General features: G+C 40.4%; 1 protein-coding gene, 1 long non-coding RNA gene and 1 pseudogene across 4 annotated transcripts in view; 1 reads left to right on the top strand and 2 right to left on the bottom strand.

Annotated features, from left to right (window-relative positions):
* LOC109826222 overlaps positions 1–7952 on the bottom strand; it is a 15374-nt gene extending 7422 nt beyond the window's left edge. The window contains exons 1-2 of one of the 3 annotated variants that reach the window (XR_002243236.1): positions 7702–7950; positions 5540–5698 (exon numbers count right to left, since the gene is read on the bottom strand). This is a non-coding gene — a long non-coding RNA (uncharacterized LOC109826222). Of the gene's footprint in view, positions 1–5539; positions 5699–7701 lie in introns of all 3 variants that reach the window. The other 2 variants (XR_002243237.1, XR_002243238.1) reach the window with 2 other exon arrangements.
* LOC109826004 (expansin-B17-like) lies at positions 48405–57679 on the top strand. The gene is given in 5 exon segments (XM_020392944.1): positions 48405–48866; positions 49403–49493; positions 49495–49674; positions 51276–51405; positions 57246–57679. Coding segments are annotated over 5 exon segments (747 nt in total). The 5' UTR covers positions 48405–48715; the 3' UTR covers positions 57441–57679.
* On the bottom strand, positions 59453–61686 carry LOC109826579 (annotated as a pseudogene).

Here is a 72089-nt window from a genome sequence, read left to right as displayed (position 1 = left end):
ACTTCTTGATTTTATGGGATTTGTTTGATTTCTTGGCTTTTCCTTGGACTTTGGGTTATAAGTTGAGAAACTATATATAGTCCTCTGGTTTTCATTTCATGACAACTAAGAAATTCAAGAAAACAAAGAGAAAACATTTAAGTTTTGTTTTTGAGACCTTTTAAGATTTAACTTTCTCTCATTCTCAAGTTCTCAATTTTTGATTTTCACTTTCACATCCCACGAACCTCTGAGCTTCAATTGTTCATCTCTTCATCCTTGCTATAGGATATTTTTAAGAGAGTTTTATTTTTCTCATCTTGTATTGTGTGGAGAGTGTGATCTCGAGAAGATCATTGTGTGGAGAGTTCGATCTCGGAGAGATCATTGTGACAAAGTTCCTGCTTTTAAATCGGGTTGTGTAGTGGATTACCATCGGGAAATGTGGTCAAGGACGTAGGTCGAGAGGACCGAACCTCATGAACATATTGTCGTCTCATTTGGCTAACTATCTCTAACTCTCTTTTAATTTATTGTCTTATTACTATATTTGTGTCTTAAATTGTATTGAATTTTATTAGTTGCACATCATTGTTTGATTACCCTATTCACCCCTCCTAGGGTAATTTCATAATCAAGCCTTAGGATCAGTTTGATAGGAGATTTGAGGGGAGAGGATGAATAAAATAAAAATTTACGTTTAATAGGGGGTTCTTGAAGAAGGCAGTAGAGTGAGAGAGGGAGGGAAAGAAAAAAAAGAATGAAATGATTATTGTTCACTGTCCCATCAAATCAACGGGACAATGAACAATGACAGAGGATGGAGATGTTGTCTTAGGATGACTTCTATATCCGCAAAATGTTTTCATAATTCCCAAAATTACCCTCTCCAAATCAAAAGCCTTATCCATTTTTTTCTTTTCAATTCTTCCCAATAACTCATTGTAGATCAAAGAAATTATCACGAGTTTTTGCTCACACTATCAATCTCTTACTTCCAACCATAGATTTCAAGACGTTACCTGCAGATTGAGGGCTGATTTGTGCTTCCGCTATCACCATTCACTAGTTCTGACATATATCCCCTTCTATGACATTCCTTATTTCTTCATATTTTGTTGTCATTGGCATCCTTGCTTTATGGTTATGTTGTAGTAGTGATAAAAATTATTTATTTTCTTTAAACCATGTGAAGAGACAATTTAACTAGGTGTTTAGACAACTTAAGATTGAAGTATCTTTGATTTTATTTTGGAATTGAGTGAAGTTGTGATTGCATATTAAATGTTTGCTAGAATGCTTATGCCAAAAATTGTCTTATAGGTTAAGTAACAAGTGAACTAAAATGAAAGCCTTGAATGACCATAATAATTTATTAAACATACTTGAAATACGTATGACAAATGTACATTAACTTGATCACGCCTTGACTCACCACTCAAGCTCCTACTCAAGCAAATATATGCTTTGTCAGTTTCCTTCATGAACATGGTGGAGATGAAGGATTTAGCCTCTTTAAGGAGGACGATTGAATTTTTGTTTTCCTACGAAAATTAACTTATTGTTGCATATTTTTATCTCTTATTCATTATAAACTGCATTTTCTTTTATTTTATAATTGTGCATATTTATTTACTTATTTTTTATGTTACATTCTTCGTATATGGATAATGATCTTGATATAGATGATATTGTTGATGATGAATTGGTTGAGTAGAATCAAAGAAGAAGAATGATTATTGTTCAACTCTCTTGCTACCAAATATGTTATATCAATCAATGCAACTTCAAAAATCATGTAGAACTGGCCATTAACATTTTTGCAAGTTTAATGTTTCGAAACGCTCTAATGAAATACATCACCAAAAATGATAAGCTATGTCATGCAATTACACAAAGGGTAAAGAGGCATTCAAGAATTTCTATGAGATATACTACGTAGAGATGGTCAAATATGTGACACGAAAAATATCACACTTGAAGAGCAAATTGCTAGGTTCTTATATGTAACAGGAAGTAGTGTTTTAAATATCGGTCGATAAACCGATATTATAGGCAATTTATCGGTTTGGGGCCTTCCGCTATGATAAGTTTGATTTTAAATCGGTTATCATTTTTGAATGTTTATCGGTGATAATACAGAGATAAAGTGAGTTATCGGCCAATATTGTTGGCTCAAAATATCGAAATTATCAATCTTTGGTTTGGGTTTGCTCGTTAGATATTTAAGAATTATAAACTATTTGTTGTTGTTGGAACTTGGTTGTTTAGTAAGTAGCTTATGTTTGTTTATGAATGTTGACATGGCTCATAACTATTAAATCTCAACTTAGTGGTTTATAATTTCGTGATTACACAATAATTATGTTAATGATTCTTTATTTTTTTATGTTATCTTATTATTTACTTGTATGTTATTCCATTTTTACTAACTATGCACTCTAATGGTTTCATCGTGTGATCAAGAAACAAGTTTCTACTGTTGGTTAGTGATCCTAAACATAATTATTTACATTTTGGTATGTTTTATATTTCATTAAGTATGGTCAGATTACATTTTAGGATATTATAATATGTATATACACTATCTGGTAATATCACTCCGATAAATACTAATTATCCCCGATATCTGCAATTCGGTATGGATTTTGACTATACGATAAATCCTCGATAACCGATATTTAAAATTTTGATAGGAAGTGGTGCTCACAATTCGGTTTTACAAGTTTTCTTTCGTTGTCCGAGCGAGACTGTAAGTTGACAATTTCACCAAGTTAAAAGAGTGATCATCTATTTAAAGGATCGATTCCTTGTTGTAACGCCCCGCCCCGGAATCCCGGAGTCGGTACGCTATTAGATCTGATGGACTGGCCTCACAAACCACCACATGTCTTTTCAGTACGTTTGTCCTCAATCACGCGCTCCCTGGAAAACTTTTCAGGGGGTCACCCATCCTAGAATTTCTCCAGGCCAAGCACGCTTAACTTTGGAGTTTCTAAGAATTAGGTTCCCGAAAAGAAGATGCATCTTGGTGGTATGAGTATTCCAATCAAATCTATCAATACTAATCACATCACCCTCTCAAGGGTTGGGGTATTACATACTTCCCCACTTAAACTCACAACGTCCTCGTTGTGCCAAATCATATCATCCAAGATCGTACCATCCGTGTGAGATTCTAGAGGTGGCTCCTACGACCTCAAGAGGTGGCTCACGCCCTCTCGACGTAGCACTTTGCGCCGCATAGCACTTAGCTCTCATAATTCCGGTTGGCTTTGCTCTAATACCATTTCTAACGCCCCGCCCCGGAATTCCGGAGTCGGTACGCTATTAGATCTGATGGACTGGCCTTACAAACCACCACATGTCTTTTCAGCACGTTTTGTCCTCACTCACGCGCTCCCTGAAAAACTTCCCAGGAGGTCACCCATCCTAGAATTTCTCCAAGCCAAGCACACTTAACTTTAGAGTTTCTAAGAGTTAGGTTTCCGAAAAGAAGATGTATCTTGGTGGTATGAGTATTCCAATCAAATCTATCAATACTAATCATATCACCCTCTCAAGGGTTAGGGTATTACACTTGTACAACCAGATGGGATCGAAGTCCCTCTTGATATACGCAACAGTGACAGATTTGTCCATATTTCAAGGTATCTATACATAATAATTAGGTTCAAATTTATGATAAATGATTTAATCTAACATATAAAGTCTGTATGCAACATTTGTACTAGGACTGTATAAGAGCTATTGATGGAACACATATTCGAGTAAAAATTTCTTATAGTGAAACTACAAGATATCGTGGTAGAAAAGACTATCCTACATAAATGTTCTCATGATGTGTTCATTTGACTTAAATTTTACTTATGTGTTGCTTGGATGGGAAGGAATGACATCACACTTAAGAATAATTAAGAATGTATTGGCTCGAGAAATAATCTGAAAATCTCCAAAGTAATCTAATTATCAGTTTTGTTCATTGAAATTAAATATAAAGACTTTCATAAAACTATATGACTTAATGAAATTTTATTATCTTAGATGAATATTATCTTGTCGATGCTAGCTTCGTGCTTAAAAAGTGGACTTCTTGTGTCTTATCAAGGGGGAAGTTATCATTTGAAAGAATATTCTATGCGTAGTCCTAAAAATTCTCGCGAACTATTTAACATGTGTCATGCTTCTCCTCGAAATGGAATTGAAAGAAGTTTCATTGTATTAAAAAAGAGGTTTCCTATTCTAGGTTGCACGAACCCAAATTACAATATTAAAACACAATCCGATCTTCTCACAGTTTATTGTATTATACACAATCACTTGATGGGGTTGACCTAGATCATAATAATGAAGTGGACCATAATCTCAATGGTGCACGGTACCCTTTTACCAACTGAAGAATGTTCTGCTCGTAATGATGAAGATTTTAGGAAAGCTTCAATTTTAAGGGACAAAATATTGCAAGTGCCCTATAGGAGGACTACTTACATACTCATCATTAAGTATGTTGCTGCTTAGAAATGGACTTTTGTCATTTTTTTAGAAGTAAAACAATCTTATCATTCTCAAATGGCTTAATAACCCATAACTTGGAGTAGAGTTTTCTATTGTATATATTTTTTGGATTGTTACTTATCAGCTTATGTTGTATATATTTTTTGGATTGCGAATTATGGTTATTTGCTAATTGCGTTAACTTGGATGGTGGGAACCTTAGCACATTAGCATAGTTTTTTTTTTAATTCTTTGTAGATTGCATTTCCATAATTTGCATACTTTGAAGCAATTATTTCACTACCGAGACATATACTGATGAAAGTTTTACTTCTTTTTTTCCCCAATGTAAAAGCCTTGAGATGTTATTTGCTTAAGTCTTTTTTACTTGTGTCAAATTGAACTTTTTCATGTTCTTTTCTTATGTGTGAATTCTAATCACTATTCCTAACCTTGGTTTATGTATCAAATTAAAAACTTTTTACTTATAATATTGTAGGTAAACATGGGTGAAATGGAAGACGAATCATGTATGGAAAGTGGTGAGAGAACTATCAAATCATGGAATGATCACATGGATGGAGTTGCCATTGATGCTTTCTTAAATGAACAAGATGGAGCAAATAGGGTCGGTGGACAATTTACATCTACTGCGTATAATAATATCATGAAGGAAGTGAATGAGAAGTTGGGTAGAAAGGTGTCCAAAGAACAAATAAAAAATAGAATAAAAACCATCAAGAGGCGTTTCAATGAAATTTATGACATATCCAAGTGTGGAGGTAGTGGATTTGCATGGAATGAGGTGACAAAGATGTAGGAGGCAGAAGTGTAATCACTGATTGATGTAATGTATAAAATCTAGTCTTCGTTTACTACATTAACAAGTATATTTAAAGGTTGCAAATACTAAAACTTTAAAGTTTAATTTAACAAATTCTTTATTACTGATAAAGCTAATTTAGTTGTTAATTGTTTTTTCATCCTTGTCTTGGTACAAGTAATACAACCATTTTCACACCTTTCATAAATGAAGAACCACATACAAATGAAGAGAGCAACTTACCAGATGGTTATTCACAGTGCGAAGATCTTGATGATACACTAGGAAAGCGTCATGATATGGTGATTGATGATAGCGCTTTTGTGGAGAATTTCGTTGCCATGATGAACTCCACTCATCCAACATCATAGTCTATAACACCCCTCGAAAAGAACTCCGCAACTGGATTGACAAAATCATCATCAAAAACCAGATAGAGGAATGCAAAAGATCTTGAACGAGATTCAGATGTTGGTACTCGATTGGGTGATCTGACCACGACATTAAGGGAAGGGAACAAAATGATGGAAAGGAGAAATATAATTTTGGAACAAAGTAGTTCTCATGTGTAATTCGAAGAAGATAGTTATGGTGCGGTGTAACGTCTAGATCTTGGCGCTATGAAATTCGATGCATATGAGCTCTTGATTGATAATCAGTCAAGAATTCGAGCTTTATTTGGTGTTCCACCTGAAGAGAGAAAAGAGTTATTTCTCCATCAGTTGAGCCACAACAATTGACATATGGAGGGCTGGGGATTTCGTAGTTTGCCAATATACTTTACACCACTATGGGTGACTTGGTCCATATCCTTTTGAATAGCAGCTGACACTTATGCTTTGGTAAGTTGCTATTAAATGCCAGGTAGCACACTTACCTTGTAATTGTTTTGGCAAAATCAAGATCATGTAATGGCAGCTAGTCCCCTTTCACAATATTCTAACCTTGGCTACTTATTATGTTGTCAGTATGAAGCTTCTTTTTTGTTTCTTGCATAATAAATCAACCAACTTCAGGCTATAGTTTCTTGTTATATGCATTGAGGCAACATTAACTTGGTCATTGGTGAGTTCTTTACTCACAGTAGCAGAATTATCCTTTTCAGTATCATATATAGTTCATGAGTTGGTAGCATGCGTTTCAGTTAACCATCATGTATGGATATTAAAAGCATAGAGTTGAACTACAAATGAATACTTGTTAATGATGAGTTTTTATGAACAATATCGTGAATTCTCATTTATAACTTGGAACTGCATGAACTTATGCTCTTGGTACAAATGAAGCCGAAGTTAGTGTGTGTGATTGCACTTTTTTAATGAACATCGTGAACTTGTGCTCCCAATATAAACAGGAGACGGGAAGAAAAAAAAGAGTGATCGCTCAATGCCAATGGATTTTATATTTCTACAGTTGAGTAATTTCTTGATTTAATCATACACTAAAAATTATATATTTTTAGGTGAAGGGCGAGAATACTAATCAATCGTTCAAGAGCTAAAAAGATTACAATATAAAACATAAAACTTTTTTTGGTTCTTTTTTTAACCCAAATGAGAAGGGTATTTTGTACTGTAACTTGCTCACCAGATCACCTCCTCTTCCCATCCTCCAACCAAACAACAAAAAGCAATGTACATTCCTTCACTCCCTCTTCAACCAAACAACAAGCCTAAAAGGGACACTCTTCCATCCAACTCATAGCACTCTATCCCCCATTCCCTCCCCTCCTTAAACCTCCTACCAAATCAAGCCTTAAGAGTCCATATTAAGTTCCACATAGAGTCATAGCTTAAAGATAAGGATCAAGGTAAAGGTTTATCCTCTAAAATCAATACCCTATATTAAGTTCCCAAACATGCTCCAAATGAGAAACAAATTGTCCTACCACATTTCAGATTTTTGAGTTTTTGAGAAAAGTGAGGAACAAAGTTAGAGGTTTGCGGTATCGAGTTATCAAATTAACGTGAATTTGAAAAGTTTGGGGTATCAAATTATCAAAGTAGAACTATAGACTATCCAAGATAGAGAAGGGTGAAACTTCACAGTATTAAAGTGCAAAATAACCCAATAAAGTATGGATTTCGCAATTTCAACCTCCCAATATTTGTTCTCTTACCATGAATTGCAAGGTATTATGCACAAAATCACATTGCAAATAAGCAATGCTTGTCATCAAGCTCAAACATAAACCAATACGTAACCCCATAGAATTGGCAGATAGAACTTCAAATTAGACCATTAGTTTCGGGGCATCTTTACTTGACAGATATTTACCCCCAATAATTAGAAGACAAAACCCAAAATCCACAGGTAAGTGATCATACTCATCTATTCGCTGATTTAAGTTAAAAATACAAAGAAACAGAAAAAGAGGGCAAAATTGAAAGAAAAAAAACACCGACCTGCAGGATTTCCCTGAAGAAATTGAACGAACGAGGGAGACACCCTATCAACTAATCCCGCTCGGTTACGGAGAAAGGGTAAAGCGAGAATGAGACAGAAACAAATGGTGTGTTTGCGAAGGAGGGCGAAGGAGGGAAAAAATTCCCCTTGCTTCCCTTCCCCTCTGTTTACACCCAATTTACACCCTAAATTGGGGTGTAAAAATTTGGGCTAAATTTCTGAATGAGACTCTCAAACAAGATTAAAATAAAATTTCTCTATCCTTCTCTTTCTCTATCCTCCATCCAAACAAACCAATAAGAGTTTTGCTAGAAGAACCCAAAATATGGGACCAATAGAGGGGACAAGTGAAGTGTCCCCCTCCTATTGGATAGTGAGTTGGTCATCATTAATGATGACCAACTCACTACTTTATCCAATAGGAGAGGGATACCTCACTTGTCCCCTCTATTGGTCCCATATTTTGGGTGCTTGAAGAATTTTTTAACCAATAAATAAAAAAAGGGAATCTTGGCAGGTGAAGGAGATCCTCGTCATTATAGTTATTAATTAATAATTTGCCTAATTTAATAACAGATGGGTAGTGACATGATGGAGCCCGAGAAAAATTGGCATGCGGCCCATGGGAAAAGGGAAAAGAAATCCTATGTTATGTTGCTTGGACAAATTTCAAAACAGTCTTCTTTGAACTTTTAATCCCAAAAAAAGACTTATTTCTAACTTATTTTCAGAAACCGTTTTAAAAAAAAACCAAAACTTCACGGTAGTTGAACTCTCGTGAAATTTAATAAGTTTTACTAAACTTCACAGGAGTTGAACTCTCGTGAAGTTTCATAGTTCAAATAAAAATTTGAACTATGAAACTTCACGGAAGTTGAACTCCCGTGAAGTTTAGTAAGCTTTACTAAACTTCATGGGAGTTCAACTCCCGTGAAGTTTCGGATTTTTTTTTTTAAAACGACATGATTTCAGCGTTAAGGCTGAAACCAGGTTGGTTTCTGAAAAAATTTGGAAATGGATCTTTTTTGCGATTATTATTGTAAACGGGATTGTTTTGCAAATTTGTCGAGAAAACAAGTATCAAAATTTTTAATTGTCTATTTTATCCCCCCCCCCTCAATTTTCTTAATTCATATCCTATCCTAATTAGCTAATTCTCGAATTTAATCATTTCAATTAATTGTTTATTAAAAATAAATTACTTAAATAAAGAAATACAATTCATGACCTCTAGCCTGTTTTAAGTAATTTTTTCTTAACCGAGTATTGTTACGGGGACCCAAAATATGGGACCAAGGGAGGGGACAGGTGAGGTGTCCCCTCCCTATTGCATAATGAGTTGCTATAGCCAACTCATTATGCAATAGGGAGGGAACACCTCACTTGTCCCCTCCCTTGGTTCTATATTTTGGGTCCTTAAGTCATTTTCCTTCTTAACCCACCAATGCCACCTCATTGCTCACCCTACAAAAAGAAAACACTCTTTTATCTCTCTCTATATTCTACAGACTTTGTCTCTCCCTAATTTAGAGAAACACCTAAACACACGAGACTGATCAACTCCATCTGTTTGCAACTCTACCCAAATCTTTTCTCTCCACTCTTCTATATTTTAACCTACTTGGATCAATCAGCCAATTACTTAGTACTAACTGCAACGCCTTATAAATTTGCCATCTTTCTCAAATGAAAGAATTGTATTTAAAATGTTTAGTGATTCTATAAATACCTTGCTAAAGTTTAATAGAGCAAAAGAAGTGTTTTTTTTTAATTGTAAGTATTGAATTGATTTTTTTTAATTTTATTTTCTTATTTTCTCATTTTTTATTTTTTATTTCTTCTTCTTATTATTTGTTTTGTACTTCTTTGGATTATGCATTGCAAATACTTCTCATTATAGGTTATATTTTTTATTTTTTTCCCATTTTTTTATTTTTATCTTAGGGATTTGAGTTTGGTGGGAGCACTCGTCTATCAGGTAGATTTGCTCCCTTTTTTTTCATAAACAAAAGTTCCTGATTTGAATAACCTTTCTCATGTGGTTATTTAACATCAAAAAGTTTGTGAGTCACAAAAATAGCATTAAAATTTTGTTTGCATTTAAAAATAGCATTAAAGTTTGTTTGCATTTATTTTTTGTGGGCACGTCTTATAATATTGGGAAAAATGTGTTCAGACCCCAAAAACAGAAACTTCATGTGACAAGGTCCTTCATAGTTTTCCCCATGTGGATCAGCCCCTTGAAGTGTGACACTTTGTACTGCAGCCCTTGTAGACATCGAAAATTGCCTATAGGTCTCCACGAACAGCTCAGCGCTAAGAAAAGACGATGAACGTCACTATCCGGTTCACAGAAGCTTGATTGATGTCTGTGAACGCTTGAAGTGAATCGACAAACTACGTGAAGTAACGGAATTTCAGAATAACAAAGACACGAACTGATCGGGAACCTCGTGTCGTTCACAAACGGCGAAATACCCTTCGTGTCTCATTTATTCCACAGATGATCTAATCATTGGAGCTTATAGAACTCCTCGTCGGCTTTCTAACGCACTTTGAATCGCTCAAATCCGAGTTCGGATGAAGAAGTTACGGTGGAAACGGACAAATGTATAAAACGGAACGTCTCAGCCTGAGTTGAGACACCCCGAGGGGTCTCGGCACAAACAAGACACCCCAAGGTGTCTCGGCCAAGGGTGTCTCGGCCTCGCCGAGACACCCAGAGGTGTCTCTAAGCCCAAAAACGGGTTGTTACGCGGTTTTAACCGCTCGGATCTCCTTGAAGCCTATAAATACAGCCCCTGGAGCCTCCTTTTTTCAGATCTGGAATTATCGAGCGTTGCCGAAGCCCTACCGGATTGAAGATCAAAAGTGCACGAATTTCAGAGAGGAGGAGGAGTAGAGATCTGATCGAGTTCGTCGGCATAAAGAAGAGGAGCTCGTCAGATCTGCAGTTCCCCGGGTCTGTTCCTTAAGATTATCCCGTTGCGATAATCTTAAGAAGAGCAATTATCTCGCCGTTGCCGAGATAAGCGCTACGGTTTCTTGATTCCTTCGCGAATCAACGAAGCTCTGCCCGATTTTTTAGCAATCAGATCTGATCGGCGATGGTTCACGGATATCAACGTCCCCGTCACAGGCCAAGATCCCACGCAAGCAGCGGGCGATAAACACCCGTTGCGTTTGTTTGAAGAGAGTTGTATTTTTTTATTTTTCATTGTGTAAGAAAGTCTTATAAAAAGACTAATTTTACTTTGAATTTGTAATCGATAAACGTGTAATAGATTCAGCAATGAAGAAATTAACTTTTACCGCAAACAAACTGGTGATCATAGTGGGAGCCAACAGCCTCGATGCCGAGGCTGTCGTGCCGCAGCCGACGATCAAGATCCCCGTGGCTGAAGAGGTCGAGTACGAATTCGACCAGCAGAAATTTAAAGAATACATCTCCTCCTCCTCCTCCAGATCTGCTTGTCCTCATAAGCGCAGGATGATCTCCTCCTCCCAGAAGATCCAGATCTGAAGACCCAAGAAGTCGATCTCTACGTCGTCGCTGCTACAGTTGCACCTTGCAATGATCCGCCGGCATCTAATGAGACCAGATCTGCAGATCTGAACTCCTTCGTGATCAAGGAGCCGACTGCTGAAGGCGCGCTAACTTTATCAAAGAGAGCACGTCAAAGGAAACGCCAACGCCTCGCGCGCCAATTCGCCAAGGCTTTGGATTAGGTGGATGGACTCCGTTACCAAGCAGATCTGGAGTTCAGAAAGCGCCAAGTGGTTAATCTATCGCCATGAGCAGCATCGGGATCCTCTTCCTGACCTCCGATTAACGAATGGGTTCATGTCAAACGAACCCACTCTACTCTCGAGGAGCAAATCCACAAGCGCCGCACACTGTTAGCGCAGACGAGGATCCTTGTACGGAATGCACAGGAGTTACAGAAAGGAAAGGTAGTCAAAAAACCACCAAGATCTAAGCAAGTTTGGATGCCAAAGGCCAAATCAGCGCCTAAGACAAAAGCATCCGAGGCTGCTCTCCGGGATGCCAAAGGCCAAATCAGCGCCTAAGACAAAAGCATCCGAGGCTGCTCTCCGGCCTTTGTCAACTCCAGATCCCACTCCTATTCCTCCCGCACCTCCGGTGAAGCCCTATGACAGCGTGGATAGAGTCCTATTGAAGGATCGCATCGGTTCTCTACCCGAGGATCGAGAAAAAGCGCCCGTTAAGGAAAGATTGAGACCGTCAAAGGAGCTTCGAACAAACATCCAGACTGGGGGTCGTACGCGACCTCCTAACAAATTAATTTCTACAATAGCCCGCTTGGGGGTGCGTGCAGAAAACCAGGAGCCCGTTAAGGTTTCACCCTCACAAAGGTGTGATTCCAAGCGTGTGACTCCTGTAAACGCCAGCAAGGCGATGTTTACTCAGATGAAAACGTGTCAGACAGAAGAATGTGTTATACCTAAGAATTTATGTAAACAGCAGATAGGTTGCTCTGATCGCAACGTCGATGAGTTGTACTATCGAGCTGGGGGTACAAACAAATCTCGAAAGAGAAGTACCCGGGAAGCGGACTCTCACTGTCCGTGTATCAAAATTATCAGGGCAGTATTATCAGCGTGTAGCTACCCCAAGACCGCTCCACAGAGGGTCTCGGTATTTGAGAGGATCTCCACTGAAGCATCAAAGCCCAAATCAAGACGTTTTCACAAAAGACGATCGGTTGTTCGAGATGACGAACTCCCAACAGTTACTATCAACGTGGTTGATAAGGGGAAGTCTCCGATTAGTTCAAATAGCTCCAACCCTAATTTTTCTCCAGGAAGAGAAGTTAGTTTGGGAATAACCTAACGAATATCTCAGCTTCAGCTAGAAGCCATTGGACATAATGATTACCAGGGCGTCCGTGAAGGAATCCATTCCGATGATGAACTCTCAGATTCTTATTCCGCAATCGCCTCTGACGATACAACGTCTAGCATAGGACAAGTTCGGGAAGTGTTCATGATCAACACCGAGCAAATAGCCAAAATCATTGAGGATGCTCTAGCCAAGCAGAAAGAAGCATTCAAAAACAAAATGGAAATGGCTATGCAGGAGATAAGACAAATGCACGACCAACAAATCCGAGCTTTGTCGAATCAGCTAGGTGAGTCCAGCCGTCGCAGCACTGTTAACCAAGCAGGTAGCGATTCAGATGTGGATGAACACAACGCTGGGGGTGGTCCTACTAAAAATAACGACGCTGGGGGTGGACCCACCAATGATGATAACACTGAGGGTGACCGCATTATTCCTCTAGAAAATTGTCCAAAACAGGATATAGATGAGGACGAAAAGATGAAGGACCTCGAGAGCAAAATTAACGCTTTAATGTTTGCTTAAGAGGTAAAGAAGACCGACATTCCGTGTCCTTACCCGAAAGAATGGGATTCGAGCCCGTATCCAGCGAAGTTCAACTTGATCAACTTCATGCCGTTCAACGGGAAGGGTTCGCCCACTCAGCATCTAATCTACTTCAAGTCCCACTTGGGCATGATTTCTGGCAACGAGCCCTTGATGGTGCGGTCATTCGTTGGCACCCTTCGCGGGCCTGCCTTCGATTGGTACTTCCGTCTCAAGCCTAGAAGTATCAACAGCTAGGAGGACCTGGAGAGCATGTTCCTCGCTCATTTCTTCGATGATGATGCTGAAGTGTCGATTAGGACACTCTTCGATGAGAAACAAAAAGACGGAGAATCGGTGGATACCTTCATCAAACACTTCCGCAATCAGGCAATAAACTGCAAGGATCCCATCACGGAGGAATTCGTCTTGCAAACCTGTCATAACAACTTGTCCATTAATATCTTGGACGTTATGGGAGTAGAGCCGCTTAATCCCTGGAAAGAGTTGAAGGTGCACGGAGAGCAAGCCGAACGCTTTCTCAGAAGGAGGAAGGTCGAAAGAAGCCAACCGATGGCTAACCCTCTGAACCCGAGTCTCATTTCCCATGATGAAGGGAAGGCACCTACACCAGTTGTTGATGTTAATAAGACGTCGCAACAGCAACCCCGAAGACAACAGAAGACTTCGGATTCGAGGCTCCAAAAAGAGTACTCATTCAAGGACGAAGACGTTCCAGCCATCTTCGAGACCCTTCTTGAAAACAACAAGATCAAGCTGCCACCCATCACAAATCAGGAGGAAGCTGACAATACTACGGATCCGAAGTACTGCGCGTACCACAGGAGGATCCTTCATCCCACCAAGGCATGCTTTACTTTAAAGAATATCATTCAGACTTTGGTTGAAGCCGGCGTCATAACGTTAGGATAAGCCAAATAAGAACGACAAGACTCCGACAAGTATAAGAGTATAAACTGCTTCTCAATCCTTCGACCGGTATAAAAGGTTAAACTGCTCCCTGATACTCCAATCGGTATATGAGTCTAAATTGTTTCCTACCGTTGACGGAAAGATCCTGGAGAATTTTTATATATAATATTCTTAAGGATAACCCGATCATGTAACCGAATGCAATGATAAACCCAGTTTCGCGAAGAAGCTGGGGGTGGATGATTCATGTAACGGGAAGTTCCCGGAAGAATACTATATGTAATTTTCTTAGGGATAACTCGATCATTACAAATAAAGTGATAAACACTAAACTCCCACTATGATTTCCGAACACTCTTTTGCTGAGACGAGATTCGATCGCTTCTTTGGATCAATCTTCCATCACAAAACTCCTATTGGTGTTTGACGACGGATCAACCAATCCTCACAAAATTTCCCCACTGATCAAATCAATTGATGGTGGGTCCACTAAAATTTCTATCCGCTAATTCATGGCAATTTTCAAAGCTTAACGTGTTAAGTCCTGATCACTTAACATCAAATCCTCCATCGAGTGGCTAGTACAAACCAGTATTTCTACTGCTACTTGTATTCCACTCCCTTTGCTTTCAGGTCAAACCTATAAAAGTTAGGGCCAAAGCCAGATTCCCCTCTCGATTCCTTCCATGAACGAGAGGTCCACTTTCAAATTAAGCAATCAAACTTATAAAAGTTAGGATTGTCTCCAACTTTACTTAGTCAAACCTGCAGATAGTTAGGACTAAGATTGAGTTATCCCTTTCGATAAACGAAAGACTTTCATCTTTTTCTTTTTCAGCCAAACCTATAAAAGTTAGGGTCGAAATCAAAATTTCCCCTCAATAAATGAGGAACTCTTTTCTTGGATCAAGCAACCAATCCTATAATAGTTAGGGTTACTTGAATCTTTCCGATTCTCGGAGTGGAGATCCCACTCCTAGTTTCATCTTTCCGGATTCTGGGGGTGGAGATCCCACTTCGAGTTTCCTTTCCAACTGAAGATAGAATATAAAATTCTTCCTCTTCGGTGCCGGGAGATAGAATATAAAATTCTTCTTGTTCCATTTTTGGGTTCGTCTTTACCCTGAGAAAAGACACAATTCTCAACTTCAAATCCGTACATTCCATGCACGGGGAACTTTATCTCGACTCCTAAATAGAGATAAGCCTACGTCTAACGCTCGTTGCCGGTTTAGTCTTTCACCGATTGAAGAAGACACCAGAAATCTAGTCTAGGGACTTTTATCCCGAATCTTAAGTAGGGATAAGTCAACGCCTAACACGCGTTGCCGGTTAGTCCTTAACCGTAAAAAGGACAAAAGGCCACATATTCGACATTGTGGGAGGTTATTATTAATAACACCATAATTCGTACTTCACACGCACGGGGAGTTTTATCCCGAATCCTAAGCAGGGGTAAGCCAACGCCTAACACGCGTTGCCGGTTTAGTCTTTCACCGATTGAAGAAGACACCAGAATTCCAGTCTGGGGAATTTTATCTCAAAGCCTAAGAAGGGTTAAGTCAGCGCCTAACATGCGTTGCCGGTTAGTCCTTAACCGTAAAAAGGACAAAAGCCCACATATTCAACATTGTGGCAGGTTGTTATTAATAACACCATAATTCGTGCTTCACACGCACGGGAAATTTTATCCTGAATCCTAAGCAGGGGTAAGCTAACGCCTAACACGCGTTGTCGGTTTAGTCTTTCACCGATTAAAGAAGACACCAGAATTCCAGTCTGGGGACTTTTATCCTGAATCCTAAGTAAGGATGAGTCAGCGCCTAACACGCGTTGCTGGGTAGTCTATTCCCGTGACAAAGACAAAGTCTACGTATTCAATATCGTAGCATCAAGTCTAAGGGAATTCATTCATAATCCGCATGTAAGCCCGATTCAAACGGTAATCGGTAAGAGCACGTCGAATCCGTTGAGGGCTGAGGATTTGCCAAAAATCCTAAGTCAACGTCTGATACACGTTGTTGTTTAGTCTTTTCAGAGGAGAAAGACGAAGTCTACATATTCAATATCGTAGCACTAAAAGGGTTAACTCTTTTAGCTTAACGTCATATGCGGAACTGACTTAAACAATCCGCATGCTAGCCCGACTCAAATGGTAGTCGGTAAAGGCTCATCAAACCCGTTAATGCCTGAGAATTTGCCAAAAAATCTATAAATGCGAGTCATTGACGCATCATCTTCATTAGTTGGTCTCGTGACTTGAGCATCCAACAACTTCAGGATAAGATCCATATATGCAGATGAATCAACTTTCATAGTTGGTCCTGTAACTCTAACATTTAGGACCGCCATGCTCCAATATCTTAAGAGCTTAAATTATGTAGACTCCAGCAAATGTACGAGTATAAACTGTGTTAACGCCAGTCAACGCGTTGTGACCAAAAGTCAACGTACGACGTTCAAAACCCTAAGGTCAACACTGGTCAATGCGTAACCCTAGGTCAACGCCAGTCAACGTGTTGCGATCAAAAAGTCAACGTACGACGTTCAAAACCCTAAGGTCAACGCCAGTCAACGCATAACCCTAGGTCAACGCCAATCAATGCGTTGCAATGAAAGAGTCGATGTAATGGAAAGGGTCAGTTCTAAATCAATTCAATGACGCGAGCCAAACTCAACTCACCGGTGATAGACTCGAGACTCCGACGACGGCCAGGCGATAAACGCAATGCCGAAAGAACTTCAGCTATTCGTCAAAGCATCGAATAGATTAAAAATCAAAGGAGTTAAGAATTGAAGCTAACTACAGGTCCTTTACACCGATCGAAGGTTAGACCAATCACATCCAAAGTATTCCAGCCTCTTCTATAAAAGAAACGAGTCTGGAACGATTTGGAAGAGGTATCTGTAGGCATCAAAAATTGCCTATAGGTCTCCACGAACAGCTCAGCGCTAAGAAAAGACGATGAACGTCACTATCCGGTTCACAGAAGCTTGATTGATGTCGGTGAACGCTTGAAGTGAATCGACGAACTACGTGAAGTAACGGAATTTCAGAATAATAAAGACACTAACTGATCGGGAACCTCGTGTCGTTCACAAACGGCGAAATAGCCTTCGTGTCTCATTTATTCCACAGATGATCTAATCATTGGAACTTATAGAACTCCTCGTCGGCTTTCCAACGCACTTTGAATCGCTCAAATCCGAGTTCAGATGAAGAAGTTACGGCGGAAACGGATAAATATATAAAACGGAACGTCTCAGCCTGAGTTGAGACACCCCGAGGTGTCTCGGCACAAACGAGACACCCAGAGGTGTCTCGGCCTCGCCGAGACACCCAGAGGTGTCTCCAAGCCCAAAAATGGGTTGTTACGTGGTTTTAACCGCCCGGATCTCCTTGAAGCCTATAAATACAGCCCCTGGAGCCTCCTTTTTTCAGATCTGGAATTTGGGAGAATTGGCGAAGCCCTGCAGGATTGAAGATCAAAAGTGCACGAATTTCAAAGAGAAGGAGGAGTAGAGATCTGATCGAGTTCGTCGGCATAAAGAAGAAGAGCTCGTCAGATCTACAGTTCTCGTATTCATCCCTTAAGATTACCCTGTTGTGGTGATCTTAAGAAGAGCAATTATCTCGCTGTTGCCGAGATAAGCGCTACGGCTTCTTGATTCCTTCATGAATTGACGAAACTCTACCCAATTTTTCAGTAATCAGATCTGATCGACGGTGGTCCACGTATATCAACGTCCCCGTCACAGGCCAAGATCCCACGCAAGCAGAAGACCGATAAACGATCTCTGCGCTGTTTGAAGAGAATTGTATTTTTTTTATTTTCATTGTGTAAAGGTCTTATAAAAAGACTAATTTTTATTTTCGTTGTAAACGTATGAAGTTTGTAATGAACACCGCAATGAAACAATCAATTTTCTCCGCAAACAGCCCCTTTTTATTAATTATCACATGCCAGCTAAGCTAAAATTCCTAAACTATCATTATCCTCTCTCCTCAATCTCTCTGACCCAGCACTCATATCATCTCTCTCTCTCATCTCCTCTCTCTCTCTCTCTCTCTCTCATGTCCTCTCTCTCTCTCTCACCTCTCTCTAAAACTAAGAGCTTTCTCAAGCTCGTCGTCCTGACCGAGACGCACAGAGCATTAATCTATTAGCTAGAAGAAGAAAAGAAAAAAAAAAGAAAAAAAAAAGAAAAAAAAGAAAAAAGAAAGGTAAGGAGAAGTAGAGTAGAAGGGGAATGAAGAGAAATGTCGTAATTAAGAAAGAACGAAAATGTGTATTAATGTATCTCTATGAATGAAATTGTCACGGTACCGCCGAGCAATATTCGAAGCAATATAACGAGAGGTAGAAAATGAGCCCAAATGAAAGGAAAATACTGTGTGATAGACAATATAAAGGGCTACACACCGGCGCAGACAGTAGTAAAAACGGAGACCAGAGGTGGCCGTAAAACACGCGCGAAGTCGGCACGGTGCTGCTGTTTTCTGCTCGCTGCTACCGTCGAGCGATGTTTCGGATGTTACCGAGAAAGATAGAGAATGAGTTAGAGCGTGATACAAATTAAAGGTGATAGGCAACATGTAGTGCTACTCACCAAAGAAGAAATCGACGGAAACAGAGATTAGAGGCGCTCAAAAAGTACGTGCAAAGTTGGCACAAAACTATAGTTTTCTGCAGTACAATTTCTCACCGTTCGGGTTTGTTATTCATTGTTCGGAGATTTTCGTCGCTGTCCGGGCATACCGGAGGTGGGAGGAGGTTGCCGGGGTCGTCGGGGTGTCTCGGTGGGCTGCGTCGGAGGTAGGAGAAGCTTTTCTCCGTTCCCAAGAGCCTAGAACTAAGATAAATTAGAGCTAGAACTAGCAAGATAGAAGCTAGAACTGACTGTATACAAACTAGAACTAGGGGAATTGAAGCTAGAACTAACATAGAAGAAAGAACTAACAAGTGTGCATGTAAAAAACCCTTGTTGGGTTTAGAACTAGCAAGATAGAAGCTAGAACTGGGGGTATACAAGCTAGAACTAGGGGAATAGAAGCTAGAACTAACGTAGAAGAAAGAACTAGCAAGTGTGCATGTAAAAAACCCTTGTTGGGTTTAGAACTAGCAAGATAGAAGCTAGAACTGGGGTTATACAAGCTAGAACTAGGGGAACTGGGGTTATACAAGCTAGAACTAGGGGAATAGAAGCTAGAACTAACGTAGAAGAAAGAACTAGCAAATATGCATGTAAAAAACCCTTGTTGGGTTTAGAACTAGCAAGATAAAAGTTAGAACTGGGGATATACAAGCTAGAACTAGGGGAATAGAAACTAGAACTAACGTAGAAGAAAGAACTAGTAAGTGTGCATGTAAAAAAACCCTTGATGGGTTTAGAACTAGCAAGATAGAAGCTAGAACTGGGGGTATACAAGCTAGAACTAGGAGAATAGAAGCTAGAACTAACGTAGAAGAAAGAACTAGTAAGTGTGCATGTAAAAAATCCTTGTTAGGTTTAGAACTAGCAAGATAGTAGCTAGAACTGGGGGTATACAAGCTAGAACTAGGAGAATAGAAGCTAGAACTAACGTAGAAGAAAGAACTAGTAAGTGTGCATGTAAAAAATCCTTGTTAGGTTTAGAACTAGCAAGATAGTAGCTAGAACTGGGAGTATACAAGCTAGAACTATTGGAATAGAAGCTAGAACTAACGTAGAAGAAAGAACTAGCAAGTGTGCATGTAAAAAACCCTTGATGGGTTTAGAACTAGCAAGATAGAAGCTAGAACTGGGGGTATACAAGCTAGAACTAGGGGAATAAAAGCTAGAACTAACGTAGAAGAAAGAACTTGCAAGTGTACATGTAAAAAACTCTTGATGGGTTTAGAACTAGCAAGATAGAAGCTAGAACTGGGGGTATACAAGCTAGAACTAGGGGAATAGAAGCTAAAACTAATGTAGAAGAAAGAACTAGCAAGTGTGCATGTAAAAAACCCTTGTTGGGTTTAGAACTAGCAAGATAGAAGCTAGAATTGGGGGTATACAAGCTAGAACTAGGGGAATAGAAGCTAGAACTAACATAGAAGAAAGAACTAGGAAGTGTGCATGTAAAAAACCCTTGCTGGGTTTAGAACTAGCAAGATATAAGCTAGAACTGGGGATATACAAGCTAGAACTAGGGGAATAGAAGCTAGAACTAACGTCAAAGAAAGAACTAGCAAGTGTGCATGTAAAAAACCCTTGTTGGGTTTAGAACTAGCAAGATAGAAGCTAGAACTGTGGGTATACAAGCTAGAACTAGGGGAATAGAAGCTAGAACTAACGTAGAAGAAAGAACTAGCAAGTGTGCATGTAAAAAACCCTTGTTGGGTTTAGAAATAGCAAGATAGAAGCTAGAACTGGGGGTATACAAGCTAGAACTAGGGGAATAGAAGCTAGAACTAACGTAGAAGAAAGAACTAGCAAGTGTGCATGTAAAAAACCCTTGATGGGTTTAGAACTAGCAAGATAGAAGCTAGAACTGGGGTATACAAGCTAGAACTAGGGGAATAGAAGTTAGAACTAACGTAGAAGAAAGAACTAACAAGTGTGCATGTAAAAAACCCTTGTTGGGTTTAGAACTAGCAAGATAGAAGCTAGAATTGGGGGTATACAAGCTAGAACTAGGAGAATAAAAGCTAGAACTAACGTAGAAGAAAGAACTAGCAAGTGTGCATGTAAAAAACCCTTGCTGGGTTTAGAACTAGCAAGATAGAAGCTAGAACTGGGGGTATACAAGCTAGAACTAGGGGAATAAAAGCTAGAACTAACGTAGAAGATAGAAGCTAACAACTTGTTTGTTCTGGCTTGTATACCCCTAGTTCTAGCTTGTATACCCCAAGTTCTAGCTTCTATCTTACTAGTTCTAAACCCAGTAAGGGTTTTTTACATGCACACTTGCTAGTTCTTTCTTCTACATTAGTTCTAACTTATATTCCCCTAGTTCTAGCTTGTATACCCCCAGTTCTAGCTTGTATACCCCAGTTCTAGCTACTATCTTGCTAGTTCTAAACCCAACAAGGGTTTTTTATATGCACACTTGCTAGTTCTTTCTTCTACGTTAGTTCTAGTTTTTATTACCCTAGTTCTAGCTTGTATACCCCCAGTTCTATCTTCTATCTTGCTAGTTCTAAACTCATCAAGGGTTTTTTACATGCACACTTGCTAGTTCTTTCTTCTACGTTAGTTCTAGCTTCTATTCCCCTAGTTCTAGCTTGTATACCACCAGTTCTAGCTACTATCTTGCTAGTTCTAAACCCAACAAGGGTTTTTTACATGCACACTTACTAGTTCTTTCTTTGACGTTAGTTCTAAATCTATTCCCCTAGTTCTAGCTTGTATACCCCAGTTCTAGCTTCTATCTTGCTAGTTATAAACCCATCAAGGGTTTTTTACATGCACACTTGCTAGTTCTTTCTTCTACGTTAGTTTTACCTTCTATTCCCCTAGTTCTAGCTTGTATACCCCCAGTTCTAGCTACTATCTTGCTAGTTCTAAACCCAACAAGGGTTTTTTACATGCACACTTGCTAGTTATTTCTTCTACGTTAGTTCTAGCTTCTATTCACTTAGTTCTAGCTTGTATACCCCCAGTTCTAGCTTCTATCTTGCTAGTTCTAAACCCAACAAGGGTTTTTTATATGCACACTTGCTAGTTCTTTCTTCTATGTTAGTTTTAGCTTTTATTCCCCTAGTTCTAGATTGTATACCCCCAGTTCTAGCTTCTATCTTGCTAGTTCTAAACCCAACAAGGATTTTTTTTACATGCACACTTGCTAGTTCTTTCTTCTACGTTAGTTCTAGCTTCTATTCCCCCAGTTCTATCTTGTATACCCCCAGTTCTAGCTACTATCTTGCTAGTTCTAAACCCAAGAACGGTTTTTACATGCACTCTTGCTTGTTATTTCTTCTACGTTAGTTCTAGCTTCTATTCCCCTAGTTCTAGCTTGTATACCCCCAGTTCTAGCTTCTATCTTGCTAGATCTAAACCCAACAAGGGTTTTTTACATGCACACTTGTTAGTTCTTTCTTCTACGTTAGTTCTAGCTTCTATTCCCCTGGTTCTAGCTTGTATATAGTAAGTTTCTAGCTTTTATCTTGTTAGTTCTAGCTAGTTCTAGCTCTAATTTATCTTAGTTCTAGGCTCTTGGGAACGGAGAAAAGCTCCTCCTATCTCCGACGGAGCCTACCGAGACACCCCGACGACCCCGACAACCTCCTCCCACCTCCGATAAGCCCGGACAACGACGAAAATCTCTGAACAGCGAAGAACAAACCCGAACGATAAGAAATTACACTGCAGAAAACTATAGTTTTATGCTGACTTTGCACGCACTTTCTGATCGCCTCCAATCTTCGTTTCCATCGATTTCTTCTTTGGTGAGTAGCTCTACATGTTGCCTATCACCTCCAATTTGTATCACGCTCTAACTCATTCTCTATCTCTATCGGTAACATCTGAAACATCGCTCGACGGCAGCAGCGAGCAGAAAACAGTAGCGCCGAGCCGACTTCGCGCGTGTTTTACGGCCACTTTCGTTCTCCGTTTTCACTACCGTCTACGTCGATTTGTAGCCTTTTATATTGTATATCACACGGTATCTTCCTTTCATTTGGGTTCATTTTCTACCTCTCGTTATATTGCTTCGAATATCGCTCGGCGGCACCGTGGCAATTTCATTCATAGAGATGCATTAATACACATTTTCGTTCTTTCTTAATTACGGCATTTTTCTTCATTCCCCTTATACTCTACTTCTCCTTACCTTTCTTTTTTTTCTTTTTTTCTTTTTTTTTCTTTTCTTCTTCTAGCTAATAGATTAATGCTCTGTGCGTCTCGGCCAGGACGATGAGCTTGAGAAAGCTCTTAGTTTTAGAGAGAGGTGAGAGAGAGAGAGAGAGGAGATGTGAGAGAGAGAGAGAGAGAGGAGATGAGAGAGAGAGATGATATGAGTGCTGGGTCAGAGAGATTGAGGAGGATGATATGAGTGCTGGGTCAGAGAGATTGAGGAGAGAGGATAAGGATAGTTTGGGAATTTTAGCTTAGTTGGCATGTGATAATTGATAAAAAGGGGCTGCAGTACAAAGTGTCACACTTCAAGGGGCTGATCCATATGGGGAAAACTATGAGGGGCCTTGTCACATGAAGTTTCTGCTTTTGGGGTCTGGACACATTTTCCCCTATAATATTTGATTAATAAGCGTTGTTTTCTCAAATTTCTTATGATTCCAACCTAAAATTTTGGTATTGTCCTTGTGATAGTAGGAAGCCTAGAGTTAGAAAGTAAACATAATGAAATACTAGATGACTTAAAGACAATAGCTTTAAAATCTTGCATTCTTCATGTTAGGATTTAGTAAGTATTGATCAAAATTGGGTAAATGTTTTCCCTCTTTTTTTAATTATTTTGACTTCCCAAAATATTTTGTTTGAGACAGGCAGTTCTTGAATCCTAAGTTATTGTTGATGCTCGATATCAAACAGATTATTAATCTAGAAGCGGATTATTACAGAGCGATGAATGATGATGGAGGGCCCGTTCCCTTTTCCAGCTTTATACCTAGTTCTTGAACGATGGCCTGATGTCCGCGCTGCACAAACAGAAATAACTCGTGAGAGGGTGGAGACTGGTTCCCCTGTGGTTCCTTCAACGATCAAGTCATTTGATAAACATGAGCTTAAGTGGAGTTTAGAACTATCGATTCTTATGCTATATGCATTAGAGATAATCATTGGGTCAGGAGGAAGTTTTAGATTATTATTTGCTTCTGGCTTTGTTTTTTGCTCACCTCTTTTTCCTTGGTGAATAGCATTCATCCATATAGTGGACGTCCATGGCAGATAGGTCATTCGGCCATACAGAATGGCGGTGGCAAAGCGTGAGCTGGAAGATGAGTCATCCTTCTCTTTACAAGTATCGGTCGGCGACTGGGAGAGAAGTCATCTTAGCATGGGAGATCACGTCTTCGTAATATCCGAGAAGTGACTTGTGAGCGTGGCAGAGGTCACGTGGACATAGTGAGTCGTTCCTCGCTTTACAGGTGTCGACTAGCGATTGGAGGAGAAATCACTTTATTATGGGAGAATGTACCTCCGTATTTTCCAGGAAATGATTGAGCTAACAAGTTATGGAGACTTATCAGGTCAAAATCTGGATAAGACTTACTCGAGGTGGACTATGATGTCGATATTTGCTCTGGTGGAGAGGCTTGAGGCCGGGGTCGAGTCCTCAACTTAGTCGGCAACAGGGAACGTCCCTTAAGTCATTTCTAAGGAATGTCTAGTGAGTAGTCGAGTGGTCCTAAATAAGGTCGTCCTTTATAAAAGGGTCGATCGACACCGCCTTTCGTGTCGACTTAGGAGTGTCAGTATGTCCGACTAGGCGAAACGTCATCTTATCTCAGCTTAATAACAGTCTTTCGAGTCGGTATAAAGACGTCGACTCGTCTGGAATATCAGGATCTCTCGTATCAGCTAATATCGCCTCTTGTGTTGATACCAGGGTGGCGGCTTGATGAATCGATGGGGGCCGAGGTCTCTGTAATTGTGCATTGGGTTTATATCTTGATAAGATATCAATGTCTTGTAATTTGGCCATGATGGTCGAGTTGTACTGGAGGAATTAACCATATGTGGTACCTTGGGCTTACCTAGATAAAGAGCCAATGGCTTATTAGTCGACTTAGGAGTTGACCGCCTAGAACTCTTGGGAGTTGACTAGGACTATTATTGCATTACATAGCAAATATTGTATATTGGGTGAGTGAACACCATAAAAGTTAATTACTGTATTATATTCTGATGTGTTGTAAACATAAATTACAAATTAGTATTTTTTTCATTTCGTGTGAAGAATCCTTGATTTAATCGATTCCTCAAGCTCGTGATTTATAGCGGACGGCATATAATATATATATATATAATTATTATATATAATATATATATTATTATATACTATATATATATATATATATTATATAATCTAAGGTACACCCTAGGCTCCCCACCTAAGGACGGCGGCCAGAATCACATCATTTCCTATTTTTTTGTGATCCGTTTCAGTTGAATCTTGCTGCTACAACGTTCTTCAAATCGCAACACATGTACCACTTTTGGGGTGAAACCGTTGTTTTGGAACCATTCATTGAGCCGTGTAAAAGTTTTATTCAATTCGAAACGTTAAAATGAAGCGGTGGAATTAAAGGGTGCAAAACACGACGGGTTCACCCCCCGCAAATTCGTGTGTTAGGTTTTAAAAACGGTAGAGATCAAGTTCAAGCGGGAGGCGGATAGGCAAAAAAATTTTAGGAAATGATGTGATTTTAGGCCGCGGTCTTAGGTGGGAGGCCTAGGGTGTCAGCAATTTAATTCACTTATTTCCGCCGATTATATATATATATATATATATATATATATATATATATATAGGTGAAAATGAAATAACTTCACCTTTTGCTTATCAATATATTTGGACACATTCCTATGTACTCCGTCCACCATGGATTGTTGATTTATGATTTTATTATGGGGCTCGAAAAGTATTCGAGTCACAAAAAAGTCATCTATTTAGAAGCTAATACATAGTATGTATAGTTTCATATATACATTGTAAAAGTAAACATGGAGGAGTTTTCTTTTCCGCTCAGAGTTCTTAACGTGAAAAATGCTTGATTAATTGGTGGTTCTATTTTGATCCCACATACTATCAGGCTTTCTTTTAAAAAAAAAATTCCATGACATGATTAAAAAAAACTATGATAAAAGTTCGTTCAATGGTTTGTTTTGGATTTTGTTCTTACATCGCCATAATATTGGTATTTTAGGTAATTTTTACTTATTCATTTAATAGTTTATGACCTTTTTTTATCGTATGCTTTATGTCCCCATTTATCAGCAATTCGTACATCTAATTTTGTCATCCATGCAAAAAGTGGTATATTAATTTACTTTAAATATCAATCATGTTGTGTGCGGCGGAAGCTTTTCTTGAGCAACACGAACAATAACTCGAGATAAACCACAACTAATATGTAAAACACAACCACAGCAAGAACAAACAATTTACGTGGTTCGGCAAGTTGCCTACGTCCACGGGGCAAGGAGGAGGGAGTTCTTACTATTAGAAATTAGAGAATACAAGTAGAGTTACAAATCTCACCGATCAAACCCTAAAACAAAGCTCTTGATCTCTCACAACTCTCCCACAATTGGATGCAACAATCCTCTCTCAAAGATTGCTCAAATTCGTCCTTGCTTAACCCTAACAAAAGAGGTTTAGGGTTATATATAACTTAGAAACGAATCGGGTCAAAAAACCGAAGCCCAGCCCAGAAATCATCGACGGTCGACCGCGGCGGTCGACCGAACCTAACAAAAGAGGTTTAGGGTTATATATAACTTAGAAACGAATCGGGTCAAAAAACCGAAGCCCAGCCCAGAAATCATCGACGGTCGACCGCGGCGGTCGACCGCCAGTTTGTCTGGCTGGTTCCTTCCTGTTTCCTGTAATTCTTCATGATGGCCCCTAGAAGAGAGGTACATGCTAGCAAGTTTGGGTTAAATGAGGAATAATGGGAGCCTTTTGTGCTTTTGGTTTACACGACACTATGGTCACAATTAAATTTCAAAGGTAAAGAATTATTTTTATATTTAGAAAACACTAAAATAGCATTTTTCTTTGTCTGAACTTGCCATAGGTAGATCCACCTTAAGGGGCTATTTGGTTGGCATTTTTTACTCTTGTAAAGCTGTCAAAACTGACAGCTTTTATCAGTTTTGACAGCTTTACAAGGGCAAAAAATACCAACCAAACAGCCCCTAATTCAACACGTCCCGTAAATAAAATATAATTTTTACTACTGTATTATTTGTGGATCTATAATATCAATCGAAAATTGCTCTTTTATTTAGCAAGAAATTAATCATCATGAAGAAATAATAAGAATGGGTACCTTATATCTATCGTATAAAAGCATAAATCAAACACGTGCAATAAGACATAATCCAATTCCACCATTGAGATCGCAAAGATGTAAGGATTGAATTGATGATTTTAAAAAAAACGAACTTATAATGTAGATGTTGTTGTAATATACTAAAGAAATAAAACAAGAGACAAGAGACAAGAAAAGAAGAGAAATTGTAATCTCTTATTCATCATCTTCCATTTTCATACAAACAAGAGACAAGAGACAAGAAAAGAAGAGAAATTGTAATCTCTTATTCATCATCTTCCATTTTCATACATCGTACAATTTATAGATACATGAATTGTAATCTCTTATTCATCATCTTCCATTTTCATACATCGTACAATTTATAGATACATGATGGAATATAAAAGGACATGAAATTAATAGTCCACATATAAAGTAATGTCCACATACATTTTATCTTTTAGATTTCCACAAAATGTCACTTAGATTTCAACACTCCCCCTTGGACATTACTTCGAAATGTCAATGTCTCGTTAAAAACCTCGCTAGAAAAACCCAGTGGGATAAAAACTAGTCGAGGAAAAGAGTACACGACATTAGTAGATTCTTGTTGCATTAGTTGCCTCATTAAAAACATTTAACTAAGAAAACTCTGTGGGACAAAACTTAGTAAATGGAAAAAGAGTACAACTATAGATCTTCGGGATCCAAACTTGTGTTGCATTAGTTGCCTCATTAAAAACCTTTAGCTAAGAAAACCATGTGGGACAAAACTTAGCAAAAGAAAAAAAGAGTACAACTATAGTCCTTCAAGGCACAATCTTCGGGATTGCGTTGAAAATTCGCTCCCCCTGATGATGACAATCTTCTGAGTCTATGCTAAGAAAAATCCAGTGGAACAAAACTTAGCGAAAAAGGGGCAAATTATGATAATAGACCTTCAGGGCCCAATCTTCAGGATTGTTCTTTAAGAATTTGCTCCCCCTGAAGAAGATAGTCTTCCAAGTCTATGCATATTGTGAACATATTTCTCATAAGTTGATGTAGGCAGAGACTTAGTGAACAAATCTGCAAGATTGTCACTTGAGCGAACTTTTTCGATGGTGATTTCGCCATTCTTTTGGAGCTCATGTGGATAAAAGAATTTTGACGCAATATGTTTGCAATATGTTTTGTCATGGTTCTATTTACATATCCACTGCTTATTTGTGCAACACAAGTTGCATTGTCCTCATAAAGGACATTGGGGGGAATATCATCTTTCGCTAGACCACACGAACCACAAATATGTCATATCAACGATCTTAATCATACACATTCTCGTGAGGTCTCATATAAAGCGATAATCTCTGAGTGGTTAGAAGAAGTAGTCACCATGGTCTGCTTAACAGACCTCTAAGAAATGACAATACCACCATAGAGAAAAACATAACCAGTTTAGGATCTGGCATTATGGGGATCAGATATGTAGCCAGTGTCCTAATAGCCCACCAATGTCATATCTTGGTTTCTTTTATAGAATAGTCCAAGATCTTTTGTACCTTGAAGATAGTGAAGGAAATGTTTAATGCCATTTCAATGCTTCCTTGTAGGAGAAGCACTATACCTTGCTAGCAAGTTCACCGCAAATGCAATATCAGCCCTGGTGCAATTTGCGAGATAGAGAAGTGCTCCAATGGCGCTCAGATAAGGATCTTCTGGCCCTAATATTTCTTCATTATCTTCTTTGGGTCTAAATGGGTCTTTATCCACTTCGAGGGACCGGACGACCATTGGTGTGCTAAGTGGATGAGATTTATCCATATAAAATCTTTCCAAAAACTTTTTCACATAGGTTGACTGGTGTAGAAAAATTCCTTCTGGGAAAATGCTCGATCTGCAGGCCGAGACAAAACTTGATTTTTCCCAAGTTTTTTATTTCAAACTCCGTCTTTAGGCATGAGCTAGCTTCTGTAAGCTCCTTGTGCGTTCCAATAACATTTATATCATCAATATAGACTGATATAATACAGAAGTCATTTTTGAATTTCTTTATAAACACACAAGGACATACATCATTATTTGCATATCTCCTCTTCAGGAGGAACTTACTCATTCGGTTATACTACGTTCTACCCGACTGTTTCAAGTCGTATAACGACCTTTATAATTTAATGTTATACATGTTGCGATTCTCATTTTCTCTTAATTCAGGAATTTTAAGTCCATCAGGGACTTTCATATAAAAATATTAGCGTCTAATGACTCATATAAAAATATGGTCATGACGTACATATACTGCATATATAAATTCATAGTTTCTGCCATAGAAATTAACTTGCGGAACGTAATACAATCACTAATAGGAGAATATTTTACATCTAAATCGATGTTGAGTCTCTGTGTGAACCCATTGAGCTATGAATCTCGCTTTATATCTCACCACCTTACAATTCTTATTTATTTTTCTTACGAAGACCCATTTATACCCTGCAGGGATATATGAACTACAGGTTCAAAATACTTTAGCGAGTTCAGCTCAGCCTCAATTGCTATTTTTCATCTCACCTAGTCCGAGTGCTTCAAGCACTCTACTACCGACTTAGGTTCTGGATCCAGATTATTTTCGGAGATAGTAAGAGCAACTATAGAGGTAACTATGTTGTCGACAACTTTTATATTTATATTATATATTTCTCCTTTTTTACAAATTCGTGGTCACTTTAATTCTTATTTTATGTCAACCAAATCCTCGCCATTTCCCTTAACGTTTGGATTTGGCCGTTCCGCATCTCTAGTATTGTGATTATCTAGTGCACGTGCAATTTATTGAAGATTCCATCTTTAAGATGAACCTCTTCTGGAGGTTATGGGAGTGACTGTCTTTCTATATATATAATTTAGTTTGCCGCGGACTTTTATCTTTTACACTAACATGTTTTATATGCTTCTGGCATAGTATGCTTCTGGCATACCAAATCATCAATGATATACTCAACATGAATATAGGGCTTAGTCACTCATTTCTTAGCAGATTATCATGTGAACTTCTGGTTCAGTTTGACTATTACGTGGATATAAATATTGAAGATCTTTTTCACCAATGGAATTTCTTGACATTATTTTGTATTTTGGGCACTAATCTCCCCCTAATGTCGAGAATTGATCTTTAATGAAAATGCAGTCAGCGTACCAAATTATAAATTGATCCCCTAACATGGGCCATAGGTACTAAATTATTGACAGAGTTTTATAAATAATGTATGTACCTTCACCGAGGTCCTATAGAGGTACGCTATGGTGGTGATATAGAAACATGGACTGCAAATAAAGAACACGCAGATGGGAAATGTTTCGCTTCTTCACCACGTATTAGATATAGGGGGAAAATTGTGATATGCAGTTGGTCAGATTTGGTTTGAATTCCCCATTTAATTTAAGGAAATCCGACAAATCATATTTTGCCCAAGATGACCCAATCGCTCATGCTAAAATTTAAAAGAATTTGGGTCCCTAAATCTCAAACTTATGGCAACATGGTGTATTTTAGGTCAGACAAATTCTAAAATATACACATATGAATAAAAACCACATAGGTTCACAAGAATTTAAAGCAAAGTCAAGATAAATTAAAATTGTCTGACAAATGCATATAATCCAAATATAGAAAAACCAAATAGTTTACCTTGACTACCTCAATAAGATCTACTACCTCCCCCTCGTCCGAGCTTATGAATATTAATTTGAATTATGACATGTGCTTCAGGCACTATGACTGAACCAATTAAACTTGCATTATGGTTTCTCACAACAGCTGGTTGTGTTTTTAACAGCTACTAATGCAAGGATTAGTTCATAATGCTTTTAGTTGTACTATTGTTAGAGTACAAGGTTACTTGTTGAATTGTATTCAGTCGAGGGTTTAAAATCCAAAAATGTGACTACATGATAAGATCTCCTACTATGTTCATAGCCTCCCCCTTGTCCACGCGTATAAGTAATTTTCTGAATTGTAGCATGTGCTACAAACACAACTCGTAAGCCAACTAGTCTGACATTGTGATTTCTAATCATCAATTGATTGTGCTTCTCTGCGACTACTAATCAATTCAGAATGCTAAGTACAATTCTTTATGGAATAGGGAAAAGAATTTTTTGATCAAATTATTGGCTTCCATAGATCAAAGCGATCCTTCAGGGATAGCCTAGAAAAGTGAATACTTTTTCACTGAAGAATTTAATTTTTCATGTTTTTTAGAAAATTTAAAGTGTTTACCTTCTGGGCAAATATACTTAAAGAATCAAGAGATATAATCGTGCGAAAATCACATGCGTGTCAACAAAAATGAACGTTCGATGCCAAGCAATAATTACTATCATATATCACAGTGCACTAATATGGGGATGAAAAATTAGTGCATCAGGAATTAGAAATATTCACATAATCACCAAAATTATCAAGCTCCTTTTTCTAAAAATCTTCATAAATGTTATCTTTCAAATGTTTGTGTTCGCGGGAAAAATTGTAGCTTTCATTGATGTCATTATGTCCTTTGGCAATTGTTTATCGATTACACAAAGATCCGGTCTTTTTATAAGATCCGGTTACAACGAGATCAAAAGAAAATAAAAATTACAACTTTTTCCTTGTTTGTCGAACGAATCACGAGCTCCTGTTTTGCGGTCGCTCGCTTTTGTGGGTTCTTCGCCTGCGCCGGAGTTAATCCGTGGATCACCGCGTGATCTAAATCCGGTCGGATCTACACGGTATAGCGGTGTGTGATCTCACGCAGGAAATAACAGCCGGGGGTATTATTTCACCAAGAAAATAATAGCCTTCTCGGATCAAAGGCCAAGCTTTGATCCGGAGCTATAGTCGCGAGAGTTTAGATCGATCCTCTCAACTCCTGCCTTATTTGACGTGGACGATCGCCGAGCACCGGATCTGAAGAGGCAAGTCTTAAAGCTTCAAATCTCCAAGATTCAGATCTCAATTCAGCGAGAGTTCGCCGTCCAAAAATTCCCAACCTTTCACAAAGAGCCTAGAGCCTCTATTTATAGCCTCGAAGGCGATCTGGCCCAGATCTGGGCCAGATCTGAATGTGGCTCGGCGGCTCGGCACCCATGGGTGGCTCGCCATGGTCACGCCACATGGGGTGGCTCGACCATGCCGAGCCACCCTTGGGTGGCTCGGTCTATGCCGAGCCACTTTGGGGTGGCTTTGTCTTTTGGCCGGGTGTTTGCCGTTGCAGTCCGTTGTCCGGTTTCGCGGTTATCGAAGTTTTACTGTTTGATCTGGACTCTGAGTTTAGTGTCGCGATCATGATTTGCAGCAAATCCGCCTCGTCGTTGTCTCAACTCTGATTGGAATCCGGATCCCGATTTGGCAGTAACCGCCTTGGTGTTTGAGTTCGAATCCGTCCTATGTGGATGACCGTTGACTCCCCGAACCGTTGGCTTGATTCCGCACGTGAATGGATGCATTCCGTTGCTCACGTGCGATTCGTTAACCTCGTCGCCTCGTTAATCTGCTTCGTTGCGTGTCACTTGGCTTCGGTGTTATGGACTGACATTCGTGTTTGGATATGTCGCCCGATGGTTCGTCGGTCTGTACCGAGCTATGCTAAGGGTCCTATAAGCAATTTTATATGCCTACAGATACCCCCTCCAAAGTATTTCAGCCTCGTTCTTTTATAGAAGAGTCTGGAATACTTTGGATATGATTGTCCCAACCTTCAGTCGGTGTAACGGGACTTTGGAATGGCTTCTGTTCTTGATTCCTTCAATCCTTCAGGCTATTCGGTGCTTTGTCGAATGTCTGTAAGGGTTCCGGTGCTGCATTTATTGTCTGACCGTTGCCGGAATTTTAAACTTGAAGTCGATTCCTGATTTTCTGATCTTTAGCTCGTGCTTGTTGGTTCAACATAGAACTGATTGTCAATCGTTGACGCGTTGTCCGGCGTAGTGTTGTTGAGTTATCCTTAAGAATATTTTTAGAAAAATACTCTCCAGGAACTTCTCAACCAAAAATAGGAAATAGTTTATAATCGTATACCTTATTGGAGTAATTTTTGTGCCCGAATGAGTTGAACCGGCCTAATAATGAGTTGAACCGGCCTGATATTGACCCTCGGTCGATTTGAAGTCGTTTCGATGCTCGGTTCAGCTTTAATTTGCATTCTGGTTCAAATCTGGTTCAAACTGGTTCAACCTAGTTCAAGACTGGTTCAGAACTGGTTCAGAGCTGGTTCAGGACTGGTTCAAGACTGGTTCAGACTGGTTCATCCTGGTCTGGTCTGGTTCAATCTGGTTTGGCCTGGTTCAGCCTGGTTTAGCCTCTTTTGAACTGATTTGGACTGGTCTGGTCTGGTTCAACCTGGTCCGGTCTGGTTCAGGGCTGGTTCACATTATAAAAGGGGTTCTTTTTTTTCTTTCTTTTCCTCCTCCTAGGGCCGGCCACTATTCCCCCCTCCTCTTTGGATTTTTCTTCCATTGTGCATCCTTTCTCCCTCAAATCCTCATATTTGTCTTAGCTCTAGCCTTCCTTTGGATCTTAGACTGAAAAATCCTTCAAAAATCCCCATACAAAAATTTCTCTCAGGCCCCTCGAGCACGTGGTTCGAGCCTCTTTCAAGATCTGATTTTTTGTCGGATCCTCGAGCTTTCTTTCAGGTATACCCTCCATAATTGTAGCATATTTCATGCTTAATTCAATTTATGAATTTGTGGGCTCGCATGTGAGGGTTAGGATTATGATTTGGCGCCTCGAGCTCATCTTTCAGGGGGGTAGAAAAAAAGGAAAAAATTTTCTGGATCTGATCGCCTGATTTATTTTGCAGATCATCATGTCGCGTGTCCCGAGAGGTCGATCCCCTGCTGCGTCGGCTGATGGCGTGCTTCCCTCGTACGCTGGTGAGTTATTTTTGGCATATTTGGAAATTTACAAATTAGTCCTTGTTTTGGAAATTTGCAAATTAGTCCTTTTTTTCCCACGTTCTCCTTGGTGAGGCAATCGGGAAGAGCCTTGATTCTCCTTGGTGAGGATCGACGCTTTAAAGATGGGTTTTGCTTGGCAAATTCAAATCTTCCGGTATATTAGGGCGATTTCATGTTATTTTGTAGGTCGGTGTATGTTACCACGTTATTTACGTGATGATGCATACCGTTCTTCCAGTGTAAGAAACTCAAAGTCGTCTCTCCAATTACCCCGTGGATGATCTTATTTCGCTCTTTTATAAGACGGATTTAATTCATAGATAATTTTCTGACTCTATCCTTGTTTTGTTGCAGTCGAGTTCCCCACGGAGGTTTTCTCTTCGGTTTTCGCCAGACAGGCTATCGGTCCACTTCCTCGGTTGAATTCCCGTGATAGGAGGATGGTGAGACCCGAAATCATCCTGATATCCGATGATGAAGGGGAAGAGGATCCCATTGCTGCAATTATGCCTAGCCAAGAATTTGTCCTCCCGGTCCCCGAATCCGTGCAGGGCATCCTCCAAAAATTAGAGAAAGCCATGCACCAAACGGCCACCGCCATTAGTTCTGGACGGGGAAGATTTTATGATTTGCTCCCTTTCATAGCAGATAGTCTTAAAGACATTCAACGTGTATGTGGCATCCGGCTAGCTGGACGATGTGAGTTAAGGTTGACTTGCTTAGAGGAACTCATGTATCGTTTGGAAGAGCTAGTACACTACGACCCACATAATGAGGTCACACCGCTCATGATCGATGCTCAGATTCAGAGGATGCACGAGCGTAAGGCCCAAGCGAGACGCATATCAGAGCAAGAAATCATCATTGCGAACTTGTACGAACGGCAACGTCATCTGCGAACTAAGATAGATGCTTATAACAACATTGCTGATAGTATGGGGATTAGGACCGTCCAAGGGGAGAGGACTCTAAAAGATTTTGAATTCGAGAGGACCAGAGTTCAAAATGTTTATAGAGGAGAACTGGAGGCTCTTCACGCGTTGTATCGAGAAGACGTAACTGCCGACGCTGCCGCCGTTCTTGCTCATGCCAAGCTTCAGAAGGAAGAAGAGGAGAAGGTTCGAGCGGAACATGCAGAGAAACTTGCCACTGTTAAGGCTAAAATTGCTTCATTCAGTTTGTTAAATCTGATTTGAGACGTCTTCTTGTATCTCCACTTGGTCTGATTTTATTAATGAAACAAAGTCTTTTCTTTAGCACATTCCCCTTTTTATCATTATGTTTCTCTGTTGATTGTGAACCCAACGGTCATAATACTTACAGGATTTTTGGCAAATCCTCAGCCATCAACGGGTTTGATAAGCCTTTACCGACTACCGTTTGAGTCGGGCTAGCATGCGGATTGTCTAAATCCGTTCCGCATGTAACGTTGTGCTAAAGGAATGGACTCCCTTAGACTTCGTGCTATGATGTTGAATACATAGACTTCGCCATTGTTACGGGAATAGGCTACCCGGCGACACGTGTTAGGTGTTTACTTTAGGATTTTTGGCTAACCCCCAGCCTTCAACGGGTTTGATAAGCCTTTACCGACTACCGTTTTAATCTGGCTAGCATGCAAATTGTCCAAATCCGTTCCGCATGTGACGTTGTACTAAGAGAGTTAACGCTCTTAGTGCTACGATATTGAATACGTAGACTTCGTCTTTCTTACGGGAATAGACTACCCGGCGACGCGTGTTAGGCGTTGACTTTAGGATTTTTGGCTAACCCCCAGCCTTCAACGGATTTGATTAGCCTTTACTGACTACCGTTTGAATCGGGCTAGCATGCGAATTGTCTAAATTCGTTCCGCATGTGACGTTGTACTAAGAGAGTTAACGCTCTTAGTGCTACGATATTGAATACGTAGACTTCGTCTTTCTTACAGGAATAGACTAACTGGCGACGCGTGTTAGGCGTTGACTTATCCCTACTTAGGCTTCGGGATAAAATACCCCAGAATCAAACTCTGGTGTCTTTTTCTACGGAGAAAGACTAAACCGGCGACGCGTGTTAGGCGTCGGCATATCCTTTCTTAGGATTCAGGATGAAATTCCCCATGCGTGTAAGGCATGGATTTTGGTGTTATTAATAACAACCTGTCACAATGTTGAACATGTGAATGGGTGTTCTTTTTAACGGTTAAGAACTAACCGGCAGCGCGGGTTAAGCGCAGACTTATTCTTGCTTAGGTTTCAGGAGAGAATACCCCAGAATCGAACTCTGGTGTCTTTTTCTATGGAAAAAGACTAAACCGGCAGCGAGGCTTGGTTATCTAATCTGAAGATGAGTTTTTTTGTTTATCGAAATGAAATTTTAACTTAGGTTATAACCATGAGAAGGCTTAACCAAAGAGAAAAAGAAGGGAGTTCTTTCGTTTATCGAAAGGGGACTCTGAACCGAAAGTGGACCTCTTGTTCATGGGAAGAGTCAAGAGGACCAGAAAGACATTTTTGGTGGACTCACTGTCAATTGAAATTGATCAGTGAGGGATTTTGGTGGTGACAATGATTTTGGGTTATCCTCTAGAATATTAAGTGTAGTATTCTTCAAGGAACTTCCTGGTGAATGGGTTATCCTGAATGTACTAGGGATAGTATTTTTTCAGGAACTTCCCATTTATTGGTATTAATTGCCTGTCGCCCTCTTGAGTAATCAGGCGATATGCGCCGTTTGAGTAGATTATGTCTATTACAAATGGTCCTTCCCATTTGGGTTCAAATTTACCTTTCTTCTTAGAGTTGAGGATTATCGGTCGGCGAGTAGCGAGGACCAGATCTCCTTTCTTGAAGCTTCTCTGTCGGACTCTCTTGTTAAAAGCCCTAGATATTCTGGCTTGATAAAACTCAATGTGTTGTTGAGCTTCCAAGCGCTTTTCATCCAACCTTTCGAGTTCTTCGAGACGTTTCTGATGTCGTTTTTCTGTCGTCATCTCGGTTGCGAGAGCGATCCGAAGGGATGAGATTTGAATCTAGAATAGTAGCACAGCTTCACATCCGTATACCAACGAATATGGCTCGCTGATACGTGGTGCCTGCATTCTTAAGACCGAAAGGCATCACCGTGTAGCAAAAGACACCGAGGGGCGTTCTGAACGCTGTATGCTTCTCGTCATCTGGGTGCATCTTGATTTGGTTATATCCTGAAAAACAATCCATAAAAGACATTCTCTCAAATCGGGAGAGGAAAGTCGTCTTTTGGACATGCCGTGTTCAGGTCTCTAAAGTCGATACAGATCCTGATTTTACCGTTCTTCTTCATGACTGGAACAACATTGGCTAACCAGTCTGGATGTTGTTCCTCTCGGATAAATCCTGATTCGATCAACTTCTTAACCTCTGCCTCAATGGCTTCCATAATCTGCGAACGAAACCGTCTTTGTTGTTGTTTGACAGGTTTGACATCCGGTTTGATATCGAGACGGTGCATTACCACATTGGGGTCGAGCCCTGGCATATCTTCATAGTTCCACACGAAGACGTCAATATATTCCCTGATGAGAGCAATTAATTCCTCTTTCTCATCTGGGGGAAGACTATCACTGATGAATATCGGCTTTGGGTTGGCCTCATCACCCATGTTAACTTGGACTATTTTATCTTCAGTGGGGGGTTCCCTCTGTTCGAATCTATCACCATACTGCATGTTCAGGTGATGAACCCACGGGTCTTCCCATGTTGGCATTTGATCGTCGTCTTCCATTGTGGACGGATCAGCTGTAGCCATGTTCGCCATTAGGGCTTTGAAAGCTTCCCCCAGACTTGTATCAGAATCCCATTCCGAGGCATCTGATGAATTTCTATTTTTGTATTGCTCAGATGATTGGTTATTGATTAACCAGCAGTATTCGTCTTCTGAAGAAAATTCATACCCTAACCCCCGTCCGTATTTATAATAATCATCAGGTTTCCCTTTTGGTACATATGCCGTTTTGGCTGGAGTACGAGGACCTCGATCGAAGTATAGACCTTCTCCGAGTGTGAAATCATATCCCTGTTTTTCCATGAGCTTGCGCGCTTCCGGACTATACTTAGATAAATGCCGCCCAGGCCTGTCATCATCTTCATCTTCACTTAAGAAATGATCTGGTAATGGAGAGCTTTTTCCTTTACCGTAAATCACTTCTTTTGCGCCTTTTATTTTGTTCGGGATGACCAGGGTTGTTCTGAAAGAATGCTGGAGGCGTTCCTTTGTTATATAGGACGATCGAAGCGGCATATATAAGTCATAATTATCATACAATTCTTTTATCACATCATCAAGAGACAGGGAGTACTCTAAATCGTTATTTATTTTATTATTAGCAAGTTGCCAGTTACAACTGCCCTCTGATAATTGTTCATCATCAAGATTGATTACAAAGGGTACAATGTCGTTTAAAACATAACCTCCATTGTAATCAAATCCGACTTCAGTATCAGCTTCTTTTCCGCTGTCCGTGCCATGGGCCGATGATTCAGTATCGGATTCGTTACCATAAAGGAGAGAATCAGTGAAATAATTCTCATACCCTTTGAATGGTTGCTTATCCGTGACCACCGTCCTAACCTTATTATCAGTGTCGACATACTTTAAACACGGATGGAGTGTGGAGGGAATTATAACATTACTATGGATCCAAGGCCGACCCAATAGTAAGTTATATGAAGTCTCGGCATCGATCACATAACATGTGACTTCTGTCTTCAAATCTCCCATTTGACACTTTACCCGGATCTTACCCAAGGGTCTTGACCCGCTAGTATTGAATCCATAGATAACAGTGCCTGTGGACGCCAACTAGCAGAACCCGGATCCACTTGGATTCGGTTGACTTTACTGGAGCCAATGTACCCGATGAAATATAGCGGTCGATCATGGTTCGAATTCTTCGTCTGCATATCCTATTTGGTAAAAGTAATGCAGGAAAGGTTCTTAGTCGCTATATTGCAGTGTTGACTCAGCGGTTCTGGCTCTTCAGGCACCGGCTTGATTTGAGTCAGAAACACCTCTGAATTGGCCAAAGCTTCTTGCAAGGCCTCCCTGGTTTCCTTGGACAACCGTAACAACTCATACAGCGTTATTCGTGCTGGAATATTGGCTAGTTGAGCCATTATATCGAAGACTTGCGGAGTCTTTGAGCTTTCCGGTTTGTCTCTTCCAATCGGGTGACTGAAACGAGACTGCTTCGGATTCTGAACCTCCTGGGGATTCTTCTCTTTCGGTTTATTCACCGGCTATCTTCGAGCCTCTTCGCCCGGTGTAGGACTCGTAATCACCCCCATCTCTGTGAGAGTTTTGGCTGGTCCCTGTTTAGTCACCCCTTGCTCACTAGGTGTCGGATAATTATAGTGATACTCATTTCCGCTTCTAGTGGCGAAGACTTCTTGTTCTTCTTCAGAGAGCGGGAAGGTAGGAGCTTCATCACCATCCTCTTCGAAGATTGCAGAAGTAGCATTGCAGAACTTGCCTTTACCCTTTCTTCTCGAGGAAGTCGCCCACTGTTCGTCTTCAATGAGATCGGGATGAACCCTGAGGATTTTGCCGTTTGGGGCTGTGTGTGGCACAAGTCCTTTTTGGCGCTGTCTATGTGGGTCATCGTTCACTGTCTTCATTCCTACTTTGGTGATGCGCTCTGGTTTAAATCATGATGTGGGCACCGATCCAAAGCTGATTGACACCGCATTTGCTCCAACATTCTTGGACGGCTTCGGGGTTATGGGCACCGATCCAAAGCTGATTGACACCGCATTTGCTCCAACATTCTTGGACGGCTTCGGGGTTATGACACCTACATCAATTAGTACCTAGATCTTGTCTTTGAGGTGGTAGCACGACTTGGTAGGGTGATGGACCGCTCTATGGTATGCGCAATACTTCGGATCCGTCACTTTGCTAGCCCCTTCTTGATCCACGACCGCTGGCAGCTGGATTTTGTTGTTCTCCAATAGGTACTTAAAGACTCTGGGAACTTCGTCATCTTTGAAGGAATACACTTTAGGAAACCTCGGCTCCGAAGATTTCTACTTCTGAGGCCGTTGTTGCCATTGCCCCCGAGATTGTTGTGGTGCTTGTTGCTGCGGCTGTTGCTGAGGTTGCAATTGGAATGTTTGATTAGCATCAACAGCATTAGCATGTGCCTTACCTTTCCCCCGTGGGACAAAATTCTGCTGTGGAGCATTCGTCGCATGTTGGCCTCTTTCCGCCTTTTTCCTTCTGAGGAACCGCTCGGCTTGCTCTCCTCGGACCTTCAAATCTTTCCATGTCTTGGACGGTGCTGTCCCCATTGCTTCCAACACGTCCAACGCGAGGTTGTTGTGGCAAGTCTGGAGAATAAACTCCTCAGTGATCGGGTCCCGACAGTTCATCGCCTTGCTTCGGAACCTCTTGACGAAGGTGTCGACCAATTCCCCGTCTTTCTGTTTCTCGTCAAGCAACGACCCGATAGATATCTCAGTGTCGTCGTCAAAGAAGTTAGTGAGGAATTTAGTCTCCATGTCGTCCCAGCTATTCACGCTTCCTGGCTTGAGGCGACGATACCAATCGAAGGCGGCTCCACGAAGAGTGCCAACGAAGGACTGTACCATCAGAGGCTCATTACCCGAGATAACCCCCAGATGCGATTTGAAGTAAATCAAATGCTGAGTGGGTGAACCCATCCCATTAAACGGTGTGAAGTTAATTAGATTGAACTTCGCCGGATATGGGATCGATTCCTATTCTCTTGGGTATGGACAAGGAATGCCTGTTTTCTTCATCTCTTGAGCGGAAATCAATGTATTGATTTTGCTCTCGAGGTTTTTGATCTTCAAGCTTTCACCTGTGTTTTCACTAGTATTCCCGTTACCACCCCCTGCATTGACAGGAGGATTATTGGCATTATGAGTCTCATTCGTATTTGTGTCCTCATCTTCCAGATTAACCTGGTTACGACGACTTGGCTCGCCCTGCTGGTTCGTCAATGCTCGGATTTGTTGGTCATGCATTTCTCTCATGTTCTGCATGGCCATCTGCATTTCGAACCTGAAGGCCTCCTGTTGTTTAGCCATGGCCTCTTCAAGCATCTTGGCCACTTGTTCCGTACTTATCATAAGTGCCTCGCGGGGTTGTCCCTCGCTGGATACCGTATTATCTGATGCGACCGCGGAGCCGGCATCAGATTCTTCATCTTCTGAAGGTAGTCTTGTCCGAACCCTACCATAAGTTCCTCGTGTAATGGCTCCAGACTACAGACGAGTTAGATACCGGGGTACTGGCGGAATTGACTCGGGATTATCCCGTGTCGATGCCCTTTTGCTGGTCATATTGGTGGTGACCCTCGGAAATTCTCCGTCTTCGACTATCCTTCTTCTTCGTCGGAAATGCCTAGGCCTTGGTTTCGGCTTTTCGGTACTAAGCCTTTAGAAAACCGAAACTCTTTCGGGGACCGCCTTGATGCAATTGCACTCAGACAATACTGCCCGAATAAGTTTGGAACAGGGGCATTGAGTTTCTAGTCCTCGAGGACTCCTTTTCCTGGTTTTACTCGTACCCCCAGCACGATAGTACAACTCGTCTGATTGAAGATCGGAGTAACCTATCGTGTGTTGGCACGACTTCTCAGGTATAACATTATCACTATCAGATGACAATGTTTCCTTCTGAGGGCGAACTGCCTTCTTTGGGCTTTCAAGAGTCACGCGTCTCGAGACATGTCTTTTCGGGCGTGAATTCTCAGCGTACTCTTGGACTTCGATGCACAAATTATTGCGCGCAGCTGGCTTGAACTCCTTGTCATGTTGAAGGAGGCGGCGACCCCCAGCATGTTGAGTCGTTCGGGGCTTCTTCATCGGGCCCAAACGATCTTGGACTGGAGCTTTGCCTCTCTCGTCGGGATTTGGACCGAGGCGCTCCAAGACTGACTTTCTCCTTCGGGATGATTCAGCGGGATCTCCCGGAGAAGTTATTGGAATTACCGGCGACTTTGGTCGGCTCGCCGGAAGTTGAACTTGCTTCGAAGGCTGCACTGATTGTGCCTTAGTCTGAATCACCGCTTCAGACTTCGGCCTCCAAACTTGACGGGTTGGTGGCGGTTTCTTGGTCACTTCCTTCTGTAGCCTTCTACGGGCTTCCTGGACTTGAGCCCGTGCTTGCGCTGACATTGCGCGGCGCTTGCGAATGCGCTTATCAAACGTCGAATGATTCCGTTTGACACGGACCCATTAGTTCGTCGGCGGCTTAGAAGAGCTGCCATTCGTCGGTGGTTGAGGCTGTTTGCCTTTCCTGTTCTCCAGATCCACGTGATAGCGGATTCCGTCTGTAGACTCCATCGCTTTTACGAGTTGCCGCGCCAAGCGTTGACGTCGCCTCTGGCGGGCTCTCTTCGAGAGAGTCACAACGCCATCAACGGTGAGAACAGGGTTGACCTGGTTGGAGGTCGGCGGAACTTCACCCGACGCAACTTTGTCGTCAGCTGGGGTGAGAGCTTCGTTGGCGTTCTGAACTTCTTCGTACTAACGAACTTTTCTCCTGGAGGAGAACTTCTTGGACTTGAGGGGTGAGGTCGATCCGGACGAGGATGACAGATGCTCCTCGAACTTTTGTTGGTCGAATTCATACTCGACCTCCTCCTCGACCGGGATTGAGATCCGCGGCTGCGACGCGATGATCTCGGCAGCGAGATCGGTGGCTCCCACTGTGGTCGCCAGATTGTTCGCGGAAAAAATTGTAGCTTTCATTGATGTCATTATGCTCTTTGACAATTGTTTATCGATTACACAAAGATCCGGTCTTTTTATAAGATCTGGTTACAACGAGATCAAAAGAAAATAAAATCACAACTTTTTCCTTATTTGTCGAACGAATCACGAGCTCCTGTTTTGTGGTCGCTCGCTTTTGTGGGTTCTTTGCCTGCGCCGGGGTTAATCCGTGGACCACCGCGCGATCTAGATCCGGTTGGATCTACACGTTATAGCGGGTGTTATCTCATGAAGGAAATAACAGCCGGGGGTATTATTTCACCAAGGAAATAATAGCCTTCTCGGGATCAAAGGCCAAGCTTTGATCCGGAGTATAGTCGCGTAGATCTTAGATCCGATCCCTCTCGAACTCCTGCCTTATTTGACGTGGACGATCGCCGAGCACCGGATCTGAAAGAGAAAGTCTTCAAAACTTCAAATCTCCAAGATTCAGATCTCAATTCAGCAGAGCTTCGCCGTCCAAAAATTCCAACCTTTCACAAATGAGCCTAGAGCCCTCTATTTATAGCCTCTGAAAGCGGATCTGGGCCCAGATCTGGGCCCAGATCTGAATGTGGCTCGGCCACCGAGCCACCCCTCGTTGCGTCCGTTGTCCGGTTTCGCGGTTTATCCAAGTTTTACTGTTTGATCTGGACTCTGATTTGGTGTCCGGATCATGATTTGGCAGTAAATCCACCTCGTCGTTGATCTGAACTCTGATTTGGAAGTCCGGATCTCGATTTGGCAGTAAATCCGCCTTGGTGTTTGAGTTCGAATCTGTCCTATGGTTGGATGACCCGTTGACTCCCCGAACCGTTGGCTTGATTCCGCACGCGAATGGATGCATTCAGTTGCTTGCGTGCGATTCGTTAACCTCGTCGCCTCGTTAATCCGCTTCGTTGCGTGTCACTCGGCTTCGGCGTTGTGGACTGACGCTCGTGTTTAGATACGTCACCCGATGGTTCGTTGGTTTGTCGAATCACCGTGCCGAGCTGTGTTCAGGGACCTATAGGCAGTTTTATACGCCTACAGTTTGCTTCTGGCAAACTAGTCTGATATTAAAATTCACACAAAATTTTAAATGCTTGGACGATCAATGATCATCACAAACTCAAGCAAGTAGAAATTAAACAAAGGCATAACCAGTTTATGCTATACTTTCTTCTAAACTCAAGGTTTCCAGATTCACATCTCCCATATTCAATAGGTTATCTTCATAATTGTCATCTTTTAAAGTTATGTTTGCTTCAGGCAAACTGGCATGATGTTTTTCACCTTGTTTTGCCTTCCCCTTTGAGTCCTTTTGACAAGAATAACTCATAACTACTGACATGAGGAGATGAATAATTATTTTACACGGAGATTTACATTGTGCCTTGAATGCTGAGGGCCAGTGTGACAGAATTTCCTTGTGATAATTGATATACTTAACAACCATAGTGGTATAAAATGATAAAAAATTTTGAGGCATAATTAACAATATCAAGTTACAAGTTACTGTATTCAACCTCCATAATTGGGTAGGCCTAATACCAAAAATACCCTAGTTTAATAACAACTAGGATTTAGCCCATATGATGCATGGATTAGTTTTTTTTTTGTTAACGCATATTGCGTACCTTTAGTGTTCTTTGTTTATGCATATTACATACACCTTTGTGTTTATTTACAAAGACATGCATTCATTGATTACAGGTGTCCGTGATCTCTCAATGTCTAAATTATTGCAGAGAGGCTTCCATAATCTCTTATAAATAGGTATAAATAATAGGGAGATAATTCATTGAGACAGTCTAGTACTCAAAGTGATAATGAAAAGGATTAAGGTTAGCAATTGCCTACCCTCTATAGTTGAGATGTAATCAACAGTATCAGGGTTAATTGCGGATAGACCATCTGTATGATTGCTTTAGACTCTTTTACCCTCAGGGAGTTTATTGTCAAAAAATAATTTTCTCATTCCAAGTGACTATGACAGAGAAGAAAAGGTTTCATTGGGACGTCTGCATGCAAAGGTAAAACTAGAAGGGTAGCTAGTTAAAAACAACGACACTACATCAAATAACTCTTGTTTTTAGTTAATATAAATGAAAGCTTAAACTAGACCGAGTTTCTGTATTTGACCCTATATGTAAATAAGCTTTAGTAATTTCGTGTGCTTCGCTAGTTTGAAAGTTACTACAATTATATATTTATTTTCTGAGAACAGAGAGGAATACAGTATGAGCTCATGAGTTCTACTTACAATATGTCTAGACCTATACATATATAATTACGTATTTATTTTCAGAATAAAATATTATAAACTTTTTATTTTTTGGTTTCAGTTCATGAAAATTATCAGCGATCTCTAAATATGTTTAATAAAAATGTGCAGATATCAAAATATCCCTTATCTTTAATACAAATACTATATCCAAAATATAAAATAAAAGATATGCTAGAGAAGAAGGGATTTTGCAAATACCTCTTACCACCAACGGACGATTACGAACCGGCTAGCTAGAGCTTTCGTGCTGATAACGTGTTGTAATATACTAAAGAAATGAAACAAGAGACAAGAGACAAGAAAAGAAGAGAAATTGTAATCTCTTATTCATCATCTTCCATTTTCATACATCGTACAATTTATAGATACATGATGGAATACAAAAGGACATGAAATTAATAGTCCACATACAAATTAATGTCCACATAGATTTTGTCTTTTAGATTTCCACAAAATGTCACTTAGATTTCAACAGATGCAACGTTAAATTACTGCAGAAAGGTGAGAGTAGCAAGTAGTGAAGAGTGAGCAGTGAGAACAAGTTGAAAATGGCTTTATGTGAACACATTAATCAATCATCTCCTCGAGACGTGAAAGAGGACTTAATTGTGGCACCACCAGCCCGAGATACAGGAGTCAACAACACACCACTTACCTTTTAATAGCAGAAAATTAAGAATAATAAGCTACTCATATTTGTTAATAAACAAAACTAACTATTTATGTTCTTAAATGTATAAGAGCATCTCCAACAGTTTTCCCAAAAAAAATTTCAAAATGGGGAAGCAAAAGTCATATTCTCCATATTATTTTTGCTCCAACTCTAATAGTTTTCCTATTTTGAAGAATCTTGTATTTATTACAATAATAAAAATATTCTACATCTCTATTTTGGGATGCTCTTATGCATTGGAACTGCCTCCATGGCTTTTTTTTGTAATTACGGATTTTGTTTTATATTTATTTTCTCCTCCATCCCGTTTTGAAGAACGTGTTATATTTATGACAAAGCTCTCTTCAAATATTTGAAGAATGCCCCAGATTTGGGGAAGACTCCCTTTTTTTTCTTCTCCATCCCTATTTTGGGGAATGGGTGTAGGCTTCTGAACAGGATCAATCTAAGTACAAACCTGTAAACTGAGTGCAAACCTGTAAACAAATATAGCCTGGCTGATTTTTGAGAGAACGAACAGCAAAACAGATGAGGTTCTGTAGGAATCTTTTCTAAAACCTCTGTTTCTGTTGATGAACACAAGCAATGAAGGAGCATGGACTTCTCTCTTGATTTTATTCACGTTCTGAAAACTCATATAGATTGTTTACATATATATAAAGACATAGGAATAAGATTACAACTATAATCTTTATCCAATAACTAGGAAACTATCCACTAACAGGAATTCTATCTACTAACTAATATTCTATCCATTAACTCAGACTCAAACTAACCAGTTCGGCCTGATTAACAATCTCACATTCTCCCCCTTAATCTAGACGAGACTCTAAGTCCCTTACTCCTAGCAACTCCCGCATCTCGATGAACTTCACCCTTGCTAGTGCCTTCGTGAGAATATCTGCTCGCTGCTCACTCGTGCTTACGAACTCCACTTTAATCTGTCCTTGCTCAACACACTCACGAATGAAGTGAAAGCGTGTGTCAATATGCTTGCTTCTTCCATGGAAAACCGGATTCTTCATCAAGGCAATTGCGGACTTGTTCTCGACGAAGAGTGTAACGGGCTTGGGCTCACTCCCAATCACCTCGCTAATTAAACTCCTCAGCCACAGGCCTTGGCATGCTGCTGCAGTTGCCGCCATAAATTCTGCCGCGCAGGATGATAATGTCACCGTCTTCTGCTTCTGTGATGTCCAAGTGACCAGGCTGTCACCTAGATAGAATGCCATGCTGCCTGTGCTGCGCTTATCATCAACGTCTCCCGCAAGATCACTGTCAGTGAATCCCACCAACTCTTCATTGCCTCGACCTCGTTTATACACCAATCCGTAGGACACAGTACCCTTCACGTACCTCAGAATATGCTTGACAGCCTGTCGATGCAAAACTGTAGGGTGCTCCATGTACCTACTCACAATCCCCACGGCATATGTGATATCGGGTCGGGTGTGAGTTAGGTACTTTAAACATCCGATGATGCGTCTATACTTTGTTACGTCCACCGGTGTTCCTTCAGAATCCTTTCCAAGTTTTAGCTTTGCTTCCATGGGATATTAGATCGGGTTGCAATCCATCATGCCGAACTGATCCAAAACTTTTTTCGCATAGGCCGCCTGCCTTAGCGCAATGAAATCATCTCGCTGATCCACCTCGATACCAAGATAATAGGAAAGTAACCCAAGGTCACTCATCTCGAACTCCTTCATCATCTGTTGCTTGAAAAACTTGATCTCATCCGCTCTCGAGCCCGTAACGATCAAGTCATCCACGTACACGCCAACAATGAGTATATCCCCTCTGTTACTCCTGGTGTATACTGCCTGCTCCTGAGTACATCTTGCAAATCCGATGCCCTTCATGCACTTGTCGAGGCGCGTGTTCCATGCCCGAGGTGCTTGGCGTAGACCGTAGAGTGCCTTTGAAAGCTTGTAGACCTTGTGCTCTTGATTCTTCACAACGAACCCTTCAGGTTGAACCACATACACTTCTTCCTGGAGATCACCATTTAGGAATGTCGACTTCACATCCAGATGGTGCACCTCCCACCCGTTCTGTGCTGATATAGCGAGGATTATTTTGATGGTATCAAGTCTCGCCACAGGTGCAAACACCTCATCGAAGTCCACGCCTTGCTGCTGAACGTAGCCTTTTGCTACAAGTCTTGCCTTGTGCTTGAGAATGTTGCTTTCATTGTCCTTCTTCAGCTTGTACACCCATTTGAGACCAATGAGTTTGGAACCCCGTGGTAACTCCGTGAGTACCCAAGTCTTATTCTTCTCGATGGCCTCCAATTCCTTCTCCATGGCTGTCCGCCATTCTTGATCAGGCCGAACTGGTTAGTTTGAGTCTAAGTTAATGGATAGAATATTAGTTAGTAGATAGAATTCTTGTTAGTGGATAATTTCCTAGTTATTGGATAAAGATTAAAGCTGTAATCTTTATCCAATAACTAGGAAACTATCCACTAACAAGAATTCTATCTACTAACTAATATTCTATCCATTAACTCAGACTCAAACTAACCAGTTCGGCCTGATTAACAATCTCACAATGGAATGGAGAATCTGTTGGACAAAAAAAAAAGCCTAAAATTCTCTAAAAGTAAGAATACCAATAAAATAGGGAAGCTGTTGGAGATGTTCTAAGACCACGCATCTTCAGGTTCCTCACAAGCTCTCTACCTAAAGTACCCCTCACAGATACGCTAACTCCGGCCTCCATACTAGAGAGACTTCAGTAGAATTGACCATTCAACTGTGATAACGCAACCGGAACGTTACTTTTAGAAAAAGAAAAAAAAAGGGGAAAACACGACGAGAATTAATTTTTGGGAGCGCGCGAACTGTTGCGCGCCTAAAATCCCGGAGAGAGAGCGAAGCAGAAGAGACCGTCGGCACGACCAAAGCCGGAACAGAATGAGGGCTATTTAGGTAATTCAACCATAAGCACATGGGCAGTCGACCCGACCCTATGGGACAAAAGCTTCAGGCTAAGTTTTTCTTCCCCCCACTGCTCTCTAAAATAAATATACATTATTATATAACCAGCGTCCGTTGTCACATTGGAGAAGCAAGAAATTAACGTACTGTTCCTCCTCCTCCTCCTCCTCCTCCTTGGTTTTAACAATGTCAGGCCCATATTGCTGCTGCTTCTATCTTTGCCCCTTGATTCTCTTTCTTGGGTTCGACATTGTCGAGTCACATCAGATTGGGGACCAGCATTGGCGCCCGGCGACCGCGACTTGGTATGGGAGCCCCGAAGGAGACGGAAGTGACGGTAAGCTTTCTGATCGATCACCTCAAGAAGTTCCAGGGTAGTATTTTAGTTCACTTAATGTCGGGAGGAAGGAGAAAATACATTTGATGGATCGCGTCTACTGGATATATAGCTGATAATTCGATAATAATTAAAGGGCAGTCAAACTATGGGCAAAATATATAGCTGAAAAGTTCTCGGTTCGTCTCGAGATGTTTATTGTCATCATCATCATCATCATTGCAAAATAATCGTTATTGGCGTTATTTAGCCTCTAGACTCCTAGATGGCGGCATTTTCAGAGGTCAATAGGCAGTAATCAGTATGTAATTAGATGCTCAATCATAAACGTGTTGCTTATTCTAATATGTTGCCCAAGCCCCGCATCAGATGCTCTAGCACCCCCCACACTTGATCTGTCTCAAATACCAAATAATTTCGGACCAGCAGCTATGTTCCGATAAACCCACGTGTACTCTTCTTGCTTAATTTGCTATTTTCTTACATTATGTTTACGCTCCAACTTCACCACTTCCGCATTTTCAATCCTAATTAAGGTGGGGCCTGCGGCTACGGCGATCTCGTGGACGTTCGCCCCCTAAAGGCTCGCGTGGGCGCAGTGAGCCCGGTGCTGTTCAAGGACGGGGAACCCCACCATCTGCTCTCGACGGGCCGTGACGGTGATCATAACGGACGAGTGCCCCGGAGGTTACTGCGCTTTTGGCCGTACGCACTTTGATCTGAGTGGGGCTGCGTTCGGACGGATGGCCGTTAACGGCGAGGGGTCTGAGCTCCGTGATCGAGGCGAGATCTCGGTCCTTTATCGAAGGTAAAAGCATTAAATTATTTGTTACGGTTTTTTACTCTTTTTGACTGGGGGGTTTATTAGCGACTTCTTAAATGACGGGAATGCCCATTTTGAGTCTACTGTCGCTAGGTGTACTTTTTCTCTGTGGCTTGCATGTGGTATCTCACATAGGGTTGTGGCTTTTTCTTGTTGAGCTTTTGTAGCTTATTGTACCTTATTTTGGCTTGTCCGGTCCGATTTTATGATGTTATGGGGGTGATATGGGAGAGTAAGTATTTTATCATACAAAAAAGCTAATTGGCTCCCCCTGTTCCCCACACTGCGAGTTGGGGGGCTCGCGGTTGGACCGCGAGCCAAATAGCAGGGCTCTTTATCATAATCCCGCACTGTGGAGGGTGTCTCCAGCTAGCCGTACAAATGATCTTACTTGTGGAGAAAGACTTAAATATATAGTATTGGTGTATCTCAATGGGACACACAATTAGATGATTTTTATGTAGTTTACTTATTTAATGTCATCTATGAGGTTCACAGAGTAAGAAGAATTGATTTGCGAATTGTAGAAATTCTTTATAACTAAGGGAATAGAGGATCTCTAGGCTGATATATCATTGCTCCTCCTATGCACGGCTCAGATGCCCCACATAGTGGGGGTGTTCTGATAGAATCTTCGGTATATCGTACATATTTAAAAGTTTCTCGTTGTTATTATTTCTTTGTATTTACTTAACGCATAATCTTAAATTAAATGTTTAAGGAAGAGGGATTAATGATAAGGGCTGATATAGGTAGACCATTAGACCATTTATTAATCTGGATGTTAAATTGTTAACCTATAAGGTAAAAATTATTTTAATCTTTTTGATCGCTTTTAGTGTTTGAGAATATTGAAACTGTGAGTGCTTTCTTTATAATAAATATAGAAAATTACCTGTTAACTTAACAAAATATATAGGAGCATTAGTGGACCCCTCACTTTTGAGGGGTTAATGAATTTTAACTCTCTAGAGGGAATATCTTAATTATTTTTCATTTTTTCGTGTTGGGAAAGTTATATAGGAATTAATCAATTTATTCATTATCTAGTTTTTATTTGTGTTTGGCATGTTAATAAGGGTTTCTCTCTCCTTAACTTCTAACTAAACACATCACCAAATGACACGTTAAAGCCTAAAACCAAATATAGTTTGTCTTTCCCGCACTGGATATACAGTTTCGAAGGTACACGGGACGTGTACGTATATATTCATTTGTTAATCACGGGACATACACGTGTAGACATATATTTGTATACGATGACATGCTCATTATATACATGTTAAACTCAGGGTAGTCGGAAGTTTACGGAGTTTTAAATGAATATAGGAAATGTCTTTAATAAAAAAATTATATATATTACGTACATTGTAATTCGAAAAAGATATAAAGATTTATGCTTGCTGTCAAAATCAATTAATTTTAAAATTTATATATTTCAAACTAATATAAATAGGATGTTCGAGGAGAATCGTTCCATTAACAATGAATTGGATTGCTGAAGTAGCGAAACAGATATGTTATATTTAATTTATCGGCAATTCCTAGTAATTAATTAATATTGTGGAATATGCAATTGCTTGTAGGACTCCATGCAAATATCCCGGCAAAAATGTGGCATTCCATGTGAATGAAGGGTCCACAGACTACTGGCTTTCTCTTCTAATTGAGTTTGAGGATGGAGATGGAGACATCGGATCTATGCACATCAAACAAGTACGTTTATGAATCCATAACTCTCGTCTCCCTTTGGGATACTTGGTTTTTATTTTTTTTCTGAAGCCCATGTTGTGCGCGGCGGAAGCTTTTCTTGTGCAACACGAACAATAACTCGAACTAACCACAAGTAATATGCAAACACAACCACAGCAAGAACAAATAATTTACGCGGTTCGGCAAGTTGCCTACGTCCACGGGGCAATGAGGAGGGGAGTTCTTACTATTAGAAATAAGAGAATACAAGTAGAGTTACAAATCTCTCAGATCAAACCCTAAAACAAAGCTCTTGATCTCTAAACTCTCCCACAATTGGATGCAACAATTCTCTCTCAAAGACTGCTCAAATTCGTCCTTGCTTAACCCTAAACAATCAGGTTTTGAGTTATATACAACTCAGAAACGAAATGAGTCAAAATCTAGAAAGCCCAGCCCAGAACATCGACGGTCGACCGCGGCGGTCGACCGTCAGTCTGCCTGGCTGATTTCTTTGTTGTTTTCCTGTAATTCTTCAATTCTCCACCTCGGCGAATGTTTTCACCAAAACTGAGCCGACACCAAATCATCCAATAGTCCCTCAACAAGTCAGGAAACCAATCTAGAGCTGAAACGCGATCTCTCCCCCCATCTGAATCAATTGATCAAACCGACTGCATCTGAAAGACTGTCTACGTATCCTCTTACCCAAGGAATCAAGCCGAACGTAGTTCACCCAAATGGCCTCCAAAGGCCTTAGCACTGAAGGATGTTCAAAAGCTTCAAACAATGACCAAATTTCACTCCTGAAATAACTTTGGTCAACATATCTGCAGGGTTGTCATTAGTGTGAACTTTCTCTAGTATGACGTCTTCATCATCCAACACGTCACGTACAAAGTGAAATCTGACGTCTATGTTCTTCGTGCGCGCATGATAAATCTGGTTCTTCGCTAAATAGATAGCCGACATGCTATCACAATATACCCGAATAGTCTCCTGAGCGATCCCCAAGTCCTTCAATAATCCACGCAACCATAAAGCCTCCTTAATAGCTTCAATAACTATCATATACTCTGCCTATGTAGTAGAGAGAGCCACTGTGGACTGAAGTGTGCATCGCTAACATACAGGTGCACCTGCCAATGTAAAAGCATAACCTGAAGTAGACCGGCATTTGTCAAGATCTCCAGCATAATCTGAATCCACATATCCAATACAATCCTGCCCATCCTTCTCATCCTTCTGGAATACTAAACCAACATCCACGGTGCCTCGAACATACCGTAGAATCCACTTCACGGCCTCCCAATGACCCTTCCCGGGGTCGTGCATGTATCTCGATACCATGCTCACGGCCTGTGATAAATCTGACCTTGTACACACCATCGCATACATCAAGCTACCTACTATACTAGCATATGGGACCTTCGACATATAATCTCTGTCCTCAACTGAAACATGTGACATCAACGCTGAAAGCTTAAAGTGGGGAGCCAATGGTGTGCTAACTGCTTTTGCATTGCCATCAAAGTTGAATTTCTTCAACATCTTCTGCAAGTAGCTCTTCTGTGTAAGTTTCAAACTCCCTTTCACCCTGTCTCTCTCGATCTACATACCCAATATCTTCTTTGCCTCTCCAAGATCCTTCATCTCAAACTCGGATGACAGCTCATCTTTTAACTTTCGAATAGCCGAAGAATTCCTGGAAGCAATAAGCATATCATCAACATATAAAAGCAAATATATGTACTCACCATCATGTAGCTTGTGCATATAAACACATGGGTCATATGGACTCCTCGTGTACCCTCGGCCAATCATAAAGCCGTCGAATCTCTTATACCACTGTCTTGGTGACTGCTTCAAACCATAAAGAGACTTCTTCAGTTTACAAACCAAATCTTCCTTTCCTACAACTTTGAAACCCTAGGGTTGTGTCATGTAGATCTCCTCATCTAAATCACCGTGTAGAAAGGCTGTCTTCACATCCATCTGGACCAAATCCAAATCCAACTGTGCCACCAACGTCAATAAAATCCGTATAGACGAATGCTTCACAACGGGTGAAAATACCTCGTTGTAATCAATGTCCTCAAGCTGTGCATATCCCTTGGCAACCAATCTGGCTTTGAACCTTATGTCCCCAATAGAAGATCCCTCCTTCTTCGCATATACCCACTTGCAACCTATAGCCTTCTTACCATTAGGTAGATGTACAAGTGTCCAAGTATCGTTCTTCTGAAGAGACCGCATCTCCTCCTCCATAGCTTCCCTCCACCTGATCGAATCAGAGCTAGACTCTGCCTCCCTGAATGTGGCTGGAATCATATCATCAACGACCTCCACTGATAATGCATATGCGACCATGACATCATTATATCTAGCTGGCCGACAAATCTCTCTTCTCGGTCTATCTGCTGCAATGGACCTCTTAACATGACCCTGTTCATGAGTCCCATGATCCACTGTATCCTGTATCTTCCCGGCTGTCATCTTATCTCCTCCCAGTGTCACCTCTGTAGGAGCCTCGATGGATACAGTGCTATCTGGAGTCCCAATTGTTGTGCGCGGCGGAAGCTTTTCTTGTGCAACACGAACAATAACTCGAACTAACCACAACTAATATGCAAACACAACCACATCAAGAACAAACAATTTACGTGGTTCGGCAAGTTGCCTACGTCCACAGAGCAAGGAGGGGGGAGTTCTTACTATTAAAAATCAGAGAATACAAGTAGAGTTACAAATCTCTCAGATCAAACCCTAAAACAAAGCTCTTGATCTCTCTTAACTCTCCCACAATTGGATGCGACAATTCTCTCTCAAAGACTGCTCAAATTCATCCTTTCCGAATCCTGGTAGTCTTCGTGCACGTTCACGGTCGACTGCGACGGTCGACCGCCAGTCTGCCTGGCTGATTTCTTTGCTGTTTTCCTGTCTGCCAGTCTGGGCTGGGCTTTCTGGATTTTGACCCGTTTCGTTTCTGAGTCGTATATAACTCAAAACCTGATTGTTTAGGGTTAAACAAGGACGAATTTGAGCAGTCTTTTAGAGAGAATTGTTGCATCCAATTGTGGGAGAGTTGAGAGAGATCAAGAGCTTTGTTTTAGGGTTTGATCTGTTGCATCCAATTGTGGGAGAGTTGAGAGAGATCAAGAGCTTTGTTTTAGGGTTTGATCTGAGAGATTTGTAACTCTACTTGGAGTTGAGAGAGATCAAGAGCTTTGTTTTAGGGTTTGATCTGAGAGATTTGTAACTCTACTTGTATTCTTCAAAGCATTAATTCCAAAACAATATGCGACCACTATTTTCAATTTGGGTCTTGACTTATGTAATTATAAGTTTTTTAGTAAAAAAATTATTTGGGTACACACCCCATGGCATGGGAGTGCAACCATGTATATCTCCTAAATTATTTTATTAATAGTTATTGTTTCTAAACTTCAGACTAATTTATTTTTACAATATGCATATCATTCTAACTGAAAAATAACACCACCTAGAGTATACGTAAGTTCTCAAAGTGCCTTAGAGAGTAGAAATGACTACAATTCTATAGTAGAAAGGTTGTATTAACAGCCAACCCTTTTTGATATAATTAACGAGAATATGTATATGCGCCGGATATTTAAAAGTAAGTATTAAAAAAAAGTTTTGCAATTAAAATATCTTGTCTGGTGTATACAAGAGCTTTTAGGAGACACTGTCACCAGCAAACCACAAATTAAGGAGCAAAAACGAAAACGAAAAAAAAAAAACAGCATGTCGCAATGTGGTGGCGCTTTCACTAGCACACTATACAAAGGAGAGAGAAAAAAAATATAAAAATAAAAAAGAAGAAGAAGAAGGAAGGCAAACATGTTGCAATGTGGTATGGCATGTGGGGCTACTTCTTACATAATATAAAGGATTTTGATCTAATAAAAAACAATAAATTGAGGAAGTGTTCTTTAATTTATTGGTCCAGCCACTATAATGTAGCGCCTCCCAAATTGAATCCAAAGGTGTGAGATTGCTTTAGTTTGTCTTAAAATTCATACTAAGACAGATGATGCATCCTATGCATTCTAAGACCAAAACATTAATATCAAAAGAGTAAGCAACTGCCATTATAATTTAAAAGTAAGAGAATTGCTGTTCATTAAAATACGCACATAATTAATGCATATTTCAACGAAGAATATGCTCCATGCGAAAAGAGAGCCCAACATGCACTTTTTTTTTATGATATAACACTACAAGATAAGATTTGCCCCATGTTCACATGCTCAAAAACAGATTCCTCCCTGTGAGTTTGCTTTTGGGACGGATCTTTAAGAAAAGGAACATGCTTGCTCTGAGGGAATCAGAAGGTCACGCCTTCAACTTAAGATACTTTGTTTACTAAAATGTTTCTTTTACTCCACCATGCTTGCACCAACACAAGCTCCATAAAGCATAAACATTTCTGATGCATTTTATTCGCTTATTCTTTAGTCATGCCTGTGTACTATTTATGACACAAACTTTTGACTCTCACTTGCACTCCAGCAACTGAAACTTGTGCATGTGGACACACTAATTTATGTTTGAATGCTTGCTGTAGTAGTATATCCACGGTTTGAATAAAGTGCTGAAAATACTTTTGTATAACACGCAGTTGAATTTCCAGCAAAAGTCTGTAAGACATCCAAGATAATCCCTTTGTGCTATTGAATTTCACAGATGGTTCCCCTGATCTATTAGATTTTTATATACAACTGTGATGGACCGAAAATTTAGTCCGGCATTGGGAGCTCACAGGCATGTAAATGGTTTAAATGATGAATTATGATTTGTGCGAAACAACATGCTGCACTCAGTGGATCTTGATCTTAGGGACTACATATTGAGCGTGGGAATAGTTCTATTTAAATTAATAATGAATTTGACAGGCCTGTCTATTAAAATGATGATAGTCCATGCTTTCTCCGTGTAGGGGATAGTTTGGGAGTTTCAACAGTCCCTTTTATGGTTATGGGTAGAGTGTGTAGATAAGATTTCTATTCAAATAGTTATGATAAAAGAAGCTTAGTTGCCGAGCTGACATTATTGTTGGGGATTCGAAACAATCAATAGATCAACCCGCGCCCTTCCGGACCTTGTGCTAAGAGTTTAGCATGCAGGAAAATCACTGTAAATAAAAGAAAACTTGCAGGAAAGATAAACAAGGAAAAACACACCAGATTTAACGAGGTTCGGCAACGTGCCTACGTCCTCGTGAGCCACACCACACAATTCTTTGATTAATTGAAGAAGATTACAATGCCCACAAATAGGTTTTTATCTCTTTGAAAGAATCCTCTCAAAACCCTCTTTTTCTCGTGTTCTTATAACCCTAAAATCGTTTAGGTATATATATAGGATCCTAGCCCAAAACAGTTTCCCAAACAGTTTAGGAAACTGAAAAATGACTTTCGGTCGACCAGACCATGAGTGTCGGTCGACCGACCAGAACGTCAATTTCCTACAGGTTTTTATCCACCTTTTCGGTCGATCAGACCATCACCTTCGGTTGACCAAATGACCACTCTCGGTCGACCGACACCAAGCTTCGGTCGACCCGCTAGAATGATTTCCTGGGCTGTTTTCCTACATGCTTCGCGGTCGACCGGGGTCACCATGTCGGCGGCTGACCCAAGAATTTTCAAACTTATAGTTTTGTTTTAGGTTTTCGGTTTTCACACTTCCAAAACCAACAATTATAATATGTTTTTCTTAAATTCAGTGAGAATGAGGAGGTAAACATTATATTTATAGTATCATTAATGTAATATAAATGCAAATTTCCGCCACTCATCCACTTACTGACATAAATTTAACTCCTTGATCCAAAATTGCAGTCAAGTTCCAATGAATGGCTAGAGATGAAGCATCTCTGGGGAGCAAACTGGTGCATAATTGGAGGACCTCTGAGGGGTCCATTCTCTGTAAAACTTACCACATTGTCAACACAAAGGGTACTCTCCACAAGAAATGTGATCCCAAAGAACTGGTCTCCCAAGGCAACTTACACCTCTCGCCTCAATTTCACCTAATATCTTGGCCATAAATTGAGTATAGACAAAACTCTTCCATAGATAATATTATATGATCTTCCAATATCTTTGAGTTTGGAAGTTTGTATGTAACAGTTGAAGCCCTTGTAGCCCTCTCCTAAGAGGAGAGAGAGCGTCTTCGTTATCTTTTTATGTGAGCTCTGTAAAGCCCCATCTAGATTTAAAGTGTATGGGGCCTCAATCACAGTGGCAATTAATGTTTTTTCTTTGCATTGTTATGCGAGTGGTGAAGTAATTTTGGGAAAAATGTGTCTCAGGATCTTGACCCTTGTGACTTGCTTCACGTAAATGAAGACTTCGTCACATGCTTAAAAGAAATTTGTCTGCTAACCAATCGCATGCTTGCACATGGTTTGCTTTCAAGTTAAAATGGGATATGATACTTCTTGGTGAATGAGGAGTAAATTAATCCACAGATTGGAGAAAATTGTACTAGCAATCGCTGAGGCAGTTTGATTTGTTATGATTGTTACTGCAATTTGCATAGAAATGTAGATGTTATAACTGTTATCACCTGTAGTTATGGTTATAATTGTTTGGTTCAGTTTAAAATGTTACAATTAGTATAGCTAGAATTCAATTAATTTAGCTATAGATTAATATTTATTTCAGTGGAATCCGGTTCTTTGAAGTTATATTGGTAGCTGATGCAGTCGACTAGATCACTTACGAATTAATTCCCTTTAAAGTTTGACTGCAGTCCAAAAAAGTTGAAATTGCAACTTACTTCGAGAACGCGGTAAAAGATCAGCCTGTAACTAAACCAAACAGCACAACGTGTGACATGAAACTTCAAGGACTAAGATCTTTTGCAATGATTACTGCAATATGCAGCTTGCATCAAGGTTTTAGATGTTAGATCAAAACCGGAGAAATAAGCTTTTATTAAAAACTTTATCATTTCATTCCCTCCGTAAGCACCAACGGAAGGATGACATTAGCAATTTCCACAATAATTTTGATTCTTGATTCGGCATAAAACTGCCGGCAGAGTGAATCAAATCATAGAAGCTTGAAGGGTAGTTTGAAATATGCATTTTTGATCAAGACCTCATGGTAAATGAGACAGCGGGGAAAAAAAGGATGTGAAATAGATTCAACATGGTAGTCTCTTGGCAATTAGGAGATGGCTCTAGAATCCAATTTGGAGGACAAGTGGTTAGGCATAATTTATTTTAGCAAGTCTCTTTGCTATGGCCTAGATTTTGCCCTCTCTAAAAATGTCTCTGTCGCATCCTGAGGGTCAAACTGAAATGGTGTTTGGATATGACATTGGTTAGGATGTTGTCTGTATGATATCTCTTGTTTAAGTAATAACAAACATTCGTTTATACTAATCTAAGTTTGAGATAATCTAGTATAGATATATACATGTATATAAACATAAACGATATGAAACGAAGTGAAAATCAATTCAAAAGCCGATTTTAGGGATCTAACCATCGATAGTGCACATCGACCATCGATGGTGACATGGAGACCAACAATGGTTTGTGTGTGTTATCAGTGGTGCAAATATCCAGCGACGTCCAGATCATCGAAGGCTCACTCAAACATCAATAGTCGCTTGACACCATCCATGGTCAAAGTTACCATCGATGGCAAACATGGCTATTTCAAAATTTTAGGTTTAATCTTAGCCATTCGTTGCACATGAAGTCTCCATCTTCTCCTATGTTGTGGGGCTGTTCTTTCCTGAACCCTAACCTAATTGTGAGTGAAAAAAGAGACAAAAATAGAGATGAGATCCAGGGCTTGAGAATTGTGATCAAGGAGATCATTTTCATACCTCAAAGCCTTGTCAAATGCTATCTTGCCACACACAAAATCATTTTATCAGTTCACAGTAAATAGAGCTACCCTTAGAGTTTATCTTCATCCTTGTTCTTTATCAAGCTTCACTTAAATCTTTAGAAGGACGGTTTATTAATTGAAAGGGCTATAAAATCGTTTTTTAATCTGAACTTAATTGTTATTTATTTTCTCTTTCATTAAACTTCCTCTACGGCATACTCAAGCCGGCTTAATTGAGGGTTGAGACCAGCTAGTGCTAGGAGTTACTCATTGTGAGAGTTATGTTAGGACCAGGTAGTTGTTTGGTGGGAAAATTCGAAGAAGATAATTGAGAACAAAAATGTGTTATTCTCTCTAACTGATTTAGATAAAGAATGATTACAACGTTCTCAATACAATTTCTCTCTAACAAACTTAGAAAAAGAAATTACAATATTCTCAATCGGAATCCAGATTTACAAAAGAGAGAAGGGTTGACGAAGATCATTCCCTTTATTTAACCTGGGTTCTTTTTGGTGTCGATGAGATGCCTCCCTTGAAACTCGTGTCGATTTTACTTCTCGTTGACGATTCAATGTTTCACTTTGTTGTAATAAAGTCTATTCCTCTCGGATTTATTGTCGTGGAGAATTTGCGTAGCAAGTTGAACAGAATTCTTGACGAGTTTAGAAACTCAGATCGAGCTTAAAACTCTGTAAAAGAGTTGATTTGAACAGATTTTAATAAGCCAAGTGCCAAATCTCCAAAGATTTTCTGTTGCTGAAGAATGCCTTAAAGATGAATGTCAATCTCCAAAATCCTTCAAGATCCAAAAAGCCCCGAACTTAACTGATTTTTCAGTTATTTTTAGGGGATTAAGAGGTGTAACTGACCCCTAAAATCTCTCCTAAGTGGGGGAGTGATCCCCTCGAATCATGAAAAACTGTTTTGAAACCGTTCAGCTAGTGTTTGAATGGGTCAAACGTAGAATCCACGTTCTGGTATGAATACTATGTTTAAACGCAGCATTTTGAAGTTGCGTTAGCATCTTTTGGAAGCTGCGTTGGGCAACACATGGAAGCTGCATTGACAGCATTTAAGAGCTGCATTTGGCAGCGGATGGAAGCTGCATTGGCAGCATTTAGGAGTTGTGTTTGGCAGCGGATGGAAGCTGTGTTGGTAGCATTGCCTTGACTTTGGAACGAGGCCACTTGCATTTCATTTCTAGGATGCAGAGATAAGATCTGCATCTTGGACTGAAGTGATCATTGACTTGTAATCTCTTCTGTCAAAGCGTTACAAAGATTGTCATTTTGTAATCTTTGCTTTAGCTCCTTGAAATGTGAGAGTTGTTAGATTGTAACTCTCACTGTTGATTATGAAGACTGTTGAATCAGAGCTTTCATTGATTGTCGTGAAGGTTGTTTAATTATAGCCTTCATCATTAAGTCGTTGATGCGAAGGTCATCAGATTGTAACTTCCGTTATTAGTGTTTGATGGGATCAGTCATCTGTAGTAATTTTTAGACAGCCTACATAACCCCCTCCAAAGTTTTTGAAAGTTCGTGGTTGACTGGAACGAATTTTCAGAATATTTTGGATCCCTAAATTGGTTTGAGATTTGTTGTTGAATGATGGTTCACTATATCTATTTTGAAGTATCATAAACCTGATTGTAGAATTTTGCTGCACAAGACCCGTATGCTGGTGACCTGCAACGTAATAGGATTTTTGGTAAATTCTCAACCATCAACGGATTTGATGTGCCTTTACCGATTTCTGTTTGAAATCGGGCTAGCATATGAATTGTTTAAGTCCGTTCTATATGTAACATTATGCTAAAAGAATAAACTCTTTTAGGTTTGGTGCTATGATATTGAATACATAGGATTTGATGAATATGTGAGATGCAGCTCCAATTTGACCAGAATGATCCTTGTACGAATTGATGAACACCCAAGGCGCAGCCCAAATTTGACTAAAATGATCCTTATAGGTATTGATGAACACCCAAGGTGCAGCTGCAAGAGTTGGATAATAAAGAGCCAAGGACAATGAAGTAACCATAGACACACCAGCTGCAAACTTGTCAACGAGGTCATCCTCAGTGAGGTTGAGCACCTTTGGGCTGAAGATAGATCCATTGTCATAGACAGAGCGAACCACAAGCCCGTGTAAGAAGGACCTTATCCCAAGTTTGGCAAGGAGGATAGCCTCAAAGGAACCCACTTTGTCTTCTTTCTTGATCAGCTCAACTTGGGTAATGATTTCAATAATATCCTTATTAGTTTTGGTTAGAATGTTAAGCCATTTGAAAGGATGAGTTGCGCGAAGGATCAAGCTCAATATTGTCAGCGACATCAATTATAATCTGTCTGTACTCATTCAAGAGGCTGCATAACTTATTGTTGTAAATCAGTTTCTTCTCGGCTTTCGTCACCTTGATGGTCATTGCTAACTTCTCTCCAAGTATCTGAAGATGTATAATAGCCTTGTTGGTTATGGCAAATTAGCGCATAAGTGGAACCTGTGTTTTTGAAGTTGAAACGCAGAAGGAAGCCCTGCGTTATTGGAGTTGAAACACAGGAGGAAGTCTTGCGTTTAGGATTTTGAGACGCAGCAATAAGTGTCTGGGAGTTTAACCGACTCAGTGTGAATGCAAAGATTGCGTTTGGGCGGGATTTATCTCATCCTGATTTGATAGCTCACCACTGTTTATAAATAGATCATCAGGGTCAAATCAAAAGTCATTCAACTTTCCGCAACTGTTCATATTCTCTAGCGAACCTAACAAATATTTTTTGTTTCAATCTCCAGCGAATCCTAGTCATCTTCTTCCACAGGGTTGGGATGGCTTCCAAGAAGAAAACCGCTTCTAAATCGAAGATTGTCCTTGCTCCGGGTACATCGTCAGCTAAGGCCGCTAGTGGTGCTTAGGCGCCCACGCCGCCGTTGCAAGTTCCCCCAGTTAATGGTAAGTTTGGGCAATTGTAACTTGTTTCAACAAGTTCTATATTATTAACGTTGAGTGAAAACTCACGTTCCGTCATTAAAACACAGAGGTTATCCTTAGTGTTTCTTGATTTGGGGACGCATGGTTAACCATTGTGTTCTAGAACGCGGGTCTGGATCTTACATTTTAAATTTACAATGCAGGTCTGGACCCTACTTTTGGAATTTAGAATGCGGATTTGGACTCTGCGTTTGGACTTTAGAATGTGGGTTCAGACCCTGCGTTGAGAATTTAGAACACGGTTTTAGACCCTGTGTTTGGAATTTAGAACGCGGGTTCGGACCCTGCGTTTGGGATTTAGAACGCGGGTCCGGACCCTGCGTTTGGGATTTAGAACACGGGTTCGGACCCTGCGTTTAGAATTTAGTCTTTTTCAGACTAATCATTAGTTTCGCACTAACTAGTTGTCTTTTTCATTTGCAGTACGCTATTCCAGTAAGCCTCTTTCCTTCAATCATTATTTCGGTCATACAGGAGGTACAGAGAAAATTACGCTCTTCAGTTTTAGTTTAGAATATCCTATATTCTAGGATACGAACAAAGAAAGGGTAAAACTCATCACTCAGGCTTCCCCCGTAACCCTCAGATTCCTGATTACAGATTCAAAGTTTGAGACAGCAGAGCGTAAAGTTTTAAAGAAACCAGCCTTCCTTTTTGGAGATTCTATTGATATGGACCCGAAGCAGATGTTTGACGGAAATTACAAATGGTTAAGGACCCGTCAATGATCGTCGCATTTTTTGCCAAATCTGGAGTGGAAGTGGCCAATCTCTTATTATCAGTGTGCTTCTGTTCCACGAACTATGGATTGGGAACTTGTCCAAGAACAAGGTGGTGTCGCTACTGGACATACTACTCATCGTGGTGTTCACCCAGCTAGCTTCAATTACTTTATGACTTTGAAGCCTGGTTCAGTTAAAAAGGAACATCCCATCGGTGAACCTGCTAAGATGGCGAATACATTCGTCAGAAAATTTATCTCTGTGTAGGGAGAATTCCCTGCCCAAGACTTTAGAGCTCCGACATGGGTACATTCAAGCGAGACTGAATGGTGGGCTCGGATAGTAAATTTTGTTCTAGAGGAATTGGAAGAGCCCCTTAGAATTTCTGACCTGAGAACCTCGATATTGGCTACCCGATATGGGATTTCTCCGAACTACAGTGGCCTTTTTTCCATGTTGGAATTCTACAATCCTCATACTGGCACCTTTTTCACTCCTTTTGGTGAATTAGGTTTTGCACTCCGCAAGATGTTCGAGGTCTCAGGGCTGTCATTTGGAGAATTGCCCTACGAAGAGTTTGTTCCTGGGAGTAAAGAGTTGGAAATTTTGAAAAATGGCACTCCGGCAATCTATGACACTTATTGGGAGTTAATATGCCATTTCCAAATATGTGCACAGACTACCGAGAAGCGAGCAAGTGATGTCAAACAAGGACAATGGACTGAGTATCTTTTTCAAAACTTGTATGATAAGGATGCAAAAGTAACTCGCTTGGCTGCCAGCACACTGGAAGAAATTCATGAGCATATCAACGATGCAACCACCCACTACAGATGTGAGGTAGAGGAAGATGTTTTCCCGGCATACATTATGTTTGAAAGTTTTCACTATTAGACCGAGATCCCAATTTTCGACATGGCCTTGTTTACTGGTTTTCTCACACTTTGGTTGAAACATTGTGTAATACTAACCAGTCCCATGGATGCCATTACAGTGGAAGTATTATATCCAGCTATTCTTCTGGCATATAGGCAACTTCTGAACCTCCTGTCGGCCATGGTATGATGTCTGCAGAGTGGCCTTCGGGAGTTAGCCTCTGAATTTATTATAGTGAAGAAGTTGGAATCAGATGGAACAACCATTATCCAGACTCCTACACCTCGGGTGCCAATGCCATATATTTACTTGGTGGTCTAGTTTGTGCAACACTATCCTTCCCTGATGTCGACCGCTGCATCAAGTAACACTTCAGCCCCTATCATCCAACAATTAGGGACTGATCGAAGGGTTGGTTGGTACCAAGTTAAGTTCCGGAAGATATTGAGGCGGGACTTTAACAATGTGATAACTTGTAGCTTTCCCATTTTTGAAGGCGGTGCATATGGGGAAATGCATCGGGATACTCCGGGGCATAATTCATTCACTACGCTCAGCAGAGGCTCTTTCTGGTGGCTTATAAACATACGCCCGGGCTACCTTGTCTTTCGTCAAGGGAAGAAGTGCTTTATTGAACCATATCAGCCTTATCGCTTCTCTTGACAATTTGACTATGACCAAATTTATGTCGGAAATCCTAATCCAGCACTTGCATATACAAGCAACATGTACGAAGGGGCAAGAGCTTGGTATTACTCAGTGGCAGGATGCACAGGGGCAACATTTAAATTACCACACAAAACGCCCAACGCCTACACTTCCTTGAGCCTTTGTACTTGGTATCAGACTGCTTCACAAATCCCTGAATACAAAATTTATATCTCTTGCTTGAAAGCCATTCGGAAATGGTATGATATGAAGAGGGGTTCCAAGAAGTCTCGTACTAGGGGAGTTAGTGAGTATTTATCATATGAGGAAGTAATTGCTGAGGAAGAAAAGCAACAGGCACATGAAGGAGTTCAAGTCGAAGAACATAGGGTACCTGAAACTCAAGAGATGGAACCTTCAAAGGCAAAAACTCGTAGCAAGAAGGCTAAGGGGAAACGATCTCTTGATCCAGCTGAAGAGGGTGAACATGAGAAGCGAGCTCGTCGCAAGTTAACACTCGAGCCTCCCACTTCCAAAATTATGCAAGATGCCCATAAAGCGTGGCATGCGGAGGAAGAAGAATGAGAATTGACTGATGTGGAGCTCTCACATCAGTCTAGGCTTCCTTTAGTTGGCCCATCTCTAAGAGGTCCCGCCTCTTCTGTTCATCCACCGGATGAAGAAGAAGGTGGGGATGAATCGCTTGTAGGGGATGCATAATCTGTCCCTATAATGGACCCTGCAGCTCCAGCTAAAGAAATTAAGCTTTCTGTGGATAGACCTATGATGGCTGAACCTGAAAGACTCAGTGGAAGTCTATCTCCCTCCGCTTCAGTAATAATGCCATCGATGGGGGAGACAAGACTCAGTCATACCATGGGAATCCTATCCAAGCCAGCTACCACTATGGACTCACCTGAACATTCAACAACAGGTGATGAGGAAAAAGTGGATTATGAGAGTTCTTCAGGTGATGATAAGGTTGATTATGATGCAAGAGGTGATAACATCGGCGATGACACCAACGATGACGTCAGTGAAGAAGACTACTTAGATGAATACACTGACTTTGATGATAAGCCAAGAGCTACTTCAGACAAAGCGTCAAGTTATGTTCCTATCTCTTCAACCAGTAAGTACGTTTATTTTAGAATCCCCATGCATTTTTCTTCTGTGTTCCGACCATTTTTGCATGTAGGTTCACCAATTCCTGCAACTGGAGGGACAATTATTGTGACTCCTCTACCAGAGCAGCAACCACCTATACCGACAACTACTCCTCCTCTGGCGCAGCCATCTCATGCACCAGTGACAACGACTTCTTCACTTCCATTGACAATTTCTCTCACTCCGATGGTGACCGTAAGTGCCCCAAGTTCATCTCAGATAACTGAACTTATGGCTCTTACATCGAGTCCTTCGTAGTTAGACATCAATATTCAGTCTCTGGCTGCCACACCAAAATCGCCCGCTCACTTCCTGCTTGGCTCTGTAACTTCGAGGACTTTGGTGCTATCTCCCATTGCTTCTTTAAGCTCGGTAGATGCTCCCGATTTCCTGAAGATCTCTCTTGGTTACTTAGACAGCCTTGCGAAGAAGGCGATCGAGGTCATTATCACTAGTCATGATACCTTTGAAACTTTCAAGCCTCTTCTGACAAATAGTTTGAATAACCTCAAATTTGTGGGTGATTTCATTGAACATTGCTTGGAGGCTATCTCTCGCTTAGAAGTACAACTGAGATTCTTGGAGGCCCTCGGTCGTGCTGATATTCAGGCTCAAATTTCTTCCACTTTTGCTGATATTCAAGCTGAAGAGGTTAATCAGTATGAAGCAGTTCAGCAGAGCTTAGCTGAGAAGGAGCTTCAGGTTGCGCACTTGCGGGAACGAAACATTCAAAAACAAGAGGAGTTAGCTATTTCAACCACTACCTTGGAGGCTCTTCGAACAAAGATCATTGCAACTGAAGAGGAGTTGGCTAGACTGAGGGATCAATTTGCTCGAGAAGAAGCTGTCGTAACTGAACTCAGTGTCAAGAGTACAAACTTTCTTGTGGACTATCACAAAGAGGCTCAGGCTCTTGAAGAGGCTAAGAAAGAAGCTGCTGCCACATTGCTCAGTGAAGATGAGCTCTGGCAATGGGCTGAAGCGATGGTGCGAGTTGATCACGAGAAGAAGCTTTATGATGTTAAGTCCTAGCTCGCATCTTATAGTTTAATGAACTTATGAACTTGATTTTGTATCGGTCTTCTGATAAGAATGACACTATCCTGTATCACTTTCTTTTGTTTTTGAATAAAAGTGATACTATTTTAGCTCTTCACTGTTTCTTTTGTGTGTTATATTCTGACTTGAAACAATAAAAAATATAATTGAAAATGCCAGAGGTGTGATTTTAGCTTAGCATAATTTCCTCTGTACAAAACGAGACTTAACACTTTCCTTTATTATCGTTTAAGATAATTCTAGAAAATTTCAATCTGTTGGAGATGTTTATTGGCTCCCGAACTTGATATTCTATTTAAGAATCATCAAACCCTTGGAGTTGTATTGAACGATTGTCATTCTCATGAAAAGAATTAACAAGTTCATTTCTTTATGTGTTGCATTTTCACTTGAAACACTAAAAGAAACTTATAAGCACCAGAGGTGTAATATTTACATGACGTGAATTTTTACTTAGAGTAAAATTCAGAAATTTTCTTTTCTTAATCACCACTTGGGGTAATTCTAGAAAAGTTTACTCCACTGGGGATTTTATGAACACTTGTTACTCGTATTCAAAAAAATAACAAGTTGAAAGGGGGTTTTAACTGTTAGAGGTACAGTGTTAACGTAATAGCAATTTATGGGCTTATCATCCTATTGAAAAGGATTGATAAGTGATTTTGTTTGTCAGAGGTGTCATATTAACATGACAAGAATTTGTTGCGATTGGAGCAACTTTGAGGACTTATCACTCTATTGAAGAGAGTCGATAAGTTGATTGTCCAATGTGTAATATTAACGTGATAGGAATTTATTATGATCGGAGCAACTTTGAGGACTTATTGCTCTATTAGAGAGAGTCGATAAGTTGATTGTCAGAGGTGTGATATTAACATGATAGGAATTTATTACGATCGAAACAATTTTGAGGACTTATTACTCTATTGAAGAGAGTTGATTAATTGATTGTCAGATGTGTGATATTAACATGACAGGAATTTGTCGATTGGAGCAACTTTGAGGACTTATCACTCTATTAGAGATTGTTGATAAGTTGATGTCAGAGGTGTGATATTAACGTGATAGGAATTTATTACGATCAGAGCAACTTTGAGGACTTATCACTCTATTAAAGAGAATAAATAAGTTGTTTGTCACATCAGGGGTGATGCAAGCTGCATTCGAACTCTGTGGGGATGATGATCGTCATAAGTGTAATATTAACTCAATGACATTAGGGAATTTTGTTGGCTGATGTGCGTAAACTCTGCTGAGGATGTACAGAGGTTTTAACAACTCTCTATTAACAAATTTCATGATACATGACCTTAGAGAATAAATGTCATGTTGGAAAATGTAAGGGTTAACCCTACGTTTAGGAGAACTAGAATGCAAAGGCAGTCTTTGCATTTGGGGTTTGAAATGCAAGGCTAAAACCTTGCGTTGAACCCTGACAATGTGGGTCTGGGCCCAGCATTCGGAATTTGAATGCAACTTAAAATCATTGCATTTAGTCTCTTTTTTATTTTTTTAAATGCAGGGTCTAATCCTGCGTCTTATCAGAAGTCTAAATGACTATCATGATAATGAGGAGACCGCGTTTGGGAGGGAGTATCATAACTCCATGCCACATGCAGTGTTTGTATGTAAATAGATTTGATCAGTCTTATCAAGGGTCTTTAATACTTATAATTTCGCCTTAAATCCTTGAAAGAGTTTCTCTTCGTTAATTCTAGAATTCCTTCGATGCTTTTTTGAACGTCCACAGTCGTTGGCGACAATGGCCTCGAGAAGTTCTCTTCTGGGGGAGAATGAGGGGGCAACTCGTGATATGCCGTCGTCTGGTTCAACATATGCACCGCCATCGACGTCACCGTCACAGCTGGTCGCCAAGGTAAGCAACGTTACTGTTTACTAGTTTTGACGAGTTTTTTCAAAACCCAAAATGGGTTCTGGGTTGATGATGATGAAGACTGTTCGTCTTCTAAACTCATAACACGGAGGTGGGTTTCCGTGTTGATTTGTGAGATGAAGGGTCAATAACTAAAACGCGAGTTCGATTTATTGCATTTGGAAAATATAATGCAGGTTTAAATCTCTGTATTTAAAAAATGGAACTCAGGTTTAAACCTCTGCGTTCAAGTTAATTCAATGCGGGTCTAGACCTCTGCGTTTGAATTAGTTCAACGCGGGTCTAGACCTATGCGTTTGAATTAGTTCAACGCGGGTCTAGACCTATGCGTTTGAATTAGTCTTTTAGACTTTTAGGAAGTTTTATTAACTTCAACTTTGCTTGTTTTGTAGCGCGAGACGAGGTCCTTACCACTGAGCATGTCATCATATATGACTCGGGGTATGTTCCTCGGATCCAACCCATCACCATGATCTTTCCCAATGAAGATCATGAGAAGGTGATTCCCGAGTCTTATTTTTTGGACCTCGAATGTACTCTCTTCCTGCTCAAACGCTTGGAAAACATGGTGAACCAAGCTTTATCCATTGTGAAGCACGACTGGGGTTCTTTCTCTGCGTTCCACGCTCCCATTATCATCGTGCTCTGCGTTGTGCGGAGATAATCCTCCTCTATACAGGCACTGTTCATTTTTTTGGAACAACTAAGGCGCACTGACTTGAGGTCTAAGATACAGCAGGCCATAGGTGTCGCTCAGACGAAGAAGATGATTGACGATAAAGCTTGATATTAGAGCATATCAGAGAAGAAGGCCTTAATCTGGAGCCTGCAGAAGCAACGTCGTCATGCAAGGACCAGGCTTGTTACATGGGAGTTAACCCTAGAAGAGTTTGGCCTTGGGGATGCCACTCTTTATGCTACTATTCAAGCAGAGAAGGAGGCTCTGCAAATATTGCAACGGGAAGCCACTGTTGCTACTGCACTCACTGATGATCAACTCCGGAAGAAAGTTGAAGAAGAGGTGCTGGCGGAGCATGCGACAAGCATATCTGAAACTGAAGCTCACCTTTCAACTTTCCACTTATAAAACACTTGATATTTTAGACTCAAGTAGCACTTACTTTTGGTTTTGTAATAACTTTATGTTATTTCTCAAAACACTTATTATCTGCCTGTGATGAACTGCTGATATTTACTGCTTTTTATTACTTCTTCTTTGCTGTGTTTGGTCACTTGAGATGCCATAGCCATCATGTCGAATTATAAATTCTCTTCATTATCACCTAGAATAATTCTAGAAAATTTCATTCGTCAGAGGTGTAATGTTAAGTTAACGATATACAAGCTGGGGAAGGTTTAAAAATGGTTTATTACTCTCCATTCAAATGAATTCTGAATAATCAAGCCCCAGTCTAAATAAGATTGATTTTTCATCTTAGACTTGCCAGGAAAAGTTAACATGATTTGTTACTCTCTATTCAATGAAACACGAATAACCAACCCCCAGCCTAGGGAAAGTTTATTCATTATTTCAGACTTGGTTGGGGATTAGGAGAAAGGGAGCTCTATGGCCTACGGGTAATATTTCTTAAGAAATTTCTTGTTAATAGGCATTATGAGTCTGTCGTATTTCTGGTTGATGAGACGATATGCTCTATTCGAATAGACTAATTCTATTATGAAAGGTCTTTCCTACTTGGGATTGAATTTCCCCTTAGTCTTGTGTGTCATCACCATAGGTCGTCTGACAGCTAGGACCAAATCGCCTTTTTTGAAGATTTGCTCTTTGACCTTCTTGTTGTAGGCTTTGGAGATTCGAGCTTGATACAACTCGATTTGTTGTTAAGCCTGAAGTCGCCTTGTTTTCGTCAAAAATTATTTTTTTCATTGTTGTCGAACCTGTTACACCGTTTATCGATTATAAGTTCAAGTTGATCTTTTTATAAGATCTTCTTACAATAAGAAAAGTAAAGATTATAACTTTATAAAATAAAACACAGCAGTAGTTTATCTCCTGTTGCTTTATGTGGGATCTTTACCTGTACCGGTGACGCGTTAGTCCATGGACCATCGCGAATCAGATCTGGTTAACAAGTGTAATTATGCTCTTGCTTCACGAAGGAAACAATCACAGCAGCGACAATCACGACCAAGTGAGATTGTGGCTTTTCTCGAGATCAAAACAAAATTTGATCCGGAGGAAGGAGGGGGAGGGAATCTCAAATCTTTCGAAGGTTTTTTTTATGAAAAAGTTCACCAAGATCTGCTAATTCTCCTCTGAAATTTATGGTCTACTGTTCAATTGGACAGCACCTCGCCCTCATATTTCAGATCCTCTCAACTGAAGACCCTGGGCTTCTATTTATAGGTTTTTGTCACCGCATTTTTTGATAAAATTAAGTGTTTTGATGTTATCTGCAGTTGATAATCACCCAGGCGCACTTAAGGATAGCTTCAGAATAGTTGAGGAGGTCCTGGAATGAAAGAATCCTTAAAAACATCGAAATCCTCGTTTGGGAGGTTTTGGCAGGCCAAAATAGTCATGGTGGCTCACATGCGTGCGAGCCACCATTTGGTGACTCGCATGGGTGCGAGTCACTATTTGGTGACTCGCAGCCTTGCGAGCCAGTTCGTACCATCTCGGGTATTTTGGCTCTAACTCTCTCGTCCGATCTCAGAATGAGTTGATTTAAGATGCGTTGAAAAGCTCACGAAAAGACCTACAACTTTTGTGTTTGAGTTTCTTCAGAATCAAATCAAAACATGACCGAAATGTTACTTTTTTGTGTGAGCCACCATTTGATGACTCGCATGGGTGGGAGTCACCATTTGGTGACTCACAGCCTTGCGAGCCAGTTCATATCACCTTGGGTATTTTGGATCTAACTCTCTCATCCGATTTAGGAATAAGGTGATTTAAGATGCGTTGAAAAGCTGACGAAAAGACCTACAACTTTTATATTTTGAGTTTCTTAAGAATCAAATCACAACATGGCCGAAATATCATTTCTTTGTGCGAGCCATAATTCAGTGACTCGCATGGGTGCGAGTCACCATTTGGTGACTCGCAGCCTTGCGAGCCAGTTCATACCATATCAGGTATTTTGGCTCTAACTCTCTCGTCCTATCTCAGAATGAGTTGATTTAAGATGTGTTGGAAAGCTGACGAAAAGACTTACAACTTTTGTGTTTTTAGTTTCTTCAGAATCAAATCACAACATGGCCGAAATGTTACTTATTTATGTGAGCCACTATTTGGTGACTGGCATGGGTGCGAGTTACCATTTGGTGACTCGCAGCCTTGTAAGCCAGTTCGTATCACCTCGGGTATTTTGATTCTAAATCTCTTGTCTGATCTTAGATGAGATGTTTCAAGATGCGTTAGAAAGCTTACGAAAATACCTACAACTTTTGTGTTTTGAGGTTCTTCATAATCAAATCACAACATGGCCGAAATATCATTTATTTGTATGATC

Source organism: Asparagus officinalis, chromosome 10, assembly GCF_001876935.1.
Source record: "Asparagus officinalis chromosome 10, Aspof.V1, whole genome shotgun sequence".
NCBI classification, from domain to species: domain Eukaryota; kingdom Viridiplantae; phylum Streptophyta; class Magnoliopsida; order Asparagales; family Asparagaceae; genus Asparagus; species Asparagus officinalis.
This window is presented reverse-complemented; position numbering and strand designations above follow the sequence as displayed.